Source organism: Myxine glutinosa, chromosome 1 (genome assembly GCF_964187855.1).
Source record: "Myxine glutinosa chromosome 1, kmMyxGlut1.1, whole genome shotgun sequence".
Taxonomy (NCBI): Eukaryota; Metazoa; Chordata; class Myxini; order Myxiniformes; family Myxinidae; genus Myxine; species Myxine glutinosa.
Window position 1 is genome coordinate 362,491,238 of NC_136261.1, and position 72,089 is coordinate 362,563,326.

Below are 72,089 nucleotides of genomic sequence, written 5' to 3' on the forward strand. Positions count from 1 at the left end.
TTTTCATTTTCTTTTGCAGATCACCCACTTTGTCGAGGGCAGTATCAAGTTTTCTCTTAATGCTCCTCGGACTGTCACGGATGGCATACATGTGATCACAGCTGGTTGCAGGCTTTGGTGACTTGGTGGGATCTTCTGTTGCTTCACACCTGGTGGCTAGATCAGGCTCCACATGGCAGTGTCTTTCAGGTGGAGGCTTTTGTGATGGTAGGTGATGCTGCAAACAAAAGAAAAAAGACGTGAATATCACAAAGCAGCTCATATTTCCATGCCAATTTTAGAAAAAGAAATTAAAACAGACCTACATCTGAGGTAGGATAAAAATTACACAAATTTTCCAGGAAAATATTTATACAATCTTCAAATTTGTGTCGCAATCTTCCCAAAATGAATAGCAAATTGTGATGTCAAGTCACCACATCAGTATTCTAGAAATAGAGGTTACCTTCTGCAGGTGAGGTGGGAGGTTGAAAACAGTTGGCACAGCATCTCCCTTCAGCCGAGTTGTTTGCCCAGTCTTGTCGAACGATCCCTCGGTGAAATGGTCTGAACACAGGACAGCTTTCTTGCTGGGTCTCCACTTGACTCGTGTCATGTTGACTGACCACCCACACATTCAATATGTCTGGGCATCTAAACGGGAATCCAAGATAGAAAAACAAAAGATTAACAGTAATAGTTAGATACTTTGAAATACTTGTAAACACAGAAGGAAAATATTAGTGTTACTAATACACCACAGATCAGTGTTTTCGAAAGAAGGCTGCACATGGAGAATTATAACAATCGCATAATATTATGACCAAACACAAACTTGATGTATCTTTGCCTGGGTACGAGCTATTGTATTTGTTGTTTCTGCTGTAATGTAGATTACCGCTGGGGGCGCCTGTCCCTTTTTGCGATAGCAACATGACGCCGTAGCCATATCGGATGAGAATACACTTGACAACAATCTTTAATCTGATTAGTGGTTTATCGAGTTAAACACCACAGTATTGTCCCCAGCAAGTAAAAGCAACCATTATTGACAAACATAAAACCATTCACAATATGTGGGACACTGTGCTGTGTACTGCTTACTGCTTTGCGCCATGACAAGTGATTCTATTTATTTATTTTATTTATTTATCACTTTCTTGAGGGTAGTCCTGACAGCGTTAGCTGAAATATAGGGGCCCTCACACAATCAATACAATACTATATATATATATATATATATATATATATATATCAAGTAATGAACGGCGGTTGGGAATTATATCCACGATATCCATTTTTCCGTTCTCCAACCTATAGCTTTGTCTTTAAAAAAAAAACTCAACGTTTCGGCCAGCAACCCAGCGTGCGCCGAGCCTCCACTAGCCTTCATCAAGAGAAGTTCCCTTGTTCACCTCCTCCCAGATATATCTGGGGGGAGGGGTGGGCCTATTCTATCAACCAATCACAAAGCTGCGTTGCGAGACCTCTTGACCATGGACCCATGCTCGGCTTATGTTGCAAGTGTTTTGTGCGTGTTTGAGCGGTGTATTGTGTTTTGTTGTCCGTGTTGCCTGTGTCGGCTATGTCCCACTTTGTCTTTGTCCTCCTCCACGCATCGGTGTGTCTCTGGTGTACTTATGCATGAGAGGTCCGTATGCCTGTGGTAACGCCACAGTCTCCTCTGTCAATGGTGTATGTATATAATCAATTCACAAAAAGATTAATTGACAATGAGGTGGGAAGGCCTATTTAAAAAAAAAATATCTGAAAGGGAACCTGAAAAGATGAAAACAGATTCTTATGGTAAAAGAGAAATGGAAGTGGAGAGATCAGCCATTTTAAAATGGATGACAGCAAAGTGGGTGCAAAGAGAATGTGAATGGGTGATGGAATAAATAAGTAAACCGACTGAATGATTTGAGGCACTGGGGATTATATCATCTGGTTGATCCTTCAAGCTCAGAATCTCCTGAAACAGTGGGTCGACAAGCTCGGTGCGCTCAAAGCAGAACAGGGAATGTGTGCAGAAATTCAGCCTCATGGACAACGCAAGTGATAAGAGGGCAGCAGGATCAAACTGACAGAAGATTAAAGGGGAACGAACGAACACGTACGCAAGAGTGGAAGAGGAGGTTCGTGGGTGAAGGAGAGAGCAGGGGGGGGGGGGGGTATGGGAGAAAGCATGATGTGATCATGGGCAGATCATAGGACGAGAGGAGCAGTGCCAGAAGTGAGGCAATAGAAAACAATTCATCATCTTGTCTGTGTTGGAGGAGAACCATTCCATGGGACTTCATTTCCTGCTGAAATATGCTGATAACATGGGTGGCCTTGGACATTATTGCCTTGACAAAAGCAAGATAGGAAGTAGCTACATTAGCCCGGAATGGGGTTCCATATTCCATGATACTTCAGATTAAGACCTTATGCATGAATGCATTGAGCAGCTCAGACTGGACTAGGTGCGACAGACGATACAGAAGCCTTGGCCTGCCTCACAAACCAGTTGGGCTACGTGGTCCACCCCAACAATGACATATTATGAAGCCAAGGAACTCCAGGGATTACTTCTCCAGCCAACGCCGACTAGGTGTTTCAAAAACCCAGCATTTAAAGACATGCTCGATTTACCTGAACAAACCTTTTCTTCGAGATAGGCAGAGGTATATTTAGAAGCAGACAATCCCTTCAAGGAATGGGATACTGTTCTGCATGGGGTGGACTCGTCTCATATGCAAAATTGTACATATAATTATCCAGATAGTAGAGAAGTCATTGATGTAGATCAAGAATAAGGTCCACACTAAAACACTACCTTGTGGGACGTCAGATTCAAGGGGAGATCAAGACGGTGGCATCAGGAGCAACCAACTGTTTCTGCTTTGAGAAAAGCTGAATACCATTAAAGGAAGGGTCCACCAACACCATCAGAGGAGAGTTTGGAATGGGATGGGTGGGTGCCCAACAGTACGTAGAGCTCAAGAGATGGACCTAATCTCTCCTTTGGGATTTTGTGCATCCATCCATAAAAATGTCCACGGTGGAAGCCAAACTGATAATGTTGATAGCTTAAAGTCGCGAAGAAGAGAATGCCTCAGGTCTGTCCCAATGATAGATTCCTACACTATGCTTACGATGGCGAAAAGGCTTAAGGATCTGTAGATGAGTGGACAGATTAGGCTTGGGGGTGGGAGAAGTATAAAACACAAGGTCACCAAGGACTTCCAAGACAGAAGTTGGTATTAAGCTTTAAGCAAGAAGTCAACAACAGGATTATATCAGAGGTGGCGTGGCAAAATGTACGGACTAGTCTAGTCAAATTTCTGGGAAACGTGAATTCATGAGGCATTTTTGAGTAAAAGCAAGCAAACCACTTTTTCTGGGGTAGTTTTTCGTGCTGAATACGAATCTGTTGTTTGCCAAGCCCAAAAATGCGTAATTAGGTCACTAATCAAGGTCAAAGGTCAATGAGTGCAAAATTCAAAATTTTTGAAAAAATGTTTTATTTTACATCACCTATCTGTACATTTCAATTATTTTACAGTATTTTGTCTGGTAAGGTTACTACAGCTTTTCACAATTATGAAAGTAAAGGGAATTGTGAAGGGAAAAAATCAGATTTTTGTGAATATATCCGTAATGAAGCAACTTTTCGTTTTTTGACATACTGTTTTAATTCACTTGAATTGTTGCCTTAAATACCATCAGTGAAGTGGTTTACCTGAGTCCTATATAATAGCAAGATTGTTTTCTACACTAAATGTCAATATTTGACTAATTAGCCACTTAATTAAGGCTAACGGTCACAAGGCGCAAAGTGCACTTACATGGCACAAGGCGCAAAATGCACTTCATGGCAAACATGTTTGGAGTGCAGGCAGTTGATCATTATCACATGTATTCTTAATTAATCCTGAATCAATTGCAGTCTGTCAGACTGATTGGCTGGAAGGAGGAGCCATCCAGGGGAATGCCAATTAGCTTAACTGTGTAAGCTCTGACCCCCCCCCCCCCCCCTACTTTGGCCTGTTTCGACATGGTGTTTCACTGGCATTGCACTTGCAGGCCTCAGTGCAGAACTGTTTCCCCCACTTCCGACAAGAGCAACTATCAGAACTGCAACCTTTCTTGCAACCACACTGAGTAAGTTCTCAGCATCCCTTTGGAATTGACGGTAAAGTTGTAAGAACCGGTGACAACTTGTCATCAACGAGTTTCCATCCACAATCAGTCGGCGGTGGCAGATCTGTCATTGGATTACTGGCCTCTCTCCAAATGAAACTTTGGTAGTTTGCACGCTCTATGTGGAACTTTGCTGCATCACTAGATGGAGGTAGGGTCTCCGTTGCATGGCATTTGTTGAACAGTTTAATGCGGGCTTGATTACAGTTCTCAGATGGTTCCTTGTAGATATGGCAAATGAACTTTTCAGCATCTTCTGTGACCTTCTTTGATGGTGTCGGAAACTGCTGTTGTTGGATCTTTTCAACTGCTGTTGGTATATCCAACGTTGACGTATTGGATGGTTTGATGTCTCCAAGACCGCTTTCAGCAGATGGCCCCCTCTGCCAGGCAGCTAACTGAGTAGCGTGAAATGTATTTTTGCCATCTAGGGTAGAGTCATTGATGTCAATATTGTCGCCAGAAAAATGCACAAATCGTCCCGAAACCAGGTTGCTGGTAACAACTGCCCCAGTTTCTTGATCAAGCGCTTTCAGAGTGTTTTCAGCCATGGCAGTGTCATACCTAAGAACCCGGTTATAGCTGATTATGTGCCCAGCATTATGGAATAGCTCAACTAATTTCTTTGATCGAGTTGACTGGTGCAGCGTCATACCCATTCCAACGTGTTTAGGCGGTGCCTTCTTGTCTCCACATACACCATAGACCATGTCTTGTCCAATGCTAAGGACCCTTGTCTTCTTCACCCAACCAGTTTCAGACATCTCACTTTCGTCAAACTCAGCATCGACACTACTTTGGCCTCCAAGCAAGATATTCACAAACATGAGTACAGATGGTGGTACACTTGCCAACTCTGCTTTTTCGCTTACATCGCAACCTTCGAATGCAGGATGTGACATGATATCACTGCGGAGTTGCAGAGCAACGTGCACTAAAGACAGAAAATGATCATCCTGTTGTCTAAATATGGGAATATAGTCTGCACTGTTCTGACCGCACACCATTTCTGAAAGAGGTATGTGACTGAAATGTCGTGGAAGAAGCAAAGTTTGTTTCTCTGAAGGCGCCAAATTTCTTAGCACAAGAAATTCATAAATGTCCCCAATGCAATTCGACAAAGTTTCTTTAAAAGTCCCCAGTCTACTAAGATACGATGTAGGAATTGTGCCGTCGCACTCACTGGCTAACTCTTTGTACCTCTCGAACACTGCAGATAGTTCAAATACGTGCCCTTTCTCAGCAGAGTGACGCAGCTCTTGACACAACCATGATATCGCCATGTCTGCTGATTTGCTTTCAGTTTCCGCCCTTTTGACATCCCTAAAGAATTTACTAAGACAGTTAACATGGTAACATGCCTCAGCTGAGATTAAATCATTCTCATTTGCAGTACGGACTAAGATGTTATGTACAAATTTAGCTTTTTCCGTAATTTCATTACTCATTTTGAAGGTTGTGACACGACTTGTCTTCTGCTTCTTGTCAAAGTTCTGGCAGAACATACACAATGTCCAGTTCATCTTAGTAGTACTACTGCGTAAAAACGGACATGCTTCAGCCGAAACACTCTTTCTTTCAGGATCTTTTTCGTTTTTCGATTGTTCCTTGGCTAGCTTAGCATTTATTTTCCCCTTGTGTGTGTATGCAGAGTAACATAGCTTATGCCATTTAAGTTTGGGGAGACTTTCTGGAGGCTCTGCAAAGAGAGTCGAAAGCCTGTCCACGGCTGATCGAAATTCATAGTGTCTAAGTTTGCATTGGAGCTCGGTCGCCTCTCTGATGGCAGCAATACCCTGGTTTGTCTGGTTGAAAATCGTATCTTTGACCTGGCTAGTTCCCTGACAAATGATACAAAGTTCAAACGACACATCCTCACGCTGTCGCTTGAGGCTGGCAATAGGTTCCATGGTTGGCCTGAGGGGAGAAACAGAAACCAAACTAAGCACCAGGCACGCATGTTCTGACCATGAAAACTACAACGTTGTATGATATACTGCAACAGCCCTTAAATGATCGAATAAGCGCAGGCAGTGTTGGCCCGGGTTTTAATCTTATTCTCAAAGACACAAAGTAAAGCTTCTTCAAGACAAAACATCTAACCGATATCACTAATTCATTAGTGGTAGATGCATTAGGCACTCATCGTCAATGCCCATGCCCTGCCTGTCTTTTTGCTACTGTTAGGTAAATGTACATGTATGTAGGCCTGCCTATGATGTGAGATGTCAAGCATACATTACACATTTGTATGTACATGTATCTCACCAAAGAAGAATGCATTCCTTTACTTTCATTTGATTATATACACAAAGAATTAAGTTAAGCACCCCCCCCCGTTTTTTTACAACCTCGCACATTACAAGTTTGTTGTCGTCAAAACAGTGTAATATACCCATGATATTGCTATATTTTCTGGAGAAGTGATATTATGGTCACATAAAAACATAACAATCATGCCGTTTTCAATATTTTATTCTGAATAATTTAAGGTGAAATTTTTTGGGAATTTTAGGCATATTTTCACCTCAATTTAAGTATGGAGCTATAGGTCCATCACGGACAGTGTGGATGACGTTTATGTTTTCTAACGTACAGTCATTGTTCTGAGAAGACCTCTAGCGATCTTTGCGTCAATAACGTGTGTAGGACCCACGTGATCGGATCACTGACTCAACCCTACGTCTCATAGACCCTGTAAGCCGTCGTATGCGTTGCTGTGGCAGGTTGAACCCCCTCGAGTACGTTTGGGACATGTTGGGACGACAAATTGCGAAGATGGTCCCTCCAATAGCCAATCTGGATGAATTGGAACGTGCATTACATCGGGAATGGAACAACCTGCCACAGCAACGCATACGACGGCTTACAGGGTCTATGAGACGTAGGGTTGAGTCAGTGATCCGATCACGTGGGTCCTACACACGTTATTGACGCAAAGATCGCTAGAGGTCTTCTCAGAACAATGACTGTACGTTAGAAAACATAAACGTCATCCACACTGTCCGTGATGGACCTATAGCTCCATACTTAAATTGAGGTGAAAATATGCCTAAAATTCCCAAAAAATTTCACCTTAAATTATTCAGAATAAAATATTGAAAACGGCATGATTGTTATGTTTTTATGTGACCATAATATCACTTCTCCAGAAAATATAGCAATATCATGGGTATATTACACTGTTTTGACGACAACAAACTTGTAATGTGCGAGGTTGTAAAAAAACGGGGGGGGTGCTTAACTTAATTCTTTGTGTATATATTTCATTTTTTAACAATCTTAAAAAGACCCTTACCTGTACTCCTGAAATGTTTAATGCCTGATGCCTAGGGTACGAACTAGATGGCTTATGCTAGGCTATTAGATTCATTCTTCATCATTAAGGGTCTATTGAAGAACACCCTGCTCTGTCTGAATGGAAATGATTTGACAAACATGGCAAATGCATTGGGGTCAGAAAGATGAAGCCACTTTCACTGTTGAGTGAAAGGGATGGTTTCAAGTGCAAGTAACTGTTACGTCATTGCAAGACTTTCGCACTCATTGACCTTTGACCTATGTTGTTTACCGGTGACATTTAGATTCTGTCTTTATAAAATCTATCTCTAGACCATCAATAGGAGCATAAAAACTCTGCCCCATTGTGCATTTAGAGGTTAAATTGCAAGCAAATTACGCAAAAACTAATTGTCGCCCCTTACAGAGATAAAGGCAAATGAGCATAGATGTGTCCTCACGTTTTCCTTTAAAAATAAGATTTTGAAAAGCTTTAGCAACCTTACTAGACAAAATATTGTAAAATAATTGAAATGTACAGATAGGGGATGTAAAATAAAGCATTTTTTCAAAAAAATTGAATTTTGCACTCATTGACCTTTGACCTTGATTAGTGACCTAATTACGCATTTTTGGGCTTGGCAAACAACAGATTCATATTCAGCATGAAAAACTACCCCAGAAAAAGTGGTTTGTTTGCTTTTACTCAAAAATGCCTCAATCATTCTATAAAGGCACATTTTCAGATTTTTTGACTAGGCTAGACAGGTGCATTTGATGATTGGCTTCATAGTCGGGTATACAAGGGTTGTTGCGTTCTGTATTAGTGGAAAACAACTGCTGCAAGTCTCCAAAAGTTATTGCCGCTTCCTCTGGAGATGGTCCGTTAACTCAACAATGCTGTTTGTCATGGAGTGGTGGCTTTACGAAATTACGGCATGAAACAGCATGCTATTGCTCGGCAGTATGGCATCACTCAAGGTTAGGTGTCAAAGATCCTTTAATGAAATGCTCAGAGGGGTGTCCCTACTCCAATACCGACGCCAGGACGTCCCCGCAGAACCACAAGGAGGGATGATCGGCTTTTGGCTGAGTGGCAGCAACTGACAAATGTGCCTGTATCCAGAAGGCGAGTCAACCAACGACTGGTTCAAGCAGGCTATCATGCCAGGCGTCCCCTGAGAAAGCCATGCCTGACCAGACAACACCGCCAGCGCTGATTGCAGTGGGCCAGAGACCATCGTCAATGGCAGCCAGGACAACTGGAATCACGTGATCTTCAGTGACGAGTCTAGATTTCTTGTCTATCGTCAAGATCGCCGTGTCCGAGTGTGCAGACAAGTGCATGAAGCCTACAACAAAATTGTATAGTGCCAAGAGTCCCAAGCTGGGGGTGGTGGGGTGACCGTTTGGGCTGCTTTTTCATGCAGGGGGCAAAACTGAACCTGGTTGTTCTGAATGGAAACCTGAACCAGTTCAAGTTCAGGGCCATTCTGGAAGAAACATTGCTTCCATTTGCTCGTGCAGCCTTTCGAGGAACTTTGTCTTCCAAGATGATGATGCACGGCCTCATCGTGCTCGCATGATCCAACACTTTCTTGCTGACCGTGGTGTAAGCATATGGAGTGGCCTGCCATGTCCCCGGATATGAATCCGATGGAGAACTTGTGGGCAGAATTAACGCGTCAAATCGACCACTTGGACCAGCAGCCGACCTCTGTGCGTGAATTGCAGCAGGCTATTGTCCACTGCATGGCAAGCGATTCCTGTCCAAACCTTGGCAAATCTCGTGAACAGCAGCCTCAATGTGTACGTGCCTCTCCTGAATGCTCGTGGGGGTTACACGAAGTGCTGAACTGTAATTTTACTGTCCGTAATCCCAGTCCGTAATTTAACTTTGTTTTTGTTAAATAAAAAAATTGGCTAATGTGCAAAATAAAGATGCTTCTGGAAAACGTACAGAAGTTTAACCCAGTACTGTCCTATGAATTGAGTTCGATATCGGTTTACATCACTTTTCAAGGATCAATTTATTTCTTTCGAAATGTCAAATGTGGTTTTTGTTTCTTTTAACGGTCACATTAACAAAATCTAGAATAATTTCAACACAATTCCAATGAACTTTTGGTTCTAAGACATCTTGAAAAGTAAGTTCACCCCCACAAAAAAAAATATTTCCATAATTAAATGCCAAGTCTGTGTGTATGTGTATGTATGTATGTGTATATATATATATATATATATATATATATATATATATATATATATATATATATATATATATATATATATATAGATATATATATATATATGTGTATATATGTATGTATGTATGTATGTTATGTATGTATGTGTATGTATGTATGTATGTATGTATGTAATGTATGTATGTATGTATGTATGTCTGTATGTGTGTATGTATCCCTGGTGTTGGGCTAGCGGCTAGGGTGCCAGCTTAGGATCCAAGGATCCTGGGTTCGAATCCCGGTCGATCGCTGAATTAACGCCAGGAGGGTTGACTCAGCCTGTCATCCTTCCGAGGTCGGCTAATTGAGTACCAGTTCACTGGTAATTCCCTGTTTGTCATAAAAAGGCGACAAAAAGGGTTGGCAGCAGGAAGGGCATCCGGCCGTAAAACATTGCTTCAAAAAAGGGGACCAAAAAAAACAACAACAACCACGGTCCCCGAAAAAGGCCAACCCCCCGCTTGCGGGGAAAAATGGCCTCTAAAGGTGGTTTAAAAAAAAAAAAAAGAAAAAAAAAAAGTATATATATATAATGCAGAAACAAACTTTTAATTTACACAGTATTAAAGCAAACCATCAATTTCAGATATCAATATATATCAGGCAATAAAGATAATTGCTAAATAGAAGAAAATACCATTATATAACATGTGAAAATACAATCTAAATACTTATCAGAAGTACTCACCGATGAAACGTTCTTCCACAGACAGCCCTTGAAATGCCTGTTTGTGCAGTTAATCGCTGCACACGACGGCATCGTGCTTAATTATCTGATCCTAAAAACGCATGAAAATGTATTGAAGCATATATCGGCGATCGTTTTCTGGGAGTCCTAAGATGGTTGGCCGCTCGCCTCCACTATTGAGGGCGAAGCCGCATCCAGTGCATATATATCGATGGGGCAGCCCAGCAAAGGGTGACATGATTTTCTGTGATGAGATTGTGCAGTTACCAAATTATTGATCGACATCCACACGTAATGTTCACATTCGCCTTGAGGCACAATTTTTTTTTAAGGAATTCAAATTCCAATGATATCCAAGATGATTTTTAAAAGCCAAAAAATTCAATTTTCTCTTGGCTCACCAAAAACGTCTCAGTTTGGAACAAATTGGGGAAATAAAAAAAATTATAATTGAGGAAATTAATAGAAAGTGATGGTGATGAGTGTTAAGGTCGGTTATGGGAGTGTGGATAGAATGAGATGAGAATTTAAGAAGAGTTGAGATGGGAAAAGGGAAAGGAAGGGTGAGCCCAAGATGAGCCAGATATATAAAATGGGGAATTTTTATTTTTTTTTGTTTTTGTATACAAGATCGAGGCTCGTGAAAGAGCTAACATTAATCACACAAAAAGACAAACCGACATACAAAACACAAAAAACAAGGGGAGCGGCAGACAAGATGGGGAGGGAGGGGGAAGGACACAAACACAACATTTGAGAGCAGGGACATCAGGAGGACTTGGGGGAGGTGGGAGAGGAATAAAACATATGAACACTGCAAGGACTCTGGGGTGAATTACCGGGTGTAGAAAAGATCAAGGTTTTCGATGTGGGAAGATAAGAGATGGTGGTGAACAGCTGTTTTAAAGACCTGGAGGGAGGAGTGGGATTGAAGGGAGTGGGGAAGTTTGTTCCAGAGGCGGGAGAAAAGGGGAATGAAAGAGTGAAGGTGAGCAGAGAGCCTAGACTTTGGCAGTTTAACCATAAGAGGGTTGCAGGCAGATCTTGTGCGACCTGAAGGAATATTGGGGGGACAGAGCACAGAGAGAGCTGGGGGAGCAAGGCCGGATAGGAGTCGGTAGAAGACAGAAAGACCACCAACCTGCCTGCGGTGAGTGAGTGAAAGGCCCTCGGAGTTGACTACATCGCAGGAGATTCCAATGATTCTGAAAGCTTTGGCCTCAACAGCGTGAAGCCGAGCAAGGTGTGAGGCAGGAGCACCAGCCCAGAGGGGGGAACAGTATTCCATTGAGCTGCGGATGAAAGCCTTGTATGTGGTGAGGAGCTCAGGTGTGCCAAGGAAGGACTTCGCACGACGGAGGATGCCCAGTCGGCGACTGGCTTTGGAGGCCAGCTTGGAAATGTGGATGTCTTTTCCCAAGAAAGATCGTGGCAGATAGTGAGACCCAAAAGCTTGAGCGACAGAACTTCTTGGAGAGGATTGTTGAAAAAGTAGATGGGAGGGTTGTCCAGTCGGTCCTTTCGGAGAGACATTGTAAGAGTGTGAGATTTGTCAGGATTGAAAGACATGTTCCACTTGTTTGACCAGTCTGTGATTTTGTCCAGGTCTGCAGAGAGTGATGACGCTGCAGACTGCCGATCTGAGGGATGAGGAATGGAGCGGCAGATAGTGGAGTCATCAGCAAAGAGATAGAGAGGATTTTCCAGAGAGTCGGAGAGATCATTGATGAAGACCAGAAATAGCACAGGGCCCAGAACACTACCTTGGGGAACTCCAGCCAGAACAGGAAGGGAAGATGAGAGAAATCCATTCAGGGCCACACGTTGCCTACGACCAGAGAGGAAATCCGCAAGCCATGAGTGGAGATTTCCCTGAATACCATAGGAGGTGAGTTTGGTGAGCAGAGCTGGGTGCCAGACCGTATCGAAGGCACGTGATATGTCAAGTGAGACAGCTCTGATTTCCTGTTTGGCATTGAGGACCTCCATCCATTGTTGAGACAGCAGAAGCAACATGTCCAGAGTAGAATGACCTGGTCTGAATCCAAATTGATGATCAGAGATCAAGCCATTGGAGAAGAGGAAGGATTTGATATCCGAAGCAATGATGGATTCCATGACTTTGCTGATATTTGGGAGCAGGCTGATTGGTCTGTAGTTGCAAGGATCTGTTTTTGTACCTTTTTTGTGTAAAGCGGTAATGTTTGCTGATTTCCAAGATGCTGGCAGATGACCTTGAGCAAAAGAGAGGGTGAAAAGAACAGAGAGAGGGTGAGATAGAGCAGCAGAGCAGGATTTTAGGACCCGAGGGCTGATGCCATCTGGTCCAGTTGCAGAATCAGCGTCGAGGTTTGATAAAAACTTCTCCACCTTGTCAGGAGAGAAGGATACAGAGTCCAGGAGCAGTTGGGTTCGACTGGGAAAGGTGGGAACAGAGAGAGATGGGTTTGGGACACAAGATTTTGAGGCAAACACACAGTTGAGGCATTCGGCTTTGTCACGTGCGGTGTCAACTGTGTAGCCATTTGAGGTAAGGGAGGGGATGGAGGGGGAACAAACCCCAGAAACGGATTTGACCAGACGCCACCAGGATTTGGAGGAAGGAGACAGGTTTGAGAGTTCAATCTTGAGTGTGGAGAGATAGTGCTTCCTGGCACTCCTGAGGGTAGAAACACACTTGTTTCGAGCTTGGTGGAAGGAACTGAGATTGCCTTCAGTTGGATTTGCCTTCCAAGATGCAAAGGCAAGTTGTTTCAGGGCAACTGCCTCACCACAAGATTCAGTGTACCATGGACGGGAGGAAGGGTAAGACAACTGAAGACGAGATGGGATAAATCTGTGCATGAGAGAAAGCAGTTTGCTTTGGAAGAATTCCCAGGAAGAATTGATGTCAGAGGCATTAGAGATGGGAGACCAGTCCAGTTGATTGATGGCTGCTTGCAGACCGTGCCAGTCGGCCTGAGTGAAATGCCAGACTCGTCGACGCTGAGGAGGCTCTCTGAGAATGGCCAGAGAGATGTCCACTTTAACAAGCACATGATCAGAAGAACCGATTGGAGCAGAAGAAGAGCAGCAGACATTTGCAGGGAAGTTAGTCATAACCAAGTCCAGAAGAGAAGATACTCCATTGACTGAGATCCGGGTCGGGAAATTGACAGATTGTGTCAGTCCCAATGAGTCGCAGAAGTCCTTTGCTGAGGTGCCATGGCTGGTGAGAGATGAACCCACACCCAGCCAGCTGGCATGATGACAGTTGAAGTCGCCACATATGAGGAAGAGAGAGTTTGGATTAGTTGATAGAAGTTGGTCCATGTTGTCCGACAGAGAAATGTAAATGGAGTCATCACTGTTTGGAGGACGGTACAGAACACATATGAACAAAAGGTGGGAGCGGAGAGGAAGCCGTAGCCAGAGGTACTCCTGTGGGTGGGGTGGAGAGAGGGCAGTGCAGGGAGAGTGAGGAAGAGAGTTTTTGATAAAGATTGCCACCCCACCACCAGGACGAGGCTCAGGTCTATCGTACCGGAGGAGGGAGTAACCAGGAAGAGATATTAAGGAATCAGAGACATCTTGAAGGAGGAAAGTTTCTGTTAAGCAGATCAAGTCTGGATTTTCAGAAGCAACCTGAATGGAGAGATCAATCAGGTTTGAGCGAAGGCCCCGGATGTTTGAGGTCCATACCATTAGTGAGGAGAGAGGGGGAGCATCGGGTGCAGGACAGGGGAGGGGAGGGGTAGGGTCAGATGAAGGGTGAGAGGGGGATGTAGGAAGAGCAGTTGATAGTGTGTCAGAGATTACAGAAGAGTTACAAGAAAGGGAAGGATGAGGAGGATGAAAGGTTTGATGGTGATGGAATGAGGCACAGTGAGAGTTTGTTTGAGGGGGGGCAGAGGAAAGTCGAAGGTTGGGGGAGGTGGAGGTATGACATAGAAGGAGACGAAGTGGGGAGGAGGCAGCTTTGAGAAGGAGGTGGGAGGAGGGAGAATTTGGGATGGATGGTTGGGGGGGAGATTTGAAGGGGAGGGGCAAGGGGGGAGTTTAGAAAGTGGATGATTAATGAAATATGAACATATATAACAAATTGGGTTTGTTGTGATTTTCAAATTAGCGATTCATTTAAGAACGATGGAGGAGGGATGGAATGAATGAGAATTTAGAGCATGGAGTGATTTGGAATCAAAAGAGATTGAATATTTTTTTGAAATGGAATGAGTTGAAGAGGAAATTGAAAGGAGCCTTTTAAATAAGAAGAAAAACAGCGTGTTGTAATAAACCACTGAATAAAACACTGAAGGGGATAGTTGAAACATATTTAAACAGAACTGTGAAGAACAATCTTATATTGACAAAAATACCAATGGGGAGAGGAAGCCTAGAGCGACGACCACGAGTCACTTGAACAGGGCAAAAGGTCAAATAGGGCAAATAGAACAGGGCAAAATATATATATATATATTAATCGCAAATTAGTTTTAATGGCCAATTATTCAATTAGCGCCAACATATTTTGCCATTTTGCAATTTCATCGCAAGGAAAAGCACAAAGAGAAGAGAACAACAAACACACACACGCGGTTCCTTCGCTGTAGCTTGACCGTTCGTGCAAATTTTTTTTTTTAACTTTCATCGTTCCTTCGGTCTTCGCTCTTGTCCTTCGCCGTTCCTTCGCTCTCGTTCTTCGCTGTTCCTTCGTTCACGTGCGTGGCCGTATGTGCAAACAAAAAACGTATGTGTTTGCTAAATAAATGGCCATAACTTGGTAACCACTTGTCCGATTAATATCAAACCGTGAAAAGGCACATCCTCAGGTCCCCAGCAATATACCTGGCAAGTATCAGAAGAAGCAGCTGTCACAGACACACACACAGACATACACACAGACACACACACAGACACACACACACACAGAGATGTATTTCGTTGGCAAGCAAGTTGAGTAGACCTGAATTGCTTAACACTTTCAGAGGCCACACCATTTTGACACTTGGAAACAAAAAAGTTGTGGTGCACTTTTTTTGAAGAATTCTTTTCGATAGTAGTTATCTTCAATAAATAAATAATAATAAAAATTGTCTACATGTACACACCTTTATGTCGTTAGCACCTCTTCATAAACAATATTGCTGAGGAAACGGCGCTTCTTCTTTGTTTCCTCGTCCAGGGCAAGAATGCGGAGGCTGCTGGATTTGGCAACCCTACTGACCGCCACGTAGAACTGACCGTGGCTGAAGAAGTCTCTTGTGCAGAAGATCCCAACATGGTGTAGCGACTGTCCTTGGGATTTATTCACAGTCATGGCAAAGCAGGGTCGTACCGGAAACTGCTGACGCCGCAGGGTGAACGGGAACATGTCAGATGGATTCAAGGTTATGCGTGGAATGAGCGATGTGCGTCCAGAATTGACACCCATCACAGATGTTGCAACCAACAGATTTGGAAGGATCTGATGGATGATGTACCTTGAGCCATTGCAGTGCCCGCCTTGCTGGTCGAAGTTTCGTAGCAGCATGATCACCATACGCACCTTGAGTCATCCGATGTGGAGGCATACCAGATGGATAGAGGGTGTTCAGGAACTCAGGCGGATACACATGATCACCCTCAGATTCCGCTGTATCGACGCTACAGCAAACATGTTCCTCCCCTGGAAATATGGTCGTCATGTAGTCATTTACCTGATCGACTTCGGAACTTTACCTGATCGACTTCGGAACTTTACCTGATCGACTTCCCTTCACCCAGATCCAGCAGGAATTTTGCAAAATCAGATTCGTCCTGTTGTTCTCCAGCACCCTGCATGATCCTCATGTTTACTGTGAGACGAAGTATCTGCACTTTTCTCCACAGGTATGAGCTCTTGAAGCACCTTCCAACTATGTCAATACGGCTACCGTGTGGCACAACAGTAAGGATCTGCCTCCAGTCACCACTGAAAACCATTGTGATGCCGCCAAATGGTTCCTCTGAGCCCCGAAGCCACTGGAATGTTCGATCTGCTGCCTCCAATGCGCGACGATCCATCATTGAAACCTCATCCACCACCATTAAATTTGTCATGCGTATGAGTGCTGCAGTGGTGTCATTTTCACTGATGTTGCAAGTGGACTCATCAGTGAGAATAAGAGGACACTTGGTCCTACTATGGAAGGTGGCCCCTTTTGGCAGCAGAGTAGCTGCAATACCACTTGCAGCAGTCGCAAGAGCCACTTTGCCCATTGCTCGCACTTTGTAGAGTATATGAGACGATGTGAATGTTTTCCCAGTCCCACCACTTGCATCAACTGCAATCATGCAGCCATGCCCGTGTTCCACACTCCTCATGACTTTATCGACAACGCGCTGCTCGTTATTAAGAAGGCACTCTGAGCGATGTGAGCCGCAAGTTCTCCTATATTGTGCACTGTTTCGTGCTCGATGACGCGGGGAATGCGAGACTGGATATGAACTGGTTCAGGCTCAGGAAGGCCAAAGGTCTTACTGAGCGAAAAGCCGTGGCACTCAACTTTGTCCCTCAGCTCCAGTAGCACGTCACTCACAATGCGTCCATTGGGCTCATTCACACCTGCTGCACGCATGAAGTCCTTGCACAGCACATACTTGTGCCTTTCCCAGAACTGCACGTGGTTGCCTCTGAGAACGAATATGAGCATGTTGGCAAATACTTCGCGGACTGCTGGGCCAAATGCAATATTTGCAGCCTCTTCCATAACAGAATCAACTTCCTGGTCATTGTCAACGATGCCATATGCAATGCAGGCTGCCAGATAGGTCTCCATGACCCTACCACCAAACACGACGGAGATCCTGATAGCATGTGGGGCCAGGCACGCGGTACAGTAGCATGCGGAGATAGTATAACTCGGCAGTATGTGAGTTGACGGAAATAATGGGGAGACGCCCAACTGTATCAGCCTTACGGTTATCCTGGAAACCCAGCCTTCTCTTCCGCAATTGAAACCTTTTCTTAAAGTAAGTGAAGTGTTGGAATACCTCTGGATATAGAACATGACGCATGTGTGGATGGAGATTCATGGCTTCGAAAAAGGCGGTGAGCGTTGTTGCAGGAGGTCCTGACTCTGCCACGTTCTGTACGGCACCTTCGTCATTGAACGTGATCACCTGCTCATCCTGTAGATGGAGTGCCAGCATCTCGACTTGTGGGTACTTGCTTTGAAGGGGGAAATCGTATATGCGCCAGTATCCCTCAGATGCGGTGATGTAACGCCCTAGTTCGTATCGTGTCACTTCATCATGTCGTAATGGCTCGTGCATCCTCATGAGGCTGTCGTCTGACCAGGCACTGGTCCGGCCCCTTTTCAAGGTATTTGTACAGATACTTCACACTGGTGACAGCACATACGATCTCAAGGTTGATGTGAGCATCATACCTGAGGACAATATATGGATTGTAAGGCACACCCCATGCATTGCTAACTAATAACTTAGCACCGCCTCGTATTGTCTTCATGATGGGATCACCAGGTGCTGCTTCTGTACAGGGGATAGGAGTCATCAGAGAAGCTTGTCGTTTCTCGTAGGGCTTTGGGATAGTCCTTTGTGCACTTTTGGTCTACCATGCAAGGGCTCGAGATGTTCAATTCCCCACATGGGCCGTGAATCATGTGTGATGTCACGATACGGTGTAGTTCCGGATTTGTGAGTCTGTCAGGAATCTCAGCAGAGACCACGCGATCGACATCTGCTGGTGTTCTAGGCTTGTCGCGAGGTACCACGGTCAGGAGCATGTGTATATGGGGAAGGTGACACTTTTGCGTTTCCTTCACCATCACGTAAGCGTCAACATGGCCCAAGATGTCATGCTTCAGGATGTCTGCGAGGAGTGCTTTCACCTTCATATGAAACACCCGGGCGATGATATCAGGTCTTGCATTGGCTGACTGACCCTCAAAAAGCGATTCTTTAATTTCTGGCCACTTTGGGTTGCAGGTGAATGTTAGGAAAAAGTCCAGTTTTCCCTTGACTCGGACTAAAGACATTGCATCCTGAAACTCTTTGGCATACCAACGTGGCGACCCATAGATTGATGGCGGCAGAATGGTGAGGCGTCCTGGTAGCAACTCGGCGTCACTGTTCAACGCATCAACGATAATCATACTTTTCTGCCTTAATTGCCTTTTGGTTGAAGCAAATCCAATTGAGACGGTGTGACTCAATTTTTGCCATCATGTCGCATACGTACTGCTGTGTCAACTTTCCACCACGAAGCAGTAGATTGAAGTGATGCGTAGGATCACGTACTTGGAGATGGTAGCGGTAGAAAGATATTGGCGTTGTCCCTGCCAACTCTGTGTGGTACCCCTGGGAGCCGCAGGGTAGCAGAAGTATGTATGATAGTGGGTCATACGCTGGATACATGGTGTCTATTGTCTGTAAACCTCCTCCTCTGAGGTGAACATCGACAGCCAGCCTTCCAAACTGCTCTGTCATAGCTCCTGCAGCAATGACAGCCACATCGCTGTCTAGTGAGGGAAGGTTGACGGTACCCTGATGAAGGTCTCGGCGCCGCGTGCGACCTGTTAACACAATTTTCGGTTCATTGGCGCTATCATTATGAACCACATACTCAATGGCTGATTTGAATTGCTGGACGTATGGGTTGCACCCATGAATGGCCTGTTGTATTCTTAGCAAAAACTGCTCATTCAGGCCACTGTTCGAGGCGTGGGCACGGCGATAATCCAGCTCATGGGCTGGATCGTGAAAGTAGATCTGAGCAAAGCGTGGGGTACAACCCAGATCGGCAAGAGGAGCACCAATGAAATGGTAAACCTTACCTTGTATGCGCACTCCAGGATTGAAGCCAGGCACACCTATCATTTGGACACCGATACTTGCCATTGCCAGCGCATTGTTGTCAGTGTGTGAAATTGGGGCATATAGTTACCAGCCATTTGGGCTGGTAACTTTTGAGAGTTACCAGCCTGAAGAAAAAGTTACCACCCCGAAGAACTGAGATGAAAATAAGGACTCAAATTGGTGCATTTTAGGAGTGTTCAGGAATAAACTCCCTAAAAACCTAATAGCAACTATCGGTCTTCTCGAATAATTAAATTAAAAAACACTAGTGAATAATATTTTCATGACACCAAATACGTTTTATTGTCAGAAAAGTGAGGAAATTTTATCAAAATTTTGTGCATAGATCGATCAACATGTGCAGGACAGTCACAGTTGATAACTTGATGGTGAGTTAAAGTAATACAAAGTTGAGAAAAACGAGGTCTAGTAGTCGGTCTATGATCTATCACATTTCTTGTTAGTTTTACATATCTTCCACGGCAGCCTGTAAGTCCTCAATGTCATCCAGAACCACGTCTTCGCAGTCAGTGTCAAGGCCGGACTCATAATCCGACTGTTTGTCAGCTGCTGATATTGGCTCCGGCAGACCAGCTCCCTCAGGTTCACCACCTGCAACAGCAGCAGCATCTATCTCCGTGACCTGATCCCACACCAGCTCTGGCAACAAGCTGGCCCCTGCTCCGCTTCGGGTGAAGTTGGGCCTTCTCGTTCTCTTGGAACAGCTGTTCCAGAAGTTGATTGCTGGCTTAGGCTCAAAGTCGGTGATGTCCGCAGATTCTAGTTGGATGCAGAGCAAATCCGACATTGTTGTTGACTTGAGCCTGTTCCTGAGATCATTCTTCATTATCTTCATTTGTGAGAATCCTCGCTCACATTCGGCCAAGCTTGCTGGCAGTGTCAATATCAGGTCAACGACTGCCAGGATGTTGGGGCACACAGGAAAGTGTAGGGCAAAATCTATCCAGACCACCGGGCTGGCAACTCAATAAAGATACCAGCCCGGGACAAAAGTTACCAGCCACGGGCTTACGGGCTGGCATTAATTTCGCACACTGGTTGTTGTACTGTTTTGCGTGCTTCACAAAGTTCTGGTTAAGGAAAAGGTTTTTAATAGCATCTGGAGGTTGTGATGGAATTGAACCGGGTGTGGGATTCGTAGGATTATGCTTAAGGTCGACTTTGCCGTGGTTGCAGCAAAATCCTCTTCCCTCCTCGTTCCACACCAAAGCAGCACAATGCGAGCATTTTGTGCATTGAAATACTGAGGTCATGCCCAATGCGTGCCTATACTCAACATGAAGTTCCTCTCGGAAGAAATCGGTATCATCGTATCGAGCAAGGTTGCGATTGTCACGGTGAGCCTGCTCAAGTCTCGCACGGTGTACGTCCGCATGGCGCAGGGCATCCCTTACGTGCCGGTCTTCTCACTGGTGAGGGATTTCTTCTGCATGACGCCATGCCTCGCGTTCAGTGTTGTCTGCCAAGCGAGCAGCTCGTTCTTCATCCATTTCTTCTGCACGACGCCTTGCCCTCGCGTTGTGTTGTCTGCCAGGCGAGCAGCTCGTTTTTCATCCGTTTTGTCTGCACGACGCCTTGTCACGCGTCCAGTGTTGTGTGCCAAGCGAGCAGCTCGTTCTTCATCCGTTTCAGCTGCACGACGCCTTGTCACGCACGTAGCGTCGCATGTCAGGCGAGCAGCTCGTGCTTCGTCAGATTCCATTGCGCGTGCACGACGCGCAGTTTCATTCCTTTGCTGTCGTAAACGACGAATGGATTGGGGCATTGTGTTTAACTCCAATCAATCTATAATATAGACTAAGTATATAGACAGCACGTATAAAATAGATAAGATAGATAAGATAGTATAGATATATAAGATAGTAAGATAGTAGTAATATACAATCGAGACAGGAAGCCGTCACTTTCCCTAAGTCCGGAAGTTAAGTCCTCACTGTCCGGAAGTTCGCATATCGCAGTTACGATTAATCGCAAATTAGTTTTAATGGCCAATTATTCAATTTTTCAAACCACGAGGCAGAAACAACAAACACACGTGGTTCCTTCGCTGTAGCTTGACCGTACGTGCAAAGAAAAATTGAAACTTTCATCGTTCCTTCGGTCTTCGCTCTCGTCCTTCGCCGTTCCTTCGCTCTCGTCCTTTGCTGTTCCTTCGTTCATGTACAAAACGTATGTGTTTGCTAAATAAATGGCCATAACTTAGTAACCACTTGTCCGATTAATAGCAAACCTTGAAAAGGCACATCCTCAGATCCCCAGCAATATACCTGGCAAGTTTCACTTAGATCGGACCAGTGGTTGTCGAGAAACAGCGGTCACAGACATACACACAGACACACAGACACACAGAGATTGCTTGCATTATAGAGAGATGATGAGAGGAAATTTACAAATGCTCACCCTCAATTCCATCTTGCGAAAGGGATATTGTTTGGTGAACAAGGAATGCAGAATGATCCCGCTTGCCCACACATCAATGGGAGGACCACTGTAGCCTCTACCTCGGAGGATTTCCGGGGCCATGAAGGATAATGTACCCACATTTCCATGGAGCCGCTTACCCGGTACGAAACACCTCGCGAGGCCGAAGTTGGCTACTTTAAGTGTTCCGTTCCAACTGTAAAGAAATGTTTTGGAGCTGGAGAACAGGACATATTATTAAAAGGAATGGATGGACATTCACCATTAGAACTTCAGTTTTGTGAGCGTCTGTGTGTGTCGGAATGAGAAGTTTGAGAAAAAGCTGTGAGTTATTTGATCAAAATACAATTATTAAATGAACACCAGAAAAAAACGTGTGTGTGTGTGCTTACCTTTATATCGGAATGCACAATGTTCTGATCATGTATGTACGCAAGTGCAGAAACCATCTGGAAAAGACCAAAAGTAGATGATGAGATGCCTTTTGAAATTAAAAATCACTCGTTGACGATAATCTCGTTTCTTGTTCAACACGACATTTCAAACCGGACATTACATTACACATGTAATGTGTGATGAATATGAAGATCACACATGTTAATACGATTCAGCTCACCTGGTACATGATTGGCCAAGCGTGTTTTTCAGTAAGTGGGTCACATTGACACATGTAATCAAACAGCGTGTCTGCACAAATAACTCATCATTAGACTTTTCATAGAAACAAATAAATAAATACATGGCAGTTGCAGGTTGATTTAGAATTTATGAAGTGATTCTTCTTCACCATTGAGTGATCGGGCCAGAAACAATATACAGGGAGTCTCCGACATAACGGGTTACGTTGGTGCAGTCCGTTTGTAAGTCGATTGAAACGCAAGTCGGAAAATATTGCCGAAAACCCGATAATGTGTACACGTGCACCCTACCAAGTCGCTTTAACCAAAATAAAATATTTTTCCTTTGTTTTAAACCTTTAACTACCTTCAAGGCAGTTTGTGTTCTCCAGTGTTCAAGTGTATCATTCAATCTTACTATAATTCACCAAATGTCTGTCTGCCTGTCCGTTCGAAGGTACCGCAAAAACGGCTGAATCGATCGCAACGATATTTTAGGTGGGTAATCCTGGGATCTCCTGGAGTTAAATAGGCTATATTGTTTTTCCAATTTCAGCTTTGGCCTCCAGCATTTTCAGGTTTGGACTCCCGCATAACGTTATTTTCCCGGGTGCCGCACAAACGGCTGCACCGATCGCTGCACAGCTGCACCGATCAGCTGCACCGATCAGACTCGGTGACCTCGGACAGAGACCTTTCATAAGGACATGGGTTGAATCCCTGCTTGAGAGAATGCCAACCCACTCCCCACCATCACGGTCGTCTCTCCAACTCGCAATCCCACGAGATATGCGGAAAGGGCGACCCAAAACAAATTATCTTCTTTTTGATTCGTATATAAACATCATTAAAAGTAAATAATGACCTCTGCCAAAGTTCAAACGACGTGAGTTTAATCTCAACATGAGAGAATTCCACATAGCTATTTGGGCAGTGTGTACCACTGATCTCTATACTAACTGGATTGGGTGTCATGCAACAGTAAACGAAGTCAATGAGCCGCCATCTTGGGACCATCAACAAAACATCACTTTGTAGTGTGTGCTGTGTTATCAGAGTATTGATTGTTTTTGTTAAATCTTCAGTTTTTGGATTAGTTTTTAGATTTAGTGTAATTTGCTTGATTTTATTTCTATGAATGATGAAGCACAATTGAATCTATGATTTATTTGGGGTCAGCCTACAATAAGGTTATCCTTTTTTGGCTGCCTCCCTCCCATGCATGCATATTGTACTTCAAATTTGTTAATTCCCTTGTTCTGTTTCATGTATTTTTTATGTTGAGAAAAAAAATAAATGTTCATGCATTAATTATAAACCTACTGTTCCCCATCTTCAACTTCCGTATTTCTTCTTATGATCCATGCACTCTTATTTTGCCTTTTTGCTTCTCCACTCTCTCTCCTCGCCAAGTTTGTCATTGCAGCAAAAAAATTTTTGTGACATATTGAATAAGATTTCAACATTATATTCATTCAAAAAAATCATTTAATAAGAAAAGCTGACTTGTGACACATCATCGATCCAAAACTACATCATTAACGTTCCTGTACCTCATAAAGTAAACAAATATTTGAGATAAATTAATGTAACCTATACATGCAAGTCTTTGCAATTATTGGCACTACCTTCACCATTTTGATTGCAATGGAATATCGAGTGCACATATTTTTTACTTTACATTAGCATTCATAATGTGCTTTTCCCAGGAGGCTCAAAGCGCGTACAAAACTATATGACAAATGTGATTGAATAAAAGCACGCAACCACCATAGCAATAGAACAATGATAACAATTATACAAAGAGATGAGTTTTCAGAGACTTTTTAAAAATGGTGACAGAGGCAGAAGATCTCATTGAGATCGATAGATTGTTCCATGCACAAGAGGCACATATGCTTACTGCACCTTATGCTATGAATTATTTATGTCTGAAGAGAATAAATTTGGACATCTGTTTTCTGATGTTGGTGCCTACAAGTTTTTGCGTGTAGCATTTCCCAAGATGATGAAGCCGTATCTTTGAAGCATTGGGACGTAATCTTTACGAGCATGTGAAGATGATTTTCTTCTACTGAGGTGTCAAACATGTGACCAAGTAGCTCAGAGAACAGTTGCTTGTGTGCTGTGTTTTCTAGTACAGCTAATGCAATGGCAGATGAAATACCACCACCTTGTGGTAGTCTATCCCCTGATGACTTAAGCAGTCTCTGAAACATTTCTCAGTTTCCATGCACACAGACACAACACTGGCAGATGGTTTCTGAAGTCCTCTATTCTTCAGTGCAACAAATGGATGACTGTTACCATTTGCTTCAATTCTTGCTTTCGTGCATTTTTGGCAATGTAAACTTTTCTTTACCATTTTCACAACATAGCCAGCTATGTAATTCGCTGCAGCCTCTTTGTCGGATGACAATTCCATGAAATTTGGTACATCTGCATAGTCATGGTCAGATTGGAGTGGTGCGTCTCGTTCATACATGTCATACTTTCGTGCTACGCTGATGGATGACAAGCTCACCGTATTTCCATTTACATGTGTAACATCTGGTAGTACATCAAGAATGGATATATCATCGCATATTATGCAGTTTCCAGTGCCACACTTGATGTTATGTCTGATGAGCAAACGCTGAAATGCTGCCTTAAATTGCTGACTTGTCGGATTGTTATTAAATCCTCCTTTGCATCTGACAGCTGAGAAGAAGAGCTCGATGTGATCCTGACTGAACTTATATGTGCAAGTAGTTCATCGGTGGATTTTCCACGTCAAGTTCCTGGAAGAGGTGTTATACACTGGTCATGCTTGCTGCGAGGCCAATGAAGCCAGTTTTTCTAGGACCAGCATGCATTAGTGTACCCGATCCATCCTTTATTTTCAGGAGGTATGAACACCCTTCTTCCAGGATTTTCAAATTCCTATCTTTGTTTGAACGCCGCATCGGTGCCTTCAAACCTTTACTGCAAGGATTTCAGCAGGCAGGGCAGGGCAATGATGGAAGCATGGCGCCAGGTCTTCCGGAGCTTGGGAGAACGAACACAGCCAACCAGATGTTGTTGTGCTCTGGTGGATGACGAACTCCGGATGGATGTTGTCACGGCCTGGTGACTTACCCGGCTTGAGTTTGCTCATGGCCGTGCTGAGTTTGGCTGCTGTGAAGTCTCCAGAGAGATTGGCATTCGCGCTGGCCGCCCTGGAGAGAGAGAAGACACCTCACGCAACGTCAGGCGGGCAAAGTTTTTGTCTGCATCCGGGAAGCGACCGTTCTTCAGGAGCTGGGACGCAATGGCGTCTGCTGTCACCGGGCACCTGAATGGCATTGTATTTCTGCCTGTCAGCTGGTTCATGGTCTGCCACGCCTTGCGACTAGAGTGGGTAAAATCGATCGACTGAACTATTTCAGTCCATCTGGTCCTACGGGTGGTGGCCAGCTTCTGGAGTAGTGCTGTTGCAGTTGCATCCACTTTTTCCCTTCTTCCGGAAGTTCCATCTCTTGACAGGTCTGCCCGCTACCGACTGCACCAGTGATGGCACTTTGATGATGGACGGTCGGTGGTGTGAGCGGGGAAACCTGGGTTTCGATGGTCGGAATGGCCGCCCGTCCTGAAAAGGACGTTCTATGCCTTGGTCTTGGTCTTGACCTTGGCCTGCCAGCTCGATGATTGTGTGGCGACATTAGTTTCACAATTCTTGTTACTTGTAGGGAAGGCCGCGGAGAGGCAGTCGTCTTCTTCCCCAAGCTTGCAGGGCATTGATATTCAGCTTGCGGGGCATAAACTTTATGCAGGTTGCGGGGCCGGCGAGCTATCTCGTGAAGCACCGGTCCGTCAGGGTCGCCATGGATATCGTCGTCTGCGCACGGTTCTCCTCCACAAAACGACGTTTACCTTGTCCAAATCTAATGAGCGGTTCCCGAGATATCCGTACTTTTGTGCGCCGTGACGTCATGATTCGGGCTGCAAATTGTCATCTATCTATAATTCCAGTAATCTCTGTCTGTACGTTTGTCTGTGACCGCTGTTTCTCGACAACCACGGGTCCGATATACTTTTAACTTGCCAGGTATATTGCTGGGGACCCGAGGATGTGGCTTTTCAAGGTTTCATATTAATCGGACAATTACTTACCGAGCTATGTCCAAAAAACGATTCAACCAATCAGAGAGCAGCGAACGATCGCGTGTGCCGAACGTGGCGGGCACACTCTGCCTCGGATGGCACATTTGAGAGCGTATTCATTTATTTCACGTTTGCAAACTATGTTGGCGTTAAACTATGTTTTACAACTAATAAAAACGAATTTGCGATTCATTCGCTTTCCTGCGCGTTTGTGCACGCGATGGCGATTTCTTTACCAAACTCCGGAAGCCGTTCGCTTTGGACCAAACCATTGCATGTAAATAGAGGGGGGGGATTGTCACCACTCGCAAGCCGTTCGCTTTGGACCAAACCATTTCATGTAAATAGAGGGGGGGGATATAATTTTAGATATAGATATAGTACGGGCATGCCCTAGTTTTTTTAAAACGGAGACAATTTTTGTCGGGTGTTTTTGATGCAACCACAAGGCGGAGAGGTGCGACTGGTCTCGTCGGTGAGGCCTGGATCCTATCTAGTATGTCAGGATTTTTTAGGTTTCTGGGATAATCTAGTCGACCGGTACAACCGATCGGAGGAGGTAATCGCGGCCGAATCAAGCGCCTCCGCTTTCGCCTTTTAGACCAATGCGCATGCGCGGTTTTTCAGCACCTGCCGCGTCTGATCCCGAGCATGGAGTTGGAGACCGGTGCAGGCGGTATCCTCGGCCAGTCCAGTGTCGTCCATATCACGTGCATGTTTTGGGAAGTGCCTGTTTCGGTTCGCTATGACCGGCCAAAGTCGGCAAATTGTTGAAAAGGCGACGCGCCTCATTAAGTCTTGTATTCTGAAATGACGCGGGGTCTGGGGAGGGGAGCTGTGGAATCAGTGTCCACAGTCGCCAGTGTTCTTGAAATTTGCGCAATCATGTCCCCTACACAATGACGTTTATTTCGTGAAAATCCGACCAGCGGTTCCCGAGATAATGGAACATGTCATCGCGCAACACCAAAACGGACTTTCGTAGTTCGCTTTTTGGAGCCCCGTGGCACGTCCTGATATCTCGAAGTACACATTTGCCAAGGTCGCCCAACTTATGACAATTTGCGCATGAATAACCTACACCAGATGACGTTTACAGCGGGAGCATTTTGTATCATTAATCGCCAGACTATTGGCAATTTATTTGCAGCAGATACAATACAAGTCTTGTTCTTGCATGTGACAGAAACGAGTAATAATGTAACGCAATGATATAAAAATGAAATAATGAGGGAGGTACGCATCATACAGCAGCGACAACGAAGGAGTGAATGTCTGTGCTGTGTAACTATTATTGTCAACATGTCATTACTGCGTCATTTTAAACACGTGCAATAAAGGTGATTTTGCACACAATATTGAAAGATATAGCAGTGACGATGCAAATATTTATCAAAGATTGATCACAATTTATATTTCATTTGCAGAACACAACAGATAAAATATTCTTCAGTTGCAGAACGAATGAGAATGAGAATGACATTGCTGATCATGACATTGGCATTTTAGGATAGTGTATGAGGGTTGTAGAACACAACAGAGTTCTCTCTCTCTCTCGTACTGAGTAAAAAAAACAACTTTGTATTATGGTAGTTCGTTCTTTGTGCACACATAAGACATCTCCGTTGGGAGCTTGCCCAGAGGGTTTCGTCACATGCCCATAGCATCACACCAATTCCCTCAAGGCTCACCCTTATCTCAGTTGCAGCGGCCATTATTCACCAAAAAGGGAGGGAGAGATGAGCATTCCTGTGTTCAATTGTCAAAATAAAGTTGGTAAAGAGTGATAAAAATGCAAGTTGGCTTTGCAGAGGAGATACAATACCACACTTGTGTGGCTATGTCCCTTAGGTGTAAAGAGACACGGTGCACCGTTGAACAATTTGCCATCCATTGTGCTTGATTGTGCTGGCTGAAGTCTCAGGAGGTTAGGTTAGTCGTCCTCTTGCAGATGGGGAATGGACTTGGGTTTTCAGATTCTGCTACCATGAGATGTTGGTGGAGATCTTGGACCTCTTGGTGTGTTGTTACAGTCCCACAATTAATCCACATCAACTCGCTGTTTCTCCGTTGCCATTTAATGAAGAGCTGATATCCGACACGTTGAATCGCCGTGGTGTTCTTGTGACAAAGCCATGCTATAGCTCCGTGCCATTGGAGCTCGAAGATTTTCTGCTGTTGCTCATTTTCTTGGTCTCTGCCAGCTGCGGGGAAAGCGGTGACGAGGACGTGTACAGCCCCCAGGGCCGGTAGTGCATGTCCTTTGTGAACCTGTATCCTTGTTCAATGTTGTGTTCAGTGAGCTGTCTCCTTCGACGACACGTTTCACCTTTATCGATGACTTCGGTGTCCTTTGTGCTCACAAGCAGGTGCACGAATCCATCATCTGTGTTCAAGTTCATGAGTTGCTGTTTGAAGACCCTGTTAACCACACGGATGGGATTGTGGAGAATGTTGATGCTTTGCAGCAACCCATCTATTAGTGTCCTGAGGTTGGAGGATTGGCGAAGAAGTGTTTGTGTGGCTGTCATTGTGTTCTCTACGTCTCCGACGAAGATAATGTCCGCCAGGCTGCGCACACGACTGAGAACCACCAACAGCATTTCGGGAGACCACAGTCGATACATGCTTTGTCGTTCATTGATCTGGGTGGCCATTCTAACACACGTTTGGCCTTGCACTTTGTGGATGGTCGTGGCTACAAAATAACACAGTGGTCACTGGTATCTTCGCCCCTTCGTCATTCTGCGTCCGACAATGCTTGGCATGGAGTATCGCCGTGCAGTGTTGAATGTTGCCCATTCTGCAGGAATGTTTGCAGGGTTCACAGACTGCTGTCCCATTGGGATGAGGGTGATTCTGACACGTTGTTGCTGGAGCTGGAGCGGGAGCTGCATTGGTTGCACGACATTATCAACATTTCACACACCAGGCATAATTGTCCTTGTGAAAACCGTGGCATATGTCGTGTTATTGCACGTGAGACGCATAATTGCGCCTTCATAAAGGAGTAGATGTTGCGGTTCGGAGCACGAGTAGTTGAGCTTCCGACTGATCGTGACGTTTGCTGAGTGCCAGTTGCCATTTGTTGTTTCGACCTCATCGACAGCAGTATGTGTTGCAGAGTGCAGTGTTCGGTCACTGCGTTTGCTTTGCAGAAATTGTTCAATGGCTACATCCACAGCTTGCCTCTTCCCAAATACTTGCAATACGTCCGACGGCACTTCTGTCCATGTTTGTACAAATTGCTGAGGAACACAACGGCATCACATGCTGTTGCAGAATTCCCAAATTTCTGCATCCCCCAGCTTCTTACATCGCATAAGCTCAATCAGACGGTGTAGCTGAGGGTCACAGCTGCAGCGGACGTAATGTTGTCGGACGAGTATGCGACAAGTGGTCAGCATAGCAACTGGTCCATATGGCCTGTCCTTCGATTGGTGCCAGCTGACGGTTGTCACCCGTGGCCACACTTCGAGTTCCACCAAACGGGCCGGAGCTTGCATCGAGTTGTCGCATGACCATATCCAGGGCGGCGAATAATTCACCGGGAATCAAGCCAATCTCTTTGACGAACATAATCTTGATCTGTCGTAGAGCCTGCGTTTTCAGTGGGGACCTGACCAGCCTGTGCAGGCATTGTTCTGCAATTCGTCGAACTGTGCATGTACCAATATCCACCACCGGCATACCAGTAATTAGATGTAGGTGTTCACCACCAAGACATCGTGCACGTTCAGACGTACAGTGCATTCAGAAAGTATTCAGACCCCTTCACTTGTTTCACACTTTATGTTGCAGCCTTATGCTGAAATCGTTTAAATTCTTTTTTTCCATCATCAATCCACACACAATTCCCCATAATGACAGAGAAAACAGGATTTTAGAAAGTTTTGCAAATTTATTAAAAAGAAAAAACTGAAATTTCACATTGACATAAGTATTCATACCCTTTGCCATGACACTTGAAATTTAGCTCAGGTGCCTCCCATTTCTCTTGATCATCTTTGAGATGTTTCTACACTTTGATTGGAGTCCACCTGTGGTAAATTCAATTCATTGGACATGATTTGGAAAGGCACACACCTGTCTATAAAAGGTCTCACAGCTGACAATGCATATCAGAGCAAAAACCAAGCCATGAGGTCGAAGGAACTGCCTGCAGAGCTCAGAGACAGGATTGTGTCGAGGCACAGATCTGGGGAAGCCTACAAAAAAATTGCTGCTGCATTGAAGGTTCCCAAGAGCAGTGGCCTCCATAATTCTTAAATGGAAGAAGTTTGGAACAACCAGGACTCTTCCTAGAGCTGGCCGCCCGGCCAAACTGAGCAATCGGGGGAGAAGAAGGGCCTTGGAAAGAGGTGACCAAGAACCCGATGGTCACTCTGGCTGAGCTCCAGAGATTCTGTGTGGAGATGTGAGAAACCTCCAGAAGGACAACCATCACTGCAACACTCCACCGATCTGGGCTTGATGGCAGAGTGGCCAGATGGAAGCCTCTCCTCAGTGAGACACATGAAAGCCCGCTTGGAGTTTGCAAAAAAGCACCGAAAGGACTCTCAGACTGTGAGGAACAAGATTCTGTGTTCTGATGAAACGAAGATTGAACTGTTTGGCGTCAATTCTAATCGTCATACCTGGAGGAAACCAGGCACCGCTCATCACCTGCCCAATACCATCCCAACGGTGAAGTATGGTGGTGGCAGCATCATGCTGTGGGGGTGTTTTTCAGCAGCAGGGACTGGGGGACTAGTCAGGGTTGAGGGAACAATGAACGGAGCAAAGTACAGAGATGTCCTTAATGAAAACCTGAAACAGAGCGCTCAGGACCTTAGACTGGGCCGAAGGTTCACCGTCCAACAGGACAATGACTCCAAGCACACAGCCAAGACAACGCAGCAGTGGCTTAGGGACAACTCTGTGAAGGTCCTTGAGTGGAGTGTCACATTGGTAGTTCGGTCATCATTGAGGACAGTGCCAACACAGGGGTGTATTGCAGTCTCTGTAGCAGCAGTGATAACCTGTTCCTCCTTGCTCTCTGTGAAGGTCCAGCTAGAGCCCTGACTTGAACCCAATCAAACATCTCTGGAGAGACCTGAAAATGGCTGTCCACCGACGGTCCCCATCCAACCTGACAGAGCTTGAGGATCTGCAGAGAAGAATGGCAGAAAATCCCCAAATCCAGGTGTGCAAAGCTTGTCGTGTCATACCCAAGAAGCCCCGAGGTGGTAATCGCTGCCAAAGGTGCTTCCACTAACTACTGAGTTAATGGTCTGAATACTTACGTTGATGTGATATTTCAGTTTTTTTTATTTTTAATCAATTTGCAAAACTTTCTAAAATCATGTTTTCTCTGTCATTATGGGGTATTGAGTGTAGATTGATGAGGGGGGGAAAAGGAATGTAAACGATTTTCAGCATAAGGCTGCAACATCACAAAATGTGAAAAAGTGAAGGGGTCTGAATACTTTTTGAATGCACTGTATATGCCACGAGAAGTGTGTTGAATCCCAGCGACATGGATGTACACTTGACACAAGGAGGAGAAAGGTTTTGCCTGCTCCAGGACCACCAACGAACATAGGGAACCGAATGGACGTATCGTCTGTGTTGGAGTGCGTTCTGCAACACACAGCAAATAGCACACGGCATTGCTGAGTGCAATTTGCTGCTCCTCCAATGATTCGTTTGAATGGTTTTCTGTTTGCTGGAGAACAGGTACGTAATGCACAGGGATGCGAGATTTCAGTGCTGCGTTGTCAGGAAAGTTGGGCAGGTTCTGAAGGCTGCGGGCATTTTCCACTGCGTGTTGTCGACTCGTTCAGGGCTGCTGTCGTTGTGCATTGGTGGCTTCACTGATGGCTGTGTCTGTCGCTAGAGGCTTTGCTTCAATGCGGCCACCAACACATGCACAATCCTGGAGACCTGTCTCGTTCCTATTGGGAGCCACATGAGTTGTTTTTCAATATATCGACGTGCCAGGTGGTGAATACTTGCAATGTCAGTTACTCCGTCAGGAATCAGACCAGCTTTTACGAAAGCACATTTCATGTTGGGGCAGGAGTAGAGATCAACTTCTGTGTGGAATTTGCCCATGCTGGGGAGGACATGGATGAGGAAACTTGGCAACACAAATGGTGTTACGGCTGTGAATACCACGATGTTGTTATTCACTTTGGTAACGTCAACGAATTTCCGATAGAAGTCGGACTTTTCACCAGTCATCATGTTCATATTCAGCATGTCGGGGGGCGAATATGGCATGGTACATTTGAGCAGCTTGTTCAGCACGTGACGGGATGTCACTATGCGTTTGTTGTTCCACGAATGCCACAGCGTCCTTTACATGTGCTTGGCGCAGGTGTATTAGTTGCATGTTCCCGCTGATCCAGCATGAGGTGAGGGCGGCGTCGATCTCGTACCGCTTGCATGTTTTCATGCAGAACCATCGGTTATAGGAGTGCAGATCATCAAAAAGCATCAACTGATGGACGAACCGAGAACTTCCAGGTGTTGTCTCGGTAGTAGTATCCGTTGAGCAATTGCCGAATGGCAATGGTCTGATTGTAAGTAAACTGGCGCCACGTTGCGAGCCCTTGTCGTGCTTGCACTGCTTCGGGTGTCCCTCCTCCGATGGCGTCCACATCACGCTGTTGTGCACGTTGTTTTGTCACCGCTGACCTATACTCTGGTGCTTGTGTCGACCCGTGTGTTTATTCCACATTGGTTGTAATGAAAAGCAGACGGAGACTGTGCCACATCATCTCTGGCAAACCAATTTCCCTCGCCATATGGTCTCCTCCATCCTTGCTGCTGTTCATTGCTTGTCGTGTGATTTTTTTTTTTTTTTTTTGTTAATTCGTGAGGTCACCGAGCTGTACATGAACCGTGTCGTTTGACGGGTCCTTGCTGTTGCTGCTGCATTTGAAATCAGCTTCTCTTCTCGTCCACACCGGCATCATACTTGCACACATACACCACTTGGAATCGCATGTCACACAGCTGAACGGCATGGCGAGCCAGAATTGTGGTATCGCGGGGACGAAGGTGATTGTGATTGATCTGGTGATTGTGATTGATCTGGTGATTGTGATTGATCTGGTGATTGTGATTGATCTGCTGATTGTGATCGATCTGCTGATTGTGATCGATCTGCTGATTTTGATCGATCTGCTGATTGTGATGGATCTGCTGATTGATTGATCTGCTGATTGATTAATCTGCTGATGGATTAATCTGCTGATTGATTGATCTGCTGATTGTGATTGATCTGCTGATTGTGATTGATCTGCTGATTGTGATTGATCTGCTGATTGTGATTGATCTGCTGATTGTGATTGATCTGCTGATTGTGATTGATCTGCTGATTCTGCTGATTACCCTTCAGAATTACCCTTTAGAATCACCCTTTAGAATCACCCTTCAGAATTACCCCTTAGAAATCCCCTTTAGAATCACCCCTCAGAATTACCCTTTAGAATCACCCTTTAGAATTACCATTCAGAATCACCCTTCAGAATTACCCTTTAGAATTACCATTCAGAAATACCCTTTAGAATTACCCTTCAGAATTACCCTTCAGAATTACCCTTTAGAATTACCCTTTAGAATTACCCTTGAGAATTACCCTTCAGAATTACCCTTCAGAATTACCACTCAGAATTACCCTTTAGAATCACCCCTCAGAATTACCCTTCAGAATCACCCTTTAGAATTACCCTTTAGAATTACCCTTGAGAATCACCCCTCAGGATTACCCTTCAGAATCACCCTTCAGAATCACCCTTCAGAATTACCCTTCAGAATTACCCTTCAGAATTACCCTTTAGAATTACCCTTTAGAATCACCCTTTAGAATTACCCTTTTGAATTACCCTTTAGAATCGCCTTTCAGAATCACCCTTTAGAATTACCCTTCAGAATTACCCTTTAGAATTACCCTTTAGAATTACCCTTTAGAATTACCCTTTGGAATTACCCTTTAGAATTACCCTTTAGAATTACCCTTTAGAATTACCCTTTAGAATTACCCTTTAGAATCACCCTTTAGAATTACCCTTTAGAATCACCCCTCAGAATTACCCTTTAGAATTACCCTTTAGAATTACCCTTTAGAATCACCCTTTAGAAACACCCTTTAGAATTACCCCTTAGAATCACCCCTCAGAATTACCCTTCAGAATCACCCTTCAGAATCACCCTTTAGAATCACCCTTTAGAATTACCCTTCAGAATCACCCTTCAGAATCACCCTTTAGAATTACCCTTTAGAATCACCCCTCAGAATCACCCTTTAGAATTACCCTTTAGAATCACCCTTTAGAAGTACCCTTTAGAATCACCCCTCAGAATTACCCTTTAGAATTACCCTTCAGAATCACCCTTTAGAATTACCTTTTAGAATCACCCCTCAGAATTACCCTTTGGAATTACCCTTTAGAATCACCCCTCAGAATCACCCTTTAGAATTACCCTTCAGAATCACCCTTCAGAATCACCCTTTAGAATTACCCTTCAGAATCACCCTTCAGAATCACCCTTTGGAAATACCCTTGAGAATCACCCCTCAGAATCACCCTTTGGAATTACCCTTTAGAATCACCCCTCAGAATCACCCTTTAGAATTACCCTTCAGAATCACCCTTCAGAATCACCCTTTAGAATTACCCTTCAGAATCACCCTTCAGAATCACCCTTTGGAAATACCCTTGAGAATCACCCCTCAGAATCACCCTTTCGAATTACCCTTTAGAATCACCCCTCAGAATCACTCTTTAGAATTACCCTTCAGAATCACCCTTCAGAATCACCCTTTAGAATTACCCTTTAGAATCACCCCTCAGAATCACCCTTTAGAATTACCCTTCAGAATCACCCTTCAGAATCACCCTTTGGAATTACCCTTCAGAATTACCCTTTAGAATCACCCCTCAGAATCACCCTTTAGAATTACCCTTCAGAATCACCCTTTAGAATTACCCTTTAGAATTACCCTTCAGAATTACCCTTTAGAATCACCCCTCAGAATCACCCTTTAGAATTACCCTTCAGAATCACCCTTTAGAATTACCCTTCAGAATTACCCTTTAGAATTACCCTTAAGAATCACCCTTTAGAAGTACCCTTTAGAATCACCCCTCAGAATTACCCTTTAGAATTACCCTTCAGAATCACCCTTTAGAATTACCTTTTAGAATCACCCCTCAGAATTACCCTTCAGAATTACCCTTCAGAATTACCCTTTAGAATCACCCCTCAGAATTACCCTTCAGAATCACCCTTTAGAATTACCCTTTAGAATTACCCTTTAGAATCACCCCTCAGAATTACCCTTCAGAATCACCCTTCAGAATCACCCTTCAGAATCACCCTTCAGAATTACCCTTTAGAATTACCCTTCAGAATCACCCCTCAGAATCACCCTTTAGAATTACCCTTCAGAATCACCCTTTAGAATTACCCTTTAGAATTACCCTTCAGAATTACCCTTTAGAATCACCCCTCAGAATCACCCTTTAGAATTACCCTTCAGAATTACCCTTTAGAATTACCCTTCAGAATTACCCTTTGGAATTACCCTTTAGAATCACCCTTTAGAAACACCCTTTGGAATTACCCTTTAGAATTACCCCTTAGAATCACACTTTAGAATCACCCTTTAGAAACACCCTTTGGAATTACCCTTTAGAATTACCCCTTAGAATCACCCCTCAGAATTACCCTTCAGAATCACCCTTCAGAATCACCCTTTAGAATCACCCTTTGGAATTACCCTTTAGAATCACCCCTCAGAATCACCCTTTAGAATTACCCTTCAGAATCACCCTTTAGAATTACCCTTCAGAATCACCCTTCAGAATCACCCTTTGGAAATACCCTTGAGAATCACCCCTCAGAATCACCCTTTAGAATTACCCTTTAGAATCACCCCTCAGAATCACCCTTTCGAATTACCCTTCAGAATCACCCTTTAGAATTACCCTTTAGAATCACCCCTCAGAATCACCCTTTAGAATTACCCTTCAGAATCACCCTTCAGAATCACCCTTTGGAATTACCCTTCAGAATTACCCTTTAGAATCACCCCTCAGAATCACCCTTTAGAATTACCCTTCAGAATCACCCTTTAGAATTACCCTTTAGAATTACCCTTCAGAATTACCCTTTAGAATCACCCCTCAGAATCACCCTTTAGAATTACCCTTCAGAATCACCCTTTAGAATTACCCTTCAGAATTACCCTTTAGAATTACCCTTCAGAATTACCCTTTAGAATCACCCTTTAGAATTACCCTTCAGAATTACCCTTTAGAATTACCCCTCAGAATCACCCTTTAGAATTACCCCTCAGAATCACCCTTGAGAATTACCCTTCAGAATCACACTTCAGAATTACCCTTTAGAATCACCCCTCAGAATCACCCTTTAGAATCACCCTTCAGACTCACCCTTTAGAATTACCCTTTAGAATTACCCTTTAGAATCACCCTTCAGAATTACCCTTTAGAATCACCCTTCAGAATCACCCTTTAGAATTACCCTTTAGAATCACCCCTCAGAATCACCCTTTAGAATTACCCTTTAGAATTACCCTTCAGAATTACCCTTTAGAATCACCCTTTAGAATTACCCATTAGAATTACCCTTTAGAATTACCCTTTAGGATTCCCCTTCAGAATTACCCTTTAGAATTACCCTTTAGAATTACCATTCAGAAATACCCTTCAGAATTACCCTTCAGAATTACCCTTTAGAATTACCCTTTAGAATTACCATTCAGAATCACCCTTTAGAATTACCCTTTAGAATTACCCTTTTGAATTACCCTTTAGAATTACCCTTTAGAATTACCCTTTGGAAATAACCTTTAGAATTACCCTTTAGAATCACCCTTCAGAATCACCCTTTAGAATTACCATTCAGAAATACCCTTTAGAATTACCATTCAGAATCACCCTTTAGAATTACCATTCAGAAATACCCTTTAGAATTACCCTTCAGAATTACCCTTTAGAATTACCCTTTAGAATTACCCTTCAGAATTACCCTTTAGAATTACCCTTTAGAATCACCCTTTAGAAACACCCTTTGGAATTACCCTTTAGAATTACCCCTTAGAATCACACTTTAGAATCACCCTTTAGAAACACCCTTTGGAATTACCCTTTAGAATTACCCCTTAGAATCACCCCTCAGAATTACCCTTCAGAATCACCCTTCAGAATCACCCTTTAGAATCACCCTTTAGAATTACCCTTCAGAATCACCCTTCAGAATCACCCTTTGGAAATACCCTTGAGAATCACCCCTCAGAATCACCCTTTGGAATTACCCTTTAGAATCACCCCTCAGAATCACCCTTTAGAATTACCCTTCAGAATCACCCTTCAGAATCACCCTTTAGAATTACCCTTCAGAATCACCCTTCAGAATCACCCTTTGGAAATACCCTTGAGAATCACCCCTCAGAATCACCCTTTAGAATTACCCTTTAGAATCACCCCTCAGAATCACTCTTTAGAATTACCCTTCAGAATCACCCTTCAGAATCACCCTTTAGAATTACCCTTTAGAATCACCCCTCAGAATCACCCTTTAGAATTACCCTTCAGAATCACCCTTCAGAATCACCCTTTGGAATTACCCTTCAGAATTACCCTTTAGAATCACCCCTCAGAATCACCCTTTAGAATTACCCTTCAGAATCACCCTTTAGAATTACCCTTTAGAATTACCCTTCAGAATTACCCTTTAGAATCACCCCTCAGAATCACCCTTTAGAATTACCCTTCAGAATCACCCTTTAGAATTACCCTTCAGAATTACCCTTTAGAATTACCCTTTAGAATCACCCTTTAGAAGTACCCTTTAGAATCACCCCTCAGAATTACCCTTTAGAATTACCCTTCAGAATCACCCTTTAGAATTACCTTTTAGAATCACCCCTCAGAATTACCCTTCAGAATCACCCTTTAGAATTACCCTTTAGAATTACCCTTCAGAATTACCCTTTAGAATCACCCCTCAGAATCACCCTTTAGAATTACCCTTCAGAATTACCCTTTAGAATTACCCTTCAGAATTACCCTTTAGAATTACCCTTTAGAATCACCCTTTAGAAACACCCTTTGGAATTACCCTTTAGAATTACCCCTTAGAATCACACTTTAGAATCACCCTTTAGAAACACCCTTTGGAATTACCCTTTAGAATTACCCCTTAGAATCACCCCTCAGAATTACCCTTCAGAATCACCCTTCAGAATCACCCTTTAGAATCACCCTTTGGAATTACCCTTTAGAATCACCCCTCAGAATCACCCTTTAGAATTACCCTTCAGAATCACCCTTCAGAATCACCCTTTAGAATTACCCTTCAGAATCACCCTTCAGAATCACCCTTTGGAAATACCCTTGAGAATCACCCCTCAGAATCACCCTTTAGAATTACCCTTAAGAATCACCCCTCAGAATCACCCTTTCGAATTACCCTTCAGAATCACCCTTCAGAATCACCCTTTAGAATTACCCTTTAGAATCACCCCTCAGAATCACCCTTTAGAATTACCCTTCAGAATCACCCTTCAGAATCACCCTTTGGAATTACCCTTCAGAATTACCCTTTAGAATCACCCCTCAGAATCACCCTTTAGAATTACCCTTCAGAATCACCCTTTAGAATTACCCTTCAGAATTACCCTTTAGAATCACCCCTCAGAATCACCCTTTAGAATTACCCTTCAGAATCACCCTTTAGAATTACCCTTCAGAATTACCCTTTAGAATTACCCTTCAGAATTACCCTTTAGAATCACCCTTCAGAATTACCCTTTAGAATTACCCCTCAGAATCACCCTTTAGAATTACCCCTCAGAATCACCCTTTAGAATTACCCTTCAGAATCACACTTCAGAATTACCCTTTAGAATCACCCCTCAGAATCACCCTTTAGAATCACCCTTCAGACTCACCCTTTAGAATTACCCTTTAGAATTACCCTTTAGAATCACCCTTCAGAATTACCCTTTAGAATCACCCTTCAGAATCACCCTTTAGAATTACCCTTTAGAATCACCCCTCAGAATCACCCTTTAGAATTACCCTTTAGAATTACCCTTCAGAATTACCCTTTAGAATCACCCTTTAGAATTACCCATTAGAATTACCCTTTAGAATTACCCTTTAGGATTCCCCTTCAGAATTACCCTTTAGAATTACCCTTTAGAATTACCATTCAGAAATACCCTTCAGAATTACCCTTCAGAATTACCCTTTAGAATTACCCTTTAGAATTACCATTCAGAATCACCCTTTAGAATTACCCTTTAGAATTACCCTTTAGAATTACCCTTTTGAATTACCCTTTAGAATTACCCTTTAGAATTACCCTTTGGAAATAACCTTTAGAATTACCCTTTAGAATCACCCTTCAGAATCACCCTTTAGAATTACCATTCAGAAATACCCTTTAGAATTACCATTCAGAATCACCCTTTAGAATTACCATTCAGAAATACCCTTTAGAATTACCCTTCAGAATTACCCTTTAGAATTACCATTCAGAAATACCCTTGAGAATTACCCTTTAGAATTACCCTTTAGAATTACCCTTTAGGATTCCCCTTCAGAATTACCCTTTAGAATTACCCTTTAGAATTACCATTAAGAAATACCCTTTAGAATTACCCTTCAGAATTACCCTTTAGAATTACCATTCAGAATAACCCTTTAGAATTACCCTTTAGAATTACCCTTTAGAATTACCCTTTAGAATTACCCTTTAGAATTACCCTTCAGAATTACCATTTAGAATCACCCTTTAGAATCACCCTTTAGAATCGCCCCTTAGAATTACCCTTCAGAATTACCCTTTAGAATTACCCTTCAGAATTACCCTTTAGAATTACCCTTGAGAATTACCCTTTAGAATCACCCTTTAGAATTACCCTTTAGAATTACCCTTTAGAATCACCCTTCAGAATTACCTTTTAGAATCACCCTTCAGAATCACCCTTTAGAATTACCCTTTAGAATCACCCCTCAGAATCACCCTTTAGAATTACCCTTTAGAATTACCCTTCAGAATTACCCTTTAGAATCACCCTTTAGAATTACCCTTTAGAATTACCCCTCAGAATCACCCTTTAGAATTACCCTTCAGAATCACCCTTCAGAATTACCCTTCAGAATTACCCTTGAGAATCACCCTTTAGAATTACCCTTTAGAATTACCCTTTAGAATTACCCTTTAGAATCACCCTTTAGAATCACCCTTTAGAATGACCCTTTAGAATTACCCTTTGGCATTACCATTCAGAATCACCCTTGAGAATTACCCTTCAGAATTACCCTTTAGATTTACCCTTTAGGATTCCCCTTCAGAATTACCCTTTAGAATTACCCTTTAGAATTACCATTCAGAAATACCCTGAAGAATTACCATTCAGAAATACCCTTTAGAATTACCCTTTAGAATTACCATTCAGAATCACCCTTCAGAATTACCCTTTAGAATTACCCTTTAGAATCACCCCTCAGAATTACCCTTCAGAATCACCCTTTAGAATCACCCTTCAGAATTACCCCTTAGAAATCCCCTTTAGAATCACCCCTCAGAATTACCCTTCAGAATCACCCTTTAGAATTACCCTTTAGAATTACCCTTGAGAATCACCCCTCAGGATTACCCTTCAGAATCACCCTTTAGAATTACCCTTTAGAATCACCCTTTAGAATTACCCTTTAGAATTACCCTTTAGAATTACCATTCAGAATCACCTTTTAGAATTACCATTCAGAATCACCCTTCAGAATTACCCTTTAGAATTACCCTCTAGAATTACCATCAGAAATACCCTTGAGAATTACCCTTCAGAATTACCCTTTAGAATTACCCTTTAGGATTCCCCTTCAGAAATACCCTTTAGAATTACCCTTTAGAATTACCATTCAGAATCACCCTTCAGAATCACCCTTCAGAATTACCCTTCAGAATTACCCTTCAGAATTACCCTTTAGAATTACCCTTTAGAATCACCCTTTAGAATTACCCTTTAGAATTACCCTTTAGAATCACCTTTCAGAATCACCTTTCAGAATCACCCTTTAGAATTACCCTTCAGAATTACCCTTTAGAATTACCCTTTAGAATTACCCTTTAGAATTACCCTTTAGAATTACCCTTTAGAATCACCCTTTAGAATTACCCTTTAGAATCACCCCTCAGAATTACCCTTTAGAATTACCCTTCAGAATCACCCTTTAGAATTACCTTTTAGAATCACCCCTCAGAATTACCCTTCAGAATTACCCTTTAGAATCACCCCTCAGAATTACCCTTCAGAATTACCCTTCAGAATCACCCTTTAGAATTACCTTTTAGAATCACCCCTCAGAATTACCCTTTAGAATCACCCCTCAGAATTACCCTTCAGAATCACCCTTTAGAATTACCCTTTAGAATCACCCCTCAGAATTACCCTTCAGAATCACCCTTCAGAATCACCCTTCAGAATTACCCTTTAGAATTACCCTTCAGAATTACCCTTTAGAATTACCCTTTAGAATCACCCTTTAGAAACACCCTTTGGAATTACCCTTCAGAATTACCCCTTAGAATCACCCCTTAGAATCACCCTTTAGAATTACCCTTCAGAATTACCCTTTAGAATTACCCTTCAGAATTACCCTTTAGAATTACCCTTTAGAATCACCCTTTAGAAACACCCTTTGGAATTACCCTTCAGAATTACCCCTTAGAATTACCCTTCAGAATCACCCTTCAGAATCACCCTTCAGAATTACCCTTTAGAATCACACTTTAGAATCACCCTTTAGAAACACCCTTTGGAATTACCCTTTAGAATCACCCTTTAGAATTACCCTTCAGAATTACCCTTTAGAATTACCCTTTAGAATTACCCTTTAGAATCGCACTTTAGAATCACCCTTTAGAATTACCCTTCAGAATCACCCTTCAGAATTACCCTTTAGAATTACCCTTCAGAATCACCCTTTAGAATTACCCTTTAGAATCACACTTTAGAATCACCCTTTAGAAACACCCTTTGGAATTACCCTTTAGAATCACCCTTTAGAATTACCCTTCAGAATTACCCTTTAGAATTACCCTTTAGAATCACCCTTTAGAAACACCCCTTAGAATCACCCTTCAGAATTACCCTTCAGAATTACCCTTTAGAATTACCCTTTAGAATCACCCTTTAGAAACACCCTTTTGGAATTACCCTTCAGAATTACCCCTTAGAATCACCCTTTAGAATTACCCTTTAGAATCACACTTTAGAATCACCCTTTAGAAACACCCTTTGGAATTACCCCTTAGAATCACACTTTAGAATCACCCTTTAGAAACACCCTTTGGAATTACCCTTTAGAATCACCCTTTAGAATCACCCTTTGGAATTACCCTTTAGAATCACCCTTCAGAATCACCCCTCAGAATTACCCTTCAGAATCACACTTTGGAATTACCCTTCAGAATCACCCCTCAGAATCACCCTTTAGAATTACCCTTCAGAATCACCCTTCAGAATCACCCTTTGGAATTACCCTTGAGAATCACCCCTCAGAATCACCCTTTAGAATTACCCTTGAGAATCACCACTCAGAATCACCCTTTAGAATTACCCTTTAGAATCACCCCTCAGAATCACCCTTTAGAATTACCCTTTAGAATCACCCCTCAGAATCACCCTTTAGAATTACCCTTCAGAATCACCCTTCAGAATCACCCTTTGGAATTACCCTTGAGAATCACCACTCAGAATCACCCTTTAGAATTACCCTTTAGAATCACCCCTCAGAATCACCCTTTAGAATCACCCCTTCAGAATCACCCTTCAGAATCACCCTTTAGAATCACCCCTCAGAATCACCCTTTAGAATTACCCTTCAGAATCACCCTTTAGAATTACCCTTCAGAATTACCCTTTAGAATCACCCCTCAGAATCACCCTTTAGAATTACCCTTCAGAATCACCCTTTAGAATTACCCTTCAGAATTACCCTTTAGAATTACCCTTAAGAATTACCCTTTAGAATCACCCTTTAGAATTACCCTTCAGAATTACCCTTTAGAATTACCCCTCAGAATCACCCTTTAGAATTACCCCTCAGAATCACCCTTTAGAATTACCCTTCAAAATCACCCTTTAGAATTACCCTTCAGAATTACCCTTTAGAATCACCCCTCAGAATCACCCTTTAGAATTACCCTTCAGAATCACCCTTTAGAATTACCCTTCAGAATTACCCTTCAGAATTACCCTTTAGAATTACCCTTAAGAATTACCCTTTAGAATCACCCTTTCAAATTACCCTTCAGAATTACCCTTTAGAATTACCCCTCAGAATCACCCTTTAGAATTACCCCTCAGAATCACCCTTTAGAATTACCCTTCAGAATCACCCTTCAGAATTACCCTTTAGAATCACCCTTTAGAATTACCCTTTAGAATTACCCTTTAGAATTACCCTTCAGAATTACCCTTTAGAATTACCCCTCAGAATCACCCTTTAGAATTACCCCTCAGAATCACCCTTTAGAATTACCCTCAGAATCACTCTTTAGAATCACCCTTCAGAATCACCCTTTAGAATTACCCTTTAGAATCACCCCTCAGAATCACCCTTTAGAATTACCCTTTAGAATCACCCCTCAGAATCACCCTTTAGAATTACCCTTCAGAATCACCCTTCAGAATCACCCTTTGGAATTACCCTTGAGAATCACCACTCAGAATCACCCTTTAGAATTACCCTTTAGAATCACCCCTCAGAATCACCCTTTAGAATCACCCCTTCAGAATCACCCTTCAGAATCACCCTTTAGAATCACCCCTCAGAATCACCCTTAAGAATTACCCTTCAGAATCACCCTTTAGAATTACCCTTCAGAATTACCCTTTAGAATCACCCCTCAGAATCACCCTTTAGAATTACCCTTCAGAATCACCCTTTAGAATTACCCTTCAGAATTACCCTTTAGAATTACCCTTAAGAATTACCCTTTAGAATCACCCTTTAGAATTACCCTTCAGAATTACCCTTTAGAATTACCCCTCAGAATCACCCTTTAGAATTACCCCTCAGAATCACCCTTTAGAATTACCCTTCAAAATCACCCTTTAGAATTACCCTTCAGAATTACCCTTTAGAATCACCCCTCAGAATCACCCTTTAGAATTACCCTTCAGAATCACCCTTTAGAATTACCCTTCAGAATTACCCTTCAGAATTACCCTTTAGAATTACCCTTAAGAATTACCCTTTAGAATCACCCTTTCGAATTACCCTTCAGAATTACCCTTTAGAATTACCCCTCAGAATCACCCTTTAGAATTACCCCTCAGAATCACCCTTTAGAATTACCCTTCAGAATCACCCTTCAGAATTACCCTTTAGAATCACCCTTTAGAATTACCCTTTAGAATCACCCTTTAGAATTACCCTTCAGAATTACCCTTTAGAATTACCCCTCAGAATCACCCTTTAGAATTACCCTTCAGAATCACCCTTTAGAATTACCCTTCAGAATTACCCTTTAGAATCACCCCTCAGAATCACCCTTTAGAATTACCCTTCAGAATCACCCTTTAGAATTACCCTTCAGAATTACCCTTTAGAATTACCCTTAAGAATTACCCTTTAGAATCACCCTTTAGAATTACCCCTCAGAATCACCCTTTAGAATTACCCCTCAGAATCACCCTTTAGAATTACCCTTCAGAATCACCCTTCAGAATTACCCTTTAGAATCATCCTTTAGAAATACCCTTTGGAATTACCCTTTAGAATTACCCTTTAGAATCACCCGTTAGAATCACCCTTTAGAATCACCCTTTAGAATTACCCTTAAGAATCACCCTTTAGAATTACCCTTTAGAATCACCCTTTAGAATTACCCTTTAGAATTACCCTTTAGAATTACCCTTTAGAATTACCATTCAGAATCGCCCCTTAGAATTACCCTTTAGAATTACCCTTCAGAATTACCCTTTAGAATCACCCTTTCGAATTACCCTTTAGAATCACCCTTTAGAATTACCCTTTAGAATCACCCCTTAGAATTACCCATTAGAATTACGATTCAGAAATACCCTTCAGAATTACCCTTCAGAATTACCCTTTCGAATTACCCTTTCGAATTACCCTTTGGAAATAACCTTTAGAATTACCCTTTAGAATTACCCTTTAGAATTACCCTTTAGAATCACCTTTAGAATCACCCTTCAGAATCACCCTTTAGAATTACCATTCAGAAATACCCTTTAGAATTACCATTCAGAATCACCCTTTAGAATTACCATTCAGAATCTCCCTTCAGAATTACCCTTTAGAATTACCCTTTAGAATTACCATTCAGAAATACCCTTGAGAATTACCCTTCAGAATTACCCTTTAGGATTCCCCTTCAGAATTACCCTTTAGAATTACCCTTAAGAATTACCATTCAGAAATACCCTTTAGAATCACCCCTCAGAATCACCCTTTAGAATTACCCTTCAGAATCACCCTTTAGAATTACCCTTCAGAATTACCCTTCAGAATTACCCTTTAGAATTACCCTTAAGAATTACCCTTTAGAATCACCCTTTCGAATTACCCTTCAGAATTACCCTTTAGAATTACCCCTCAGAATCACCCTTTAGAATTACCCCTCAGAATCACCCTTTAGAATTACCCTTCAGAATCACCCTTCAGAATTACCCTTTAGAATCACCCTTTAGAATTACCCTTTAGAATTACCCTTTAGAATCACCCTTTAGAATTACCCTTCAGAATTACCCTTTAGAATTACCCCTCAGAATCACCCTTTAGAATTACCCTTCAGAATCACCCTTTAGAATTACCCTTCAGAATTACCCTTTAGAATCACCCCTCAGAATCACCCTTTAGAATTACCCTTCAGAATCACCCTTTAGAATTACCCTTCAGAATTACCCTTTAGAATTACCCTTAAAAATTACCCTTTAGAATCACCCTTTAGAATTACCCCTCAGAATCACCCTTTAGAATTACCCCTCAGAATCACCCTTTAGAATTACCCTTCAGAATCACCCTTCAGAATTACCCTTTAGAATCATCCTTTAGAAATACCCTTTGGAATTACCCTTTAGAATTACCCTTTAGAATCACCTGTTAGAATCACCCTTTAGAATCACCCTTTAGAATTACCCTTTAGAATCACCCTTTAGAATCACCCTTTAGAATTACCCTTTAGAATTACCCTTTAGAATTACCCTTTAGAATTACCATTCAGAATCGCCCCTTAGAATTACCCTTTAGAATTACCCTTCAGAATTACCCTTTAGAATCACCCTTTCGAATTACCCTTTAGAATCACCCTTTAGAATTACCCTTTAGAATCACCCCTTAGAATTACCCATTAGAATTACGATTCAGAAATACCCTTCAGAATTACCCTTCAGAATTACCCTTTCGAATTACCCTTTCGAATTACCCTTTGGAAATAACCTTTAGAATTACCCTTTAGAATTACCCTTTAGAATTACCCTTTAGAATCACCTTTAGAATCACCCTTCAGAATCACCCTTTAGAATTACCATTCAGAAATACCCTTTAGAATTACCATTCAGAATCACCCTTTAGAATTACCATTCAGAATCTCCCTTCAGAATTACCCTTTAGAATTACCCTTTAGAATTACCATTCAGAAATACCCTTGAGAATTACCCTTCAGAATTACCCTTTAGAATTACCCTTTAGGATTCCCCTTCAGAATTACCCTTTAGAATTACCCTTAAGAATTACCATTCAGAAATACCCTTTAGAATTACCCTTCAGAATTACCCTTTAGAATTACCCTTTAGAATTACCATTCAGAATCACCCTTTAGAATTACCCTTTAGAATTACCCTTTAGAATTACCCTTTAGAATGACCCTTTAGAATTACCCTTTAGAATTACCCTTTAGAATTACCCTTCAGAATTACCATTTAGAATCACCCTTTAGAATCACCCTTTAGAATCGCCCCTTAGAATTACCCTTCAGAATTACCCTTTAGAATTACCCTTCAGAATTACCCTTTAGAATTACCCTTGAGAATTACCCTTGAGAATTACCCTTTAGAATTACCCTTTAGAATCACCCTTTAGAATTACCCTTTAGAATCACCCTTTAGAAATACCCTTTAGAATCACCCTTTAGAAATCCCCTTCAGAATTACCCTTTAGAATTACCCTTTGGAATTACCCTTTGGAATCGTCCCTCAGAATTACCCTTGAGAATCACCCTTTAGAATTACCCTTTAGAATTACCCTTTAGAATTACCCTTTAGAATCACCCTTTAGAATTACCCTTTAGAATTACCCTTTAGAATTACCCTTTAGAATCACCCTCTAGAATTACCCTTTAGAATCACCCTCTAGAATTACCCTTTAGAATCACCCTTTAGAATTACCCTTTAGAATTACCCTTTGGAATTACCCTTTAGAATCACCCTTTAGAATTACCCTTGAGAATCACCCTTTAGAATTACCCTTTAGAATTACCCTTTAGAATTACCCTTTAGAATTACCCTTTAGAATTACCCTTTAGAATTACCCTTTAGAATCACCCCTTTGAAATCCCCTTCAGAATTACCCTTTAGAATCACCCTTTAGAATTACCCTTTGGAATCGTCCCTCAGAATTACCCTTCAGAATTACCCTTCAGAATTACCCTTCAGAATTACCCTTTAGAATCACCTTTTAGAATCACCCTTTAGAATTACCCTTCAGAATCACCCTTCAGAATCACCCTTCAGAATTACCCTTCAGAATTACCCTTTAGAATTACCCTTTAGAATCACCCCTTAGAAATCCCCTTTAGAATCACCCCTCAGAATTACCCTTTAGAATTACCCTTTAGAAATACCATTCAGAATCACCCTTCAGAATTACCCTTTAGAATTACCCTTTAGAATCACCCCTCAGAATTACCCTTCAGAATCACCCTTCAGAATCACCCTTTAGAATCACCCTTTAGAATCACCCTTCAGAATTACCCCTTAGAAATCCCCTTTAGAATCACCCCTCAGAATTACCCTTTAGAATCACCCTTTAGAATTACCATTCAGAATCACCCTTCAGAATTACCCTTTAGAATTACCATTCAGAAATACCCTTTAGAATTACCCTTCAGAATTACCCTTCAGAATTACCCTTTAGAATTACCCTTTAGAATTACCCTTGAGAATTACCCTTCAGAATTACCCTTCAGAATTACCACTCAGAATTACCCTTTAGAATCACCCCTCAGAATTACCCTTCAGAATCACCCTTTAGAATTACCCTTTAGAATTACCCTTGAGAATCACCCCTCAGGATTACCCTTCAGAATCACCCTTCAGAATCACCCTTCAGAATTACCCTTCAGAATTACCCTTCAGAATTACCCTTTAGAATTACCCTTTAGAATCACCCTTTAGAATTACCCTTTAGAATTACCCTTTAGAATCACCTTTCAGAATCACCCTTTAGAATTACCCTTCAGAATTACCCTTTAGAATTACCCTTTGGAATTACCCTTTAGAATTACCCTTTAGAATTACCCTTTAGAATCACCCTTTAGAATTACCCTTTAGAATCACCCCTCAGAATTACCCTTTAGAATTACCCTTCAGAATCACCCTTTAGAATTACCTTTTAGAATCACCCCTCAGAATTACCCTTCAGAATTACCCTTTAGAATCACCCCTCAGAATTACCCTTCAGAATCACCCTTTAGAATTAACCTTTAGAATTACCCTTTAGAATCACCCCTCAGAATTACCCTTCAGAATCACCCTTCAGAATCACCCTTCAGAATCACCCTTCAGAATCACCCTTCAGAATTACCCTTTAGAATTACCCTTCAGAATTACCCTTTAGAATTACCCTTTAGAATCACCCTTTAGAAACACCCTTTGGAATTACCCTTTAGAATTACCCCTTAGAATCACACTTTAGAATCACCCTTTAGAAACACCCTTTGGAATTACCCTTTAGAATTACCCCTTAGAATCACCCCTCAGAATTACCCTTCAGAATCACCCTTCAGAATCACCCTTTAGAATCACCCTTTAGAATTACCCTTCAGAATCACCCTTCAGAATCACCCTTTGGAAATACCCTTGAGAATCACCCCTCAGAATCACCCTTTGGAATTACCCTTTAGAATCACCCCTCAGAATCACCCTTTAGAATTACCCTTCAGAATCACCCTTCAGAATCACCCTTTAGAATTACCCTTCAGAATCACCCTTCAGAATCACCCTTTGGAAATACCCTTGAGAATCACCCCTCAGAATCACCCTTTAGAATTACCCTTTAGAATCACCCCTCAGAATCACTCTTTAGAATTACCCTTCAGAATCACCCTTCAGAATCACCCTTTAGAATTACCCTTTAGAATCACCCCTCAGAATCACCCTTTAGAATTACCCTTCAGAATCACCCTTCAGAATCACCCTTTGGAATTACCCTTCAGAATTACCCTTTAGAATCACCCCTCAGAATCACCCTTTAGAATTACCCTTCAGAATCACCCTTTAGAATTACCCTTTAGAATTACCCTTCAGAATTACCCTTTAGAATCACCCCTCAGAATCACCCTTTAGAATTACCCTTCAGAATCACCCTTTAGAATTACCCTTCAGAATTACCCTTTAGAATTACCCTTCAGAATCACCCTTTAGAAGTACCCTTTAGAATCACCCCTCAGAATTACCCTTTAGAATTACCCTTCAGAATCACCCTTTAGAATTACCTTTTAGAATCACCCCTCAGAATTACCCTTCAGAATTACCCTTCAGAATTACCCTTTAGAATCACCCCTCAGAATTACCCTTCAGAATCACCCTTTAGAATTACCCTTTAGAATTACCCTTTAGAATCACCCCTCAGAATTACCCTTCAGAATCACCCTTCAGAATCACCCTTCAGAATCACCCTTCAGAATTACCCTTTAGAATTACCCTTCAGAATCACCCCTCAGAATCACCCTTTAGAATTACCCTTCAGAATCACCCTTTAGAATTACCCTTTAGAATTACCCTTCAGAATTACCCTTTAGAATCACCCCTCAGAATCACCCTTTAGAATTACCCTTCAGAATTACCCTTTAGAATTACCCTTCAGAATTACCCTTTAGAATTACCCTTTAGAATCACCCTTTAGAAACACCCTTTGGAATTACCCTTTAGAATTACCCCTTAGAATCACACTTTAGAATCACCCTTTAGAAACACCCTTTGGAATTACCCTTTAGAATTACCCCTTAGAATCACCCCTCAGAATTACCCTTCAGAATCACCCTTCAGAATCACCCTTTAGAATCACCCTTTGGAATTACCCTTTAGAATCACCCCTCAGAATCACCCTTTAGAATTACCCTTCAGAATCACCCTTCAGAATCACCCTTTAGAATTACCCTTCAGAATCACCCTTCAGAATCACCCTTTGGAAATACCCTTGAGAATCACCCCTCAGAATCACCCTTTAGAATTACCCTTTAGAATCACCCCTCAGAATCACCCTTTAGAATTACCCTTCAGAATCACCCTTCAGAATCACCCTTTAGAATTACCCTTCAGAATCACCCTTCAGAATCACCCTTTGGAAATACCCTTGAGAATCACCCCTCAGAATCACCCTTTAGAATTACCCTTAAGAATCACCCCTCAGAATCACCCTTTCGAATTACCCTTCAGAATCACCCTTCAGAATCACCCTTTAGAATTACCCTTTAGAATCACCCCTCAGAATCACCCTTTAGAATTACCCTTCAGAATCACCCTTCAGAATCACCCTTTGGAATTACCCTTCAGAATTACCCTTTAGAATCACCCCTCAGAATCACCCTTTAGAATTACCCTTCAGAATCACCCTTTAGAATTACCCTTCAGAATTACCCTTTAGAATCACCCCTCAGAATCACCCTTTAGAATTACCCTTCAGAATCACCCTTTAGAATTACCCTTCAGAATTACCCTTTAGAATTACCCTTCAGAATTACCCTTTAGAATCACCCTTCAGAATTACCCTTTAGAATTACCCCTCAGAATCACCCTTTAGAATTACCCCTCAGAATCACCCTTTAGAATTACCCTTCAGAATCACACTTCAGAATTACCCTTTAGAATCACCCCTCAGAATCACCCTTTAGAATCACCCTTCAGACTCACCCTTTAGAATTACCCTTTAGAATTACCCTTTAGAATCACCCTTCAGAATTACCCTTTAGAATCACCCTTCAGAATCACCCTTTAGAATTACCCTTTAGAATCACCCCTCAGAATCACCCTTTAGAATTACCCTTTAGAATTACCCTTCAGAATTACCCTTTAGAATCACCCTTTAGAATTACCCATTAGAATTACCCTTTAGAATTACCCTTTAGGATTCCCCTTCAGAATTACCCTTTAGAATTACCCTTTAGAATTACCATTCAGAAATACCCTTCAGAATTACCCTTCAGAATTACCCTTTAGAATTACCCTTTAGAATTACCATTCAGAATCACCCTTTAGAATTACCCTTTAGAATTACCCTTTAGAATTACCCTTTTGAATTACCCTTTAGAATTACCCTTTAGAATTACCCTTTGGAAATAACCTTTAGAATTACCCTTTAGAATCACCCTTCAGAATCACCCTTTAGAATTACCATTCAGAAATACCCTTTAGAATTACCATTCAGAATCACCCTTTAGAATTACCATTCAGAAATACCCTTTAGAATTACCCTTCAGAATTACCCTTTAGAATTACCATTCAGAAATACCCTTGAGAATTACCCTTTAGAATTACCCTTTAGAATTACCCTTTAGGATTCCCCTTCAGAATTACCCTTTAGAATTACCCTTTAGAATTACCATTAAGAAATACCCTTTAGAATTACCCTTCAGAATTACCCTTTAGAATTACCATTCAGAATAACCCTTTAGAATTACCCTTTAGAATTACCCTTTAGAATTACCCTTTAGAATTACCCTTTAGAATTACCCTTCAGAATTACCATTTAGAATCACCCTTTAGAATCACCCTTTAGAATCGCCCCTTAGAATTACCCTTCAGAATTACCCTTTAGAATTACCCTTCAGAATTACCCTTTAGAATTACCCTTGAGAATTACCCTTTAGAATCACCCTTTAGAATTACCCTTTAGAATTACCCTTTAGAATCACCCTTCAGAATTACCTTTTAGAATCACCCTTCAGAATCACCCTTTAGAATTACCCTTTAGAATCACCCCTCAGAATCACCCTTTAGAATTACCCTTTAGAATTACCCTTCAGAATTACCCTTTAGAATCACCCTTTAGAATTACCCTTTAGAATTACCCCTCAGAATCACCCTTTAGAATTACCCTTCAGAATCACCCTTCAGAATTACCCTTCAGAATTACCCTTGAGAATCACCCTTTAGAATTACCCTTTAGAATTACCCTTTAGAATTACCCTTTAGAATCACCCTTTAGAATCACCCTTTAGAATGACCCTTTAGAATTACCCTTTGGCATTACCATTCAGAATCACCCTTGAGAATTACCCTTCAGAATTACCCTTTAGATTTACCCTTTAGGATTCCCCTTCAGAATTACCCTTTAGAATTACCCTTTAGAATTACCATTCAGAAATACCCTGAAGAATTACCATTCAGAAATACCCTTTAGAATTACCCTTTAGAATTACCATTCAGAATCACCCTTCAGAATTACCCTTTAGAATTACCCTTTAGAATCACCCCTCAGAATTACCCTTCAGAATCACCCTTTAGAATCACCCTTCAGAATTACCCCTTAGAAATCCCCTTTAGAATCACCCCTCAGAATTACCCTTCAGAATCACCCTTTAGAATTACCCTTTAGAATTACCCTTGAGAATCACCCCTCAGGATTACCCTTCAGAATCACCCTTTAGAATTACCCTTTAGAATCACCCTTTAGAATTACCCTTTAGAATTACCCTTTAGAATTACCATTCAGAATCACCCTTTAGAATTACCATTCAGAATCACCCTTTAGAATTACCCTCTAGAATTACCATCAGAAATACCCTTGAGAATTACCCTTCAGAATTACCCTTTAGAATTACCCTTTAGGATTCCCCTTCAGAAATACCCTTTAGAATTACCCTTTAGAATTACCATTCAGAATCACCCTTCAGAATCACCCTTCAGAATTACCCTTCAGAATTACCCTTCAGAATTACCCTTTAGAATTACCCTTTAGAATCACCCTTTAGAATTACCCTTTAGAATTACCCTTTAGAATCACCTTTCAGAATCACCTTTCAGAATCACCCTTTAGAATTACCCTTCAGAATTACCCTTTAGAATTACCCTTTAGAATTACCCTTTAGAATTACCCTTTAGAATTACCCTTTAGAATCACCCTTTAGAATTACCCTTTAGAATCACCCCTCAGAATTACCCTTTAGAATTACCCTTCAGAATCACCCTTTAGAATTACCTTTTAGAATCACCCCTCAGAATTACCCTTCAGAATTACCCTTTAGAATCACCCCTCAGAATTACCCTTCAGAATTACCCTTCAGAATCACCCTTTAGAATTACCTTTTAGAATCACCCCTCAGAATTACCCTTTAGAATCACCCCTCAGAATTACCCTTCAGAATCACCCTTTAGAATTACCCTTTAGAATCACCCCTCAGAATTACCCTTCAGAATCACCCTTCAGAATCACCCTTCAGAATTACCCTTTAGAATTACCCTTCAGAATTACCCTTTAGAATTACCCTTTAGAATCACCCTTTAGAAACACCCTTTGGAATTACCCTTCAGAATTACCCCTTAGAATCACCCCTTAGAATCACCCTTTAGAATTACCCTTCAGAATTACCCTTTAGAATTACCCTTCAGAATTACCCTTTAGAATTACCCTTTAGAATCACCCTTTAGAAACACCCTTTGGAATTACCCTTCAGAATTACCCCTTAGAATTACCCTTCAGAATCACCCTTCAGAATCACCCTTCAGAATTACCCTTTAGAATCACACTTTAGAATCACCCTTTAGAAACACCCTTTGGAATTACCCTTTAGAATCACCCTTTAGAATTACCCTTCAGAATTACCCTTTAGAATTACCCTTTAGAATTACCCTTTAGAATCGCACTTTAGAATCACCCTTTAGAATTACCCTTCAGAATCACCCTTCAGAATTACCCTTTAGAATTACCCTTCAGAATCACCCTTTAGAATTACCCTTTAGAATCACACTTTAGAATCACCCTTTAGAAACACCCTTTGGAATTACCCTTTAGAATCACCCTTTAGAATTACCCTTCAGAATTACCCTTTAGAATTACCCTTTAGAATCACCCTTTAGAAACACCCCTTAGAATCACCCTTCAGAATTACCCTTCAGAATTACCCTTTAGAATTACCCTTTAGAATCACCCTTTAGAAACACCCTTTTGGAATTACCCTTCAGAATTACCCCTTAGAATCACCCTTTAGAATTACCCTTTAGAATCACACTTTAGAATCACCCTTTAGAAACACCCTTTGGAATTACCCCTTAGAATCACACTTTAGAATCACCCTTTAGAAACACCCTTTGGAATTACCCTTTAGAATCACCCTTTAGAATCACCCTTTGGAATTACCCTTTAGAATCACCCTTCAGAATCACCCCTCAGAATTACCCTTCAGAATCACACTTTGGAATTACCCTTCAGAATCACCCCTCAGAATCACCCTTTAGAATTACCCTTCAGAATCACCCTTCAGAATCACCCTTTGGAATTACCCTTGAGAATCACCCCTCAGAATCACCCTTTAGAATTACCCTTGAGAATCACCACTCAGAATCACCCTTTAGAATTACCCTTTAGAATCACCCCTCAGAATCACCCTTTAGAATTACCCTTTAGAATCACCCCTCAGAATCACCCTTTAGAATTACCCTTCAGAATCACCCTTCAGAATCACCCTTTGGAATTACCCTTGAGAATCACCACTCAGAATCACCCTTTAGAATTACCCTTTAGAATCACCCCTCAGAATCACCCTTTAGAATCACCCCTTCAGAATCACCCTTCAGAATCACCCTCTAGAATCACCCCTCAGAATCACCCTTTAGAATTACCCTTCAGAATCACCCTTTAGAATTACCCTTCAGAATTACCCTTTAGAATCACCCCTCAGAATCACCCTTTAGAATTACCCTTCAGAATCACCCTTTAGAATTACCCTTCAGAATTACCCTTTAGAATTACCCTTAAGAATTACCCTTTAGAATCACCCTTTAGAATTACCCTTCAGAATTACCCTTTAGAATTACCCCTCAGAATCACCCTTTAGAATTACCCCTCAGAATCACCCTTTAGAATTACCCTTCAAAATCACCCTTTAGAATTACCCTTCAGAATTACCCTTTAGAATCACCCCTCAGAATCACCCTTTAGAATTACCCTTCAGAATCACCCTTTAGAATTACCCTTCAGAATTACCCTTCAGAATTACCCTTTAGAATTACCCTTAAGAATTACCCTTTAGAATCACCCTTTCAAATTACCCTTCAGAATTACCCTTTAGAATTACCCCTCAGAATCACCCTTTAGAATTACCCCTCAGAATCACCCTTTAGAATTACCCTTCAGAATCACCCTTCAGAATTACCCTTTAGAATCACCCTTTAGAATTACCCTTTAGAATTACCCTTTAGAATTACCCTTCAGAATTACCCTTTAGAATTACCCCTCAGAATCACCCTTTAGAATTACCCCTCAGAATCACCCTTTAGAATTACCCTCAGAATCACTCTTTAGAATCACCCTTCAGAATCACCCTTTAGAATTACCCTTTAGAATCACCCCTCAGAATCACCCTTTAGAATTACCCTTTAGAATCACCCCTCAGAATCACCCTTTAGAATTACCCTTCAGAATCACCCTTCAGAATCACCCTTTGGAATTACCCTTGAGAATCACCACTCAGAATCACCCTTTAGAATTACCCTTTAGAATCACCCCTCAGAATCACCCTTTAGAATCACCCCTTCAGAATCACCCTTCAGAATCACCCTTTAGAATCACCCCTCAGAATCACCCTTAAGAATTACCCTTCAGAATCACCCTTTAGAATTACCCTTCAGAATTACCCTTTAGAATCACCCCTCAGAATCACCCTTTAGAATTACCCTTCAGAATCACCCTTTAGAATTACCCTTCAGAATTACCCTTTAGAATTACCCTTAAGAATTACCCTTTAGAATCACCCTTTAGAATTACCCTTCAGAATTACCCTTTAGAATTACCCCTCAGAATCACCCTTTAGAATTACCCCTCAGAATCACCCTTTAGAATTACCCTTCAAAATCACCCTTTAGAATTACCCTTCAGAATTACCCTTTAGAATCACCCCTCAGAATCACCCTTTAGAATTACCCTTCAGAATCACCCTTTAGAATTACCCTTCAGAATTACCCTTCAGAATTACCCTTTAGAATTACCCTTAAGAATTACCCTTTAGAATCACCCTTTCGAATTACCCTTCAGAATTACCCTTTAGAATTACCCCTCAGAATCACCCTTTAGAATTACCCCTCAGAATCACCCTTTAGAATTACCCTTCAGAATCACCCTTCAGAATTACCCTTTAGAATCACCCTTTAGAATTACCCTTTAGAATCACCCTTTAGAATTACCCTTCAGAATTACCCTTTAGAATTACCCCTCAGAATCACCCTTTAGAATTACCCTTCAGAATCACCCTTTAGAATTACCCTTCAGAATTACCCTTTAGAATCACCCCTCAGAATCACCCTTTAGAATTACCCTTCAGAATCACCCTTTAGAATTACCCTTCAGAATTACCCTTTAGAATTACCCTTAAGAATTACCCTTTAGAATCACCCTTTAGAATTACCCCTCAGAATCACCCTTTAGAATTACCCCTCAGAATCACCCTTTAGAATTACCCTTCAGAATCACCCTTCAGAATTACCCTTTAGAATCATCCTTTAGAAATACCCTTTGGAATTACCCTTTAGAATTACCCTTTAGAATCACCCGTTAGAATCACCCTTTAGAATCACCCTTTAGAATTACCCTTAAGAATCACCCTTTAGAATTACCCTTTAGAATCACCCTTTAGAATTACCCTTTAGAATTACCCTTTAGAATTACCCTTTAGAATTACCATTCAGAATCGCCCCTTAGAATTACCCTTTAGAATTACCCTTCAGAATTACCCTTTAGAATCACCCTTTCGAATTACCCTTTAGAATCACCCTTTAGAATTACCCTTTAGAATCACCCCTTAGAATTACCCATTAGAATTACGATTCAGAAATACCCTTCAGAATTACCCTTCAGAATTACCCTTTCGAATTACCCTTTCGAATTACCCTTTGGAAATAACCTTTAGAATTACCCTTTAGAATTACCCTTTAGAATTACCCTTTAGAATCACCTTTAGAATCACCCTTCAGAATCACCCTTTAGAATTACCATTCAGAAATACCCTTTAGAATTACCATTCAGAATCACCCTTTAGAATTACCATTCAGAATCTCCCTTCAGAATTACCCTTTAGAATTACCCTTTAGAATTACCATTCAGAAATACCCTTGAGAATTACCCTTCAGAATTACCCTTTAGGATTCCCCTTCAGAATTACCCTTTAGAATTACCCTTAAGAATTACCATTCAGAAATACCCTTTAGAATCACCCCTCAGAATCACCCTTTAGAATTACCCTTCAGAATCACCCTTTAGAATTACCCTTCAGAATTACCCTTCAGAATTACCCTTTAGAATTACCCTTAAGAATTACCCTTTAGAATCACCCTTTCGAATTACCCTTCAGAATTACCCTTTAGAATTACCCCTCAGAATCACCCTTTAGAATTACCCCTCAGAATCACCCTTTAGAATTACCCTTCAGAATCACCCTTCAGAATTACCCTTTAGAATCACCCTTTAGAATTACCCTTTAGAATTACCCTTTAGAATCACCCTTTAGAATTACCCTTCAGAATTACCCTTTAGAATTACCCCTCAGAATCACCCTTTAGAATTACCCTTCAGAATCACCCTTTAGAATTACCCTTCAGAATTACCCTTTAGAATCACCCCTCAGAATCACCCTTTAGAATTACCCTTCAGAATCACCCTTTAGAATTACCCTTCAGAATTACCCTTTAGAATTACCCTTAAAAATTACCCTTTAGAATCACCCTTTAGAATTACCCCTCAGAATCACCCTTTAGAATTACCCCTCAGAATCACCCTTTAGAATTACCCTTCAGAATCACCCTTCAGAATTACCCTTTAGAATCATCCTTTAGAAATACCCTTTGGAATTACCCTTTAGAATTACCCTTTAGAATCACCTGTTAGAATCACCCTTTAGAATCACCCTTTAGAATTACCCTTTAGAATCACCCTTTAGAATCACCCTTTAGAATTACCCTTTAGAATTACCCTTTAGAATTACCCTTTAGAATTACCATTCAGAATCGCCCCTTAGAATTACCCTTTAGAATTACCCTTCAGAATTACCCTTTAGAATCACCCTTTCGAATTACCCTTTAGAATCACCCTTTAGAATTACCCTTTAGAATCACCCCTTAGAATTACCCATTAGAATTACGATTCAGAAATACCCTTCAGAATTACCCTTCAGAATTACCCTTTCGAATTACCCTTTCGAATTACCCTTTGGAAATAACCTTTAGAATTACCCTTTAGAATTACCCTTTAGAATTACCCTTTAGAATCACCTTTAGAATCACCCTTCAGAATCACCCTTTAGAATTACCATTCAGAAATACCCTTTAGAATTACCATTCAGAATCACCCTTTAGAATTACCATTCAGAATCTCCCTTCAGAATTACCCTTTAGAATTACCCTTTAGAATTACCATTCAGAAATACCCTTGAGAATTACCCTTCAGAATTACCCTTTAGAATTACCCTTTAGGATTCCCCTTCAGAATTACCCTTTAGAATTACCCTTAAGAATTACCATTCAGAAATACCCTTTAGAATTACCCTTCAGAATTACCCTTTAGAATTACCCTTTAGAATTACCATTCAGAATCACCCTTTAGAATTACCCTTTAGAATTACCCTTTAGAATTACCCTTTAGAATGACCCTTTAGAATTACCCTTTAGAATTACCCTTTAGAATTACCCTTCAGAATTACCATTTAGAATCACCCTTTAGAATCACCCTTTAGAATCGCCCCTTAGAATTACCCTTCAGAATTACCCTTTAGAATTACCCTTCAGAATTACCCTTTAGAATTACCCTTGAGAATTACCCTTGAGAATTACCCTTTAGAATTACCCTTTAGAATCACCCTTTAGAATTACCCTTTAGAATCACCCTTTAGAAATACCCTTTAGAATCACCCTTTAGAAATCCCCTTCAGAATTACCCTTTAGAATTACCCTTTGGAATTACCCTTTGGAATCGTCCCTCAGAATTACCCTTGAGAATCACCCTTTAGAATTACCCTTTAGAATTACCCTTTAGAATCACCCTTTAGAATTACCCTTTAGAATTACCCTTTAGAATTACCCTTTAGAATCACCCTCTAGAATTACCCTTTAGAATCACCCTCTAGAATTACCCTTTAGAATCACCCTTTAGAATTACCCTTTAGAATTACCCTTTGGAATTACCCTTTAGAATCACCCTTTAGAATTACCCTTGAGAATCACCCTTTAGAATTACCCTTTAGAATTACCCTTTAGAATTACCCTTTAGAATTACCCTTTAGAATTACCCTTTAGAATTACCCTTTAGAATCACCCCTTTGAAATCCCCTTCAGAATTACCCTTTAGAATCACCCTTTAGAATTACCCTTTGGAATCGTCCCTCAGAATTACCCTTCAGAATTACCCTTCAGAATTACCCTTCAGAATTACCCTTTAGAATCACCTTTTAGAATCACCCTTTAGAATTACCCTTCAGAATCACCCTTCAGAATCACCCTTCAGAATTACCCTTCAGAATTACCCTTTAGAATTACCCTTTAGAATCACCCCTTAGAAATCCCCTTTAGAATCACCCCTCAGAATTACCCTTTAGAATTACCCTTTAGAAATACCATTCAGAATCACCCTTCAGAATTACCCTTTAGAATTACCCTTTAGAATCACCCCTCAGAATTACCCTTCAGAATCACCCTTCAGAATCACCCTTTAGAATCACCCTTTAGAATCACCCTTCAGAATTACCCCTTAGAAATCCCCTTTAGAATCACCCCTCAGAATTACCCTTTAGAATCACCCTTTAGAATTACCATTCAGAATCACCCTTCAGAATTACCCTTTAGAATTACCATTCAGAAATACCCTTTAGAATTACCCTTCAGAATTACCCTTCAGAATTACCCTTTAGAATTACCCTTTAGAATTACCCTTGAGAATTACCCTTCAGAATTACCCTTCAGAATTACCACTCAGAATTACCCTTTAGAATCACCCCTCAGAATTACCCTTCAGAATCACCCTTTAGAATTACCCTTTAGAATTACCCTTGAGAATCACCCCTCAGGATTACCCTTCAGAATCACCCTTCAGAATCACCCTTCAGAATTACCCTTCAGAATTACCCTTCAGAATTACCCTTTAGAATTACCCTTTAGAATCACCCTTTAGAATTACCCTTTAGAATTACCCTTTAGAATCACCTTTCAGAATCACCCTTTAGAATTACCCTTCAGAATTACCCTTTAGAATTACCCTTTGGAATTACCCTTTAGAATTACCCTTTAGAATTACCCTTTAGAATCACCCTTTAGAATTACCCTTTAGAATCACCCCTCAGAATTACCCTTTAGAATTACCCTTCAGAATCACCCTTTAGAATTACCTTTTAGAATCACCCCTCAGAATTACCCTTCAGAATTACCCTTTAGAATCACCCCTCAGAATTACCCTTCAGAATCACCCTTTAGAATTAACCTTTAGAATTACCCTTTAGAATCACCCCTCAGAATTACCCTTCAGAATCACCCTTCAGAATCACCCTTCAGAATCACCCTTCAGAATCACCCTTCAGAATTACCCTTTAGAATTACCCTTCAGAATTACCCTTTAGAATTACCCTTTAGAATCACCCTTTAGAAACACCCTTTGGAATTACCCTTTAGAATTACCCCTTAGAATCACACTTTAGAATCACCCTTTAGAAACACCCTTTGGAATTACCCTTTAGAATTACCCCTTAGAATCACCCCTCAGAATTACCCTTCAGAATCACCCTTCAGAATCACCCTTTAGAATCACCCTTTAGAATTACCCTTCAGAATCACCCTTCAGAATCACCCTTTGGAAATACCCTTGAGAATCACCCCTCAGAATCACCCTTTGGAATTACCCTTTAGAATCACCCCTCAGAATCACCCTTTAGAATTACCCTTCAGAATCACCCTTCAGAATCACCCTTTAGAATTACCCTTCAGAATCACCCTTCAGAATCACCCTTTGGAAATACCCTTGAGAATCACCCCTCAGAATCACCCTTTAGAATTACCCTTTAGAATCACCCCTCAGAATCACTCTTTAGAATTACCCTTCAGAATCACCCTTCAGAATCACCCTTTAGAATTACCCTTTAGAATCACCCCTCAGAATCACCCTTTAGAATTACCCTTCAGAATCACCCTTCAGAATCACCCTTTGGAATTACCCTTCAGAATTACCCTTTAGAATCACCCCTCAGAATCACCCTTTAGAATTACCCTTCAGAATCACCCTTTAGAATTACCCTTTAGAATTACCCTTCAGAATTACCCTTTAGAATCACCCCTCAGAATCACCCTTTAGAATTACCCTTCAGAATCACCCTTTAGAATTACCCTTCAGAATTACCCTTTAGAATTACCCTTCAGAATCACCCTTTAGAAGTACCCTTTAGAATCACCCCTCAGAATTACCCTTTAGAATTACCCTTCAGAATCACCCTTTAGAATTACCTTTTAGAATCACCCCTCAGAATTACCCTTCAGAATTACCCTTCAGAATTACCCTTTAGAATCACCCCTCAGAATTACCCTTCAGAATCACCCTTTAGAATTACCCTTTAGAATTACCCTTTAGAATCACCCCTCAGAATTACCCTTCAGAATCACCCTTCAGAATCACCCTTCAGAATCACCCTTCAGAATTACCCTTTAGAATTACCCTTCAGAATCACCCCTCAGAATCACCCTTTAGAATTACCCTTCAGAATCACCCTTTAGAATTACCCTTTAGAATTACCCTTCAGAATTACCCTTTAGAATCACCCCTCAGAATCACCCTTTAGAATTACCCTTCAGAATTACCCTTTAGAATTACCCTTCAGAATTACCCTTTAGAATTACCCTTTAGAATCACCCTTTAGAAACACCCTTTGGAATTACCCTTTAGAATTACCCCTTAGAATCACACTTTAGAATCACCCTTTAGAAACACCCTTTGGAATTACCCTTTAGAATTACCCCTTAGAATCACCCCTCAGAATTACCCTTCAGAATCACCCTTCAGAATCACCCTTTAGAATCACCCTTTGGAATTACCCTTTAGAATCACCCCTCAGAATCACCCTTTAGAATTACCCTTCAGAATCACCCTTCAGAATCACCCTTTAGAATTACCCTTCAGAATCACCCTTCAGAATCACCCTTTGGAAATACCCTTGAGAATCACCCCTCAGAATCACCCTTTAGAATTACCCTTTAGAATCACCCCTCAGAATCACCCTTTAGAATTACCCTTCAGAATCACCCTTCAGAATCACCCTTTAGAATTACCCTTTAGAATCACCCCTCAGAATCACCCTTTAGAATTACCCTTCAGAATCACCCTTCAGAATCACCCTTTGGAATTACCCTTCAGAATTACCCTTTAGAATCACCCCTCAGAATCACCCTTTCGAATTACCCTTCAGAATCACCCTTTAGAATTACCCTTTAGAATTACCCTTCAGAATTACCCTTTAGAATCACCCCTCAGAATCACCCTTTAGAATTACCCTTCAGAATCACCCTTTAGAATTACCCTTCAGAATTACCCTTTAGAATTACCCTTCAGAATTACCCTTTAGAATCACCCTTTAGAATTACCCTTCAGAATTACCCTTTAGAATTACCCCTCAGAATTACCCTTTAGAATTACCCCTCAGAATCACCCTTTAGAATTACCCTTCAGAATCACACTTCAGAATTACCCTTTAGAATCACCCCTCAGAATCACCCTTTAGAATCACCCTTCAGACTCACCCTTTAGAATTACCCTTTAGAATTACCCTTTAGAATCACCCTTCAGAATTACCCTTTAGAATCACCCTTCAGAATCACCCTTTAGAATTACCCTTTAGAATCACCCCTCAGAATCACCCTTTAGAATTACCCTTTAGAATTACCCTTCAGAATTACCCTTTAGAATCACCCTTTAGAATTACCCTTCAGAATTACCCTTTAGAATTACCCATTAGAATTACCCTTTAGAATTACCCTTTAGGATTCCCCTTCAGAATTACCCTTTAGAATTACCCTTTAGAATTACCATTCAGAAATACCCTTCAGAATTACCCTTCAGAATTACCCTTTAGAATTACCCTTTAGAATTACCATTCAGAATCACCCTTTAGAATTACCCTTTAGAATTACCCTTTAGAATTACCCTTTTGAATTACCCTTTAGAATTACCCTTTAGAATTACCCTTTGGAAATAACCTTTAGAATTACCCTTTAGAATCACCCTTCAGAATCACCCTTTAGAATTACCATTCAGAAATACCCTTTAGAATTACCATTCAGAATCACCCTTTAGAATTACCTTTCAGAAATACCCTTTAGAATTACCCTTCAGAATTACCCTTTAGAATTACCCTTTAGAATTACCATTCAGAAATACCCTTGAGAATTACCCTTTAGAATTACCCTTTAGAATTACCCTTTAGGATTCCCCTTCAGAATTACCCTTTAGAATTACCCTTTAGAATTACCATTAAGAAATACCCTTTAGAATTACCCTTCAGAATTACCCTTTAGAATTACCATTCAGAATAACCCTTTAGAATTACCCTTTAGAATTACCCTTTAGAATTACCCTTTAGAATTACCCTTTAGAATTACCCTTCAGAATTACCATTTAGAATCACCCTTTAGAATCACCCTTTAGAATCGCCCCTTAGAATTACCCTTCAGAATTACCCTTCAGAATTACCCTTTAGAATTACCCTTGAGAATTACCCTTGAGAATTACCCTTTAGAATTACCCTTTAGAATTACCCTTTAGAATCACCCTTCAGAATTACCTTTTAGAATCACCCTTCAGAATCACCCTTTAGAATTACCCTTTAGAATCACCCCTCAGAATCACCCTTTAGAATTACCCTTTAGAATTACCCTTCAGAATTACCCTTTAGAATTACCCTTTAGAATCACCCTTTAGAAACACCCTTTTGGAATTACCCTTCAGAATTACCCCTTAGAATCACCCTTTAGAATTACCCTTTAGAATCACACTTTAGAATCACCCTTTAGAAACACCCTTTGGAATTACCCCTTAGAATCACACTTTAGAATCACCCTTTAGAAACACCCTTTGGAATTACCCTTTAGAATCACCCTTTAGAATCACCCTTTGGAATTACCCTTTAGAATCACCCTTCAGAATCACCCCTCAGAATTACCCTTCAGAATCACACTTTGGAATTACCCTTCAGAATCACCCCTCAGAATCACCCTTTAGAATTACCCTTCAGAATCACCCTTCAGAATCACCCTTTGGAATTACCCTTGAGAATCACCCCTCAGAATCACCCTTTAGAATTACCCTTGAGAATCACCACTCAGAATCACCCTTTAGAATTACCCTTTAGAATCACCCCTCAGAATCACCCTTTAGAATTACCCTTTAGAATCACCCCTCAGAATCACCCTTTAGAATTACCCTTCAGAATCACCCTTCAGAATCACCCTTTGGAATTACCCTTGAGAATCACCACTCAGAATCACCCTTTAGAATTACCCTTTAGAATCACCCCTCAGAATCACCCTTTAGAATCACCCCTTCAGAATCACCCTTTAGAATCACCCCTCAGAATCACCCTTTAGAATTACCCTTCAGAATCACCCTTTAGAATTACCCTTCAGAATTACCCTTTAGAATCACCCCTCAGAATCACCCTTTAGAATTACCCTTCAGAATCACCCTTTAGAATTACCCTTCAGAATTACCCTTTAGAATTACCCTTAAGAATTACCCTTTAGAATCACCCTTTAGAATTACCCTTCAGAATTACCCTTTAGAATTACCCCTCAGAATCACCCTTTAGAATTACCCCTCAGAATCACCCTTTAGAATTACCCTTCAAAATCACCCTTTAGAATTACCCTTCAGAATTACCCTTTAGAATCACCCCTCAGAATCACCCTTTAGAATTACCCTTCAGAATCACCCTTTAGAATTACCCTTCAGAATTACCCTTCAGAATTACCCTTTAGAATTACCCTTAAGAATTACCCTTTAGAATCACCCTTTCGAATTACCCTTCAGAATTACCCTTTAGAATTACCCCTCAGAATCACCCTTTAGAATTACCCCTCAGAATCACCCTTTAGAATTACCCTTCAGAATCACCCTTCAGAATTACCCTTTAGAATCACCCTTTAGAATTACCCTTTAGAATTACCCTTTAGAATTACCCTTCAGAATTACCCTTTAGAATTACCCCTCAGAATCACCCTTTAGAATTACCCCTCAGAATCACCCTTTAGAATTACCCTCAGAATCACTCTTTAGAATCACCCTTCAGAATCACCCTTTAGAATTACCCTTTAGAATCACCCCTCAGAATCACCCTTTAGAATTACCCTTTAGAATCACCCCTCAGAATCACCCTTTAGAATTACCCTTCAGAATCACCCTTCAGAATCACCCTTTGGAATTACCCTTGAGAATCACCACTCAGAATCACCCTTTAGAATTACCCTTTAGAATCACCCCTCAGAATCACCCTTTAGAATCACCCCTTCAGAATCACCCTTCAGAATCACCCTTTAGAATCACCCCTCAGAATCACCCTTAAGAATTACCCTTCAGAATCACCCTTTAGAATTACCCTTCAGAATTACCCTTTAGAATCACCCCTCAGAATCACCCTTTAGAATTACCCTTCAGAATCACCCTTTAGAATTACCCTTCAGAATTACCCTTTAGAATTACCCTTAAGAATTACCCTTTAGAATCACCCTTTAGAATTACCCTTCAGAATTACCCTTTAGAATTACCCCTCAGAATCACCCTTTAGAATTACCCCTCAGAATCACCCTTTAGAATTACCCTTCAAAATCACCCTTTAGAATTACCCTTCAGAATTACCCTTTAGAATCACCCCTCAGAATCACCCTTTAGAATTACCCTTCAGAATCACCCTTTAGAATTACCCTTCAGAATTACCCTTCAGAATTACCCTTTAGAATTACCCTTAAGAATTACCCTTTAGAATCACCCTTTCGAATTACCCTTCAGAATTACCCTTTAGAATTACCCCTCAGAATCACCCTTTAGAATTACCCCTCAGAATCACCCTTTAGAATTACCCTTCAGAATCACCCTTCAGAATTACCCTTTAGAATCACCCTTTAGAATTACCCTTTAGAATCACCCTTTAGAATTACCCTTCAGAATTACCCTTTAGAATTACCCCTCAGAATCACCCTTTAGAATTACCCTTCAGAATCACCCTTTAGAATTACCCTTCAGAATTACCCTTTAGAATCACCCCTCAGAATCACCCTTTAGAATTACCCTTCAGAATCACCCTTTAGAATTACCCTTCAGAATTACCCTTTAGAATTACCCTTAAGAATTACCCTTTAGAATCACCCTTTAGAATTACCCCTCAGAATCACCCTTTAGAATTACCCCTCAGAATCACCCTTTAGAATTACCCTTCAGAATCACCCTTCAGAATTACCCTTTAGAATCATCCTTTAGAAATACCCTTTGGAATTACCCTTTAGAATTACCCTTTAGAATCACCCGTTAGAATCACCCTTTAGAATCACCCTTTAGAATTACCCTTAAGAATCACCCTTTAGAATTACCCTTTAGAATCACCCTTTAGAATTACCCTTTAGAATTACCCTTTAGAATTACCCTTTAGAATTACCATTCAGAATCGCCCCTTAGAATTACCCTTTAGAATTACCCTTCAGAATTACCCTTTAGAATCACCCTTTCGAATTACCCTTTAGAATCACCCTTTAGAATTACCCTTTAGAATCACCCCTTAGAATTACCCATTAGAATTACGATTCAGAAATACCCTTCAGAATTACCCTTCAGAATTACCCTTTCGAATTACCCTTTCGAATTACCCTTTGGAAATAACCTTTAGAATTACCCTTTAGAATTACCCTTTAGAATTACCCTTTAGAATCACCTTTAGAATCACCCTTCAGAATCACCCTTTAGAATTACCATTCAGAAATACCCTTTAGAATTACCATTCAGAATCACCCTTTAGAATTACCATTCAGAATCTCCCTTCAGAATTACCCTTTAGAATTACCCTTTAGAATTACCATTCAGAAATACCCTTGAGAATTACCCTTCAGAATTACCCTTTAGAATTACCCTTTAGGATTCCCCTTCAGAATTACCCTTTAGAATTACCCTTAAGAATTACCATTCAGAAATACCCTTTAGAATCACCCCTCAGAATCACCCTTTAGAATTACCCTTCAGAATCACCCTTTAGAATTACCCTTCAGAATTACCCTTCAGAATTACCCTTTAGAATTACCCTTAAGAATTACCCTTTAGAATCACCCTTTCGAATTACCCTTCAGAATTACCCTTTAGAATTACCCCTCAGAATCACCCTTTAGAATTACCCCTCAGAATCACCCTTTAGAATTACCCTTCAGAATCACCCTTCAGAATTACCCTTTAGAATCACCCTTTAGAATTACCCTTTAGAATTACCCTTTAGAATCACCCTTTAGAATTACCCTTCAGAATTACCCTTTAGAATTACCCCTCAGAATCACCCTTTAGAATTACCCTTCAGAATCACCCTTTAGAATTACCCTTCAGAATTACCCTTTAGAATCACCCCTCAGAATCACCCTTTAGAATTACCCTTCAGAATCACCCTTTAGAATTACCCTTCAGAATTACCCTTTAGAATTACCCTTAAGAATTACCCTTTAGAATCACCCTTTAGAATTACCCCTCAGAATCACCCTTTAGAATTACCCCTCAGAATCACCCTTTAGAATTACCCTTCAGAATCACCCTTCAGAATTACCCTTTAGAATCATCCTTTAGAAATACCCTTTGGAATTACCCTTTAGAATTACCCTTTAGAATCACCCGTTAGAATCACCCTTTAGAATCACCCTTTAGAATTACCCTTTAGAATCACCCTTTAGAATCACCCTTTAGAATTACCCTTTAGAATTACCCTTTAGAATTACCCTTTAGAATTACCATTCAGAATCGCCCCTTAGAATTACCCTTTAGAATTACCCTTCAGAATTACCCTTTAGAATCACCCTTTCGAATTACCCTTTAGAATCACCCTTTAGAATTACCCTTTAGAATCACCCCTTAGAATTACCCATTAGAATTACGATTCAGAAATACCCTTCAGAATTACCCTTCAGAATTACCCTTTCGAATTACCCTTTCGAATTACCCTTTGGAAATAACCTTTAGAATTACCCTTTAGAATTACCCTTTAGAATTACCCTTTAGAATCACCTTTAGAATCACCCTTCAGAATCACCCTTTAGAATTACCATTCAGAAATACCCTTTAGAATTACCATTCAGAATCACCCTTTAGAATTACCATTCAGAATCTCCCTTCAGAATTACCCTTTAGAATTACCCTTTAGAATTACCATTCAGAAATACCCTTGAGAATTACCCTTCAGAATTACCCTTTAGAATTACCCTTTAGGATTCCCCTTCAGAATTACCCTTTAGAATTACCCTTAAGAATTACCATTCAGAAATACCCTTTAGAATTACCCTTCAGAATTACCCTTTAGAATTACCCTTTAGAATTACCATTCAGAATCACCCTTTAGAATTACCCTTTAGAATTACCCTTTAGAATTACCCTTTAGAATGACCCTTTAGAATTACCCTTTAGAATTACCCTTTAGAATTACCCTTCAGAATTACCATTTAGAATCACCCTTTAGAATCACCCTTTAGAATCGCCCCTTAGAATTACCCTTCAGAATTACCCTTTAGAATTACCCTTCAGAATTACCCTTTAGAATTACCCTTGAGAATTACCCTTGAGAATTACCCTTTAGAATTACCCTTTAGAATCACCCTTTAGAATTACCCTTTAGAATCACCCTTTAGAAATACCCTTTAGAATCACCCTTTAGAAATCCCCTTCAGAATTACCCTTTAGAATTACCCTTTGGAATTACCCTTTGGAATCGTCCCTCAGAATTACCCTTGAGAATCACCCTTTAGAATTACCCTTTAGAATTACCCTTTAGAATTACCCTTTAGAATCACCCTTTAGAATTACCCTTTAGAATTACCCTTTAGAATTACCCTTTAGAATCACCCTCTAGAATTACCCTTTAGAATCACCCTCTAGAATTACCCTTTAGAATCACCCTTTAGAATTACCCTTTAGAATTACCCTTTGGAATTACCCTTTAGAATCACCCTTTAGAATTACCCTTGAGAATCACCCTTTAGAATTACCCTTTAGAATTACCCTTTAGAATTACCCTTTAGAATTACCCTTTAGAATTACCCTTTAGAATTACCCTTTAGAATCACCCCTTTGAAATCCCCTTCAGAATTACCCTTTAGAATCACCCTTTAGAATTACCCTTTGGAATCGTCCCTCAGAATTACCCTTCAGAATTACCCTTCAGAATTACCCTTCAGAATTACCCTTTAGAATCACCTTTTAGAATCACCCTTTAGAATTACCCTTTAGAATCACCCTTCAGAATCACCCTTCAGAATTACCCTTCAGAATTACCCTTTAGAATTACCCTTTAGAATCACCCCTTAGAAATCCCCTTTAGAATCACCCCTCAGAATTACCCTTTAGAATTACCCTTTAGAAATACCATTCAGAATCACCCTTCAGAATTACCCTTTAGAATTACCCTTTAGAATCACCCCTCAGAATTACCCTTCAGAATCACCCTTCAGAATCACCCTTTAGAATCACCCTTTAGAATCACCCTTCAGAATTACCCCTTAGAAATCCCCTTTAGAATCACCCCTCAGAATTACCCTTAAGAATCACCCTTTAGAATTACCATTCAGAATCACCCTTCAGAATTACCCTTTAGAATTACCATTCAGAAATACCCTTTAGAATTACCCTTCAGAATTACCCTTCAGAATTACCCTTTAGAATTACCCTTTAGAATTACCCTTGAGAATTACCCTTCAGAATTACCCTTCAGAATTACCACTCAGAATTACCCTTTAGAATCACCCCTCAGAATTACCCTTCAGAATCACCCTTTAGAATTACCCTTTAGAATTACCCTTGAGAATCACCCCTCAGGATTACCCCTCAGGATTACCCTTCAGAATCACCCTTCAGAATCACCCTTCAGAATTACCCTTCAGAATTACCCTTTAGAATTACCCTTTAGAATCACCCTTTAGAATTACCCTTTAGAATTACCCTTTAGAATCACCTTTCAGAATCACCCTTTAGAATTACCCTTCAGAATTACCCTTTAGAATTACCCTTTGGAATTACCCTTTAGAATTACCCTTTAGAATTACCCTTTAGAATCACCCTTTAGAATTACCCTTTAGAATCACCCCTCAGAATTACCCTTTAGAATTACCCTTCAGAATCACCCTTTAGAATTACCTTTTAGAATCACCCCTCAGAATTACCCTTCAGAATTACCCTTTAGAATCACCCCTCAGAATTACCCTTCAGAATCACCCTTTAGAATTAACCTTTAGAATTACCCTTTAGAATCACCCCTCAGAATTACCCTTCAGAATCACCCTTCAGAATCACCCTTCAGAATCACCCTTCAGAATCACCCTTCAGAATTACCCTTTAGAATTACCCTTCAGAATTACCCTTTAGAATTACCCTTTAGAATCACCCTTTAGAAACACCCTTTGGAATTACCCTTTAGAATTACCCCTTAGAATCACACTTTAGAATCACCCTTTAGAAACACCCTTTGGAATTACCCTTTAGAATTACCCCTTAGAATCACCCCTCAGAATTACCCTTCAGAATCACCCTTCAGAATCACCCTTTAGAATCACCCTTTAGAATTACCCTTCAGAATCACCCTTCAGAATCACCCTTTGGAAATACCCTTGAGAATCACCCCTCAGAATCACCCTTTGGAATTACCCTTTAGAATCACCCCTCAGAATCACCCTTTAGAATTACCCTTCAGAATCACCCTTCAGAATCACCCTTTAGAATTACCCTTCAGAATCACCCTTCAGAATCACCCTTTGGAAATACCCTTGAGAATCACCCCTCAGAATCACCCTTTAGAATTACCCTTTAGAATCACCCCTCAGAATCACTCTTTAGAATTACCCTTCAGAATCACCCTTCAGAATCACCCTTTAGAATTACCCTTTAGAATCACCCCTCAGAATCACCCTTTAGAATTACCCTTCAGAATCACCCTTCAGAATCACCCTTTGGAATTACCCTTCAGAATTACCCTTTAGAATCA